This window comes from Pongo pygmaeus, chromosome 13, assembly GCF_028885625.2.
Source record: "Pongo pygmaeus isolate AG05252 chromosome 13, NHGRI_mPonPyg2-v2.0_pri, whole genome shotgun sequence".
Taxonomy (NCBI): Eukaryota; Metazoa; Chordata; class Mammalia; order Primates; family Hominidae; genus Pongo; species Pongo pygmaeus.
The window spans coordinates 121,590,999-121,660,801 of record NC_072386.2 but is presented as its reverse complement, the minus strand read 5'-3'; the positions used below and the strand labels follow the sequence as shown (position 1 = coordinate 121,660,801).

General features: G+C 56.8%; 1 protein-coding gene across 1 annotated transcript; it reads left to right on the top strand.

The window, feature by feature from the left end:
- The first annotated feature begins 28,466 nt into the window (after positions 1-28,466).
- Positions 28,467-67,090, top strand: FIBCD1 (fibrinogen C domain containing 1). Its single transcript, XM_054500392.1, has 8 exons — positions 28,467-28,711; positions 29,078-29,190; positions 38,649-39,128; positions 44,325-44,484; positions 44,841-44,977; positions 56,831-56,927; positions 61,873-62,052; positions 62,959-67,090. The coding sequence occupies exons 1-8, from the start codon at positions 28,489-28,491 to the stop codon at positions 63,216-63,218; spliced, it is 1,650 nt and encodes a 549-aa protein (XP_054356367.1). The 5' UTR covers positions 28,467-28,488; the 3' UTR covers positions 63,219-67,090.
- The last annotated feature ends 2,713 nt before the right edge of the window (positions 67,091-69,803 follow it).

Sequence of the window (69,803 nt, the reverse complement as noted above, 5' to 3'; positions counted from 1 at the left end):
AAATAAGCTGACTTGAAAGTAGAAATTACCCGTTGATCCACGGGCTGCAGAATGGATGCTGGGTTTGCAGGCATGAAAACAACATCAGCCTCCTTGTGCATCTCCATCAGAGCTCTCGGGTGATCATGTGCATGGTCAATGAGCAGTAACATTTTAAAAAGGAATCTTTTTTTCTGAGTGTTGGATCTCAACAGTGGGCTTAGAATATTCAGTAAGCTATGCTATAAACAGATTTGCTATCATTCAGGCTTTGTTTTCTTTTTTTATTTTATTATCATTATTATTATTATTTTTTGAGACGAGTCTCGCTCTGTCACCAGGCTGGAGTGCAGTGGCCTGATCTCGGCTCACTACAAGCTCCCCCTCCCGGGTTCACGCCATTCTCCTACCTCAGCCTCCCAAGTAGCTGGGACTACAGGCGCCCGCCACCATGCCCGGCTAATTTTTTTTTTTTTGTATTTTTAGTAGAGACGGAGTTTCACCGTGTTAGCCAGGATGGTCTCTATCTCCTCCTGACCTTGTGATCCACCCGCCTCGGCCTCCCAAAGTGCTGGGATTATAGGTGTGAGCCACCGCGCCCGGCCTTTGTTTTCTGTTTATAGAGCACAGACCGAGTTGACTTGGCATAAGTCTTAAGGGCCCCAGGATTTTTGCAATGGTCAATGACCATTGGCTTCAACTTAGAGTCACCAGCTACATTATCCCCTAACAAGAGTCAGCCTGTCCTTTGAAGCTTTGCCAGGCATTGACTTCTCTCTAGCTATGAAAGTCCTAGATGACATCTTCCAACAGAGGGCTGTTTCACTTACATTGAAAACCTAGCGTTCAGTGCAGCCACCTTCATCAGTGATCTTAGCTAGATCTTCTAAACAACTTGCTGCAGCTTCTCCTTGCATTTTTGTGTTATGGAGAGGGCTTCTTTCCTTAAACCTCATCACCCAACCTCTGCTAGCTTCCAACTTTTCTTCTGCAGCTTCTTCACCTGTCTCGGCCTTCACAGAATTGAAGAGTTAGGGTCTTGCTTTAGATTAGGTTTTGGCTTACGATGTTCTGGCTGATTTGATCTGCTATCCAGACCACTAAAACTTTCTCTGTATCAGCAATAAGGCTGTTTCACTTTTCTTTTCATGTGTGTGTTCCCTGGAGTAGCACTTTCAATTTCCTTCAAGAATTTCTCCTTTGCATTCACAACTTGGCTGTTTGGCACAACAGGCCTTGCTTCGGGCCTGTCTTGACTTTTGACACGCCTTCCTCATTAAGCTTAATCAAGCCTAGCTTTTGATTTAAAGGGAGAGACCTGGGACCCTTCCTTTCACTTGAACTCTTTTTTTTTTTTTTTTTTGAGATAGAGTTTTGCTCTTGTTGCCCAGGCTGGAGTGCAATGGCAAGATCTCAGCTGACCGCAACCTCCACCTCCCTGGTTCAAGAGATTCTCCTGCCTCAGCCTCCCAAGTAGCTGGGATTACAGGCATGCACCACCACGCCCAGCTAATTTTGTATTTTTAGTAGAGATGGGGTTTCTCCATGTTGGTCAGGCTGGTCTTGAACTCCCGACCTCAGGTTATCCGCCCGCCTTGGCCTCCTAAAGTGCTGGGATTACAAGCATAAGCCACTGTGCCTGGTCGTCACTTGAACTCTTAGAGGCCATTATAGGGTTATTAATTAGCCTAATTTCAATATTATTGTATCTCAGGGAATAGGGAGGCCCAAGGAGAGAGAGGAAGATCAGGAGGGCTGGTCGGTGGAGCAGTACCAACACAAACAGCATTTATCATTTAAATTTGCTGACATATACGGGTGCAGTTAGTGGCGCCGCTAAACAATTGTTTACTGTAATTGTTACTACTGATATTACAGTAGTAACATCAAAGACCACTGATCACAGGTCGCCATAGCAGACATAATAAGAATGAAAAAGTTTGATGGGCCAGGTGACACCTGTAACCGCAGCACTTTGGAAGGCTGAGGCAGGAAGATCACTCAAGGTCAGGAGTTCAAGACCAGCCTGGGAAACATAGTGGGACCCCCCCCCCCAATCTCTACAAAAGAAAGATAAAAAAATGAACAGGTCATGGTGGTGCATACCTGTCTTCCTAGCTACTCAAAGGGTTGAGGAGGGAGGATCCCACGAGCCCAGGAACTCAAGGCTATAGTGAGCTATGACTGCAGGACCGCACTCCATCATTGGTAACAAAACAAGATGGTCGCTAATAAAATAAAATAAAATAAAAAATAAATAAAAACTTTAAAATGTTTGAAATGTTGCAAGAATTACCAAAACGCGACATAGAGACATGAAGTGAGCACACGCTGTTGGAAAAATGGCACCGATAGACATGCTTGACACAGAGTTGCCACAAACCTTCAACTTGTAAAAATCACACAATAAAATGAGATGTGTGTGTACTGGACCATGTGTGAATGTCAGGTTTCATTCTCTTGGGCATATACCTGGGAGCAGAATTGCTGGGTCAAATGGTAACTCTGAAAGAGTTATGGAGTCTTGCTCTGTTGCCCAGGCTGGAGTTCAGTGACGCGATCTCAGCTCACTGCAACCTCCGCCTCCTAGGCTCAAGCAATTCTCCTGCCTCAGCCTCCCGAGTAGCTGGGATTACAGGCGCTCGCCACCACGCCCAGCTATTTTTTGTATTTTTAGTAGAGATGGGGCTTCACCATGTTGGCCAGGCTGGTCTATGAACTCCTGACGTCAGGTGATCCGCCTGCTTTGACTTCCCAAAGTGCTAGGATTACAGGTGTGAGCCACCGTGCCCAGCCTAGGCCCAGCTGTGCACTTCCTTGTAAAATCCGGTTTTAGCAAAGAACCCTGCTAAGTCAGTGTAGTCAGAACCCCTAAACTGGATATCTGATCAGGCTCCTCATCCTCCACCATCCCGCAGGCGATCTGATCCCCTGGCCCGTCAGCAAGAATCCTGCTGGGTTGGTTTAGGCAGAATCCCCCTTTCCCCTAATGTTTCCTCTTGGGGATTTTTCACTCGCTGACCCCCGCCCCCACCCTGCTCCTCGGCTATTAATCTCCACTTGTCCAGGCTGTGTTTGGAGTTGAGCCCAATCCCCCAAGCCTCAGGCTTCCTTGCCGTGGTCCTTGATGATTCTGAATAAAGTTTTCCTAATCATGTCTTCACAAGTGCCATTGAATCATTTTTTTTTCTTTAATAGAGTGAGCTAAGAATGGCGTTCGCATTTTTAAAGGGTCGTAAAAAGGAAATCAAAGACGCGTATGCAGAGTCTAAAACATTTACTGTCTGGCTCTTGACAGTTTTCCGACTCTCATGGTGGAGCCCTCCAGCCTCAGGGAGGGGGTGTGGTGAGGTTTGGGGCACGAGACACCGCACGCCGCAGGGGCACAATCTCCCACGGGCCTTGCCCTAGGCCTGGGTGCTGGCCAAGAGACGCACTGCCAGGCTGCTCATAGCCCAGCCCCTGCCTGGGTCCCCAAGTGCCAGACGTCAGCTCTCCGTGGCTCCCATCCCAGGAGGAGGTGAAAAATGTGACACCTAAAAGTGGGACATTAAAGTTTAATGGTGGCTGATGCATATTTAATGGGGCTTAACAAAGCATCCTTAAAGACATCCCAGACAGCCTCCCGGGGAGGGGGCATGCTGCCGGGAAAGCCACCCTGCCCACCGCAGCCGGTGCCCCCTCATCTGTCTGGTGGCGTCCCTAGGAAAACTTGGCATTCCAAGCTCTTGCCAGAGCCAAGTGTGGGCCTGCGGTCTCCGAGGGAGCTGCCCTTTCATTATTAATATTATGAGAATGTCTGACGGGCCACGTGAGTCACAGGGATGCGACTCAGTCTGCCGGCCCCATTCCAGGAAGCCTTGGTGGGACAGAGTGGGAGGCCTGCCCCTTCCTCCCTCGGTGCCTCTGTTCCCCAACCTATGTCAGGAACCACAGCTGGAGTGGAAGGTCAGCTGGGGACATCCTGGGTGTGGGGGTGCACAGAGATGGGATAAGATGGGTCCCTGTCATTGACTCCAAAATAACTGCCTGAGACTCGGAGATCCTGCATTCTTTGAATCAGGGCATCTTGGAAGGGCTGCCGTGGACACACCTGAGTCCAGAGGTCCAGGCCTGCTGGCTGCGAGCTCTGACACAGTGACAGGAACTGCACAGCTGTTGTTTCGCTGCTCCCCCACCCCCATTGACATGACCTTGGGGCCACAGCCTGCTCTCAGCTCACCCCTGATATTTCTGGGGTCTCCAAGGGTTTCTCGTAAGGAGCCCACCAGCCCTTATTGATGTCTTCACAGGCCGCGAAGCAGAGGAAGCTTTTCCTCTCATGCTTCATCTTGGCCTGGCGAAGGATGGCGGTGACCTAGAATTCTCAAGTGGCAGGTCCCCAAGACCAGCCCCATGCCTTGTCCTGGTCTCAGCACTGACCCATTCATCCTCAGTTACCTGTGATGTACAGACTATGCACAGTGCATCCCTGTAGGCTGTCCCTACAGCACAACCTTTTTCTACAGCACAACCTGTCCCTATAGCACAACCTGACCCTACAGCACAACCTGTCCCTACAGCACAACCTGACCCTACAGCACAAACTGACCCTACAGCACAACCTGTTTCTACAGCACAACCTGACCCTACAGCACAATCTGACTCTACAGCACACCCTGTCCCTGCAGCACACCCTGTACCTGTAGCCTCTACTTGCAGCACAGCCTGTCCCTGTAGCCTGTACCTGCTGCACAACCTGTCCCTGCAGCCTAGCCTTTGCCTGTAGCCCAGCCATACTGTATTTCACTTCTGGGTGTCTTACTTCCTCCTCAACTTCCCCCATGGGGTGTTTCAAGGACTCCCCTGCAGCTCAACACATCCAATATGGAGCTTCAGATCTACCCCAAATGCCTGGTCCTCACCCAAGCTTCCCTGCTGAGGTGAATAGCATTCCATTGTCAAAAGGCCCGGACCAGACACTCGCCGAGGGGCTCTCCTTGAAGCCTGCCTCTCCTAAACATGTTTCTAGGCCCTTAGGCCCTGCTGACTTTGTCATCCTCCTCCCAACCCTGGTCCAAGCCACATCACCTCTCCTGGCCTCTGTGCAGCCCCGGCCAACCCCTCGATCCTCCTCCCTTCAGGATCAGAGTGAACGTCCAAGTACCATCTGATCACGTGGGGCTCCCATTTAAAACCTGTCAGTGGGTTCCTGGTTCTCTCTGAAAGGAGACCAAATCCCTCCCACTCACCCCTATCCCAACCCAGATATAAGCCCCACTGACACTCCCAGTGCCCAGGGATGCCGGCACCCTTCTGCCTCAGGACTTCCTCTACCACCAGCATCAGCAGGGACACATGAGATTGGCCACCCTCACTTGGTGCCATTTGTCCAGTTGCCCTTGATTGAGGACCTGCATTGGGTCAGGGCCTGGTCCCTGGACCCCAAAGCAGCACTATGGAGCCCCAGGTGTCCCAGGGTCCATCCTCGGAAGAGCCCCTTCCTTCAAGAGACACACCCCCTTACCCTAGTTGCATCCACCCACCCCCCCTTGATGTCTGGGGACCCTGGCTCAGCTGTCCTGGGCCCAGTCAGAATCCCCGGTGAGGCTGACCGGGAGCCTGGGCCCAGTTGGAATGGGCCAATGTCAATCCATTGTGTGAGAATGGAGGCCTCACCCATGTGCAGAAGTTTGGGATGTTAATCCACAGAGCATCCATCTGGGCCAAGGATTTGAAGATGTGCTCTGCAGTCTCAGGTTCTGTGGGGGCTGAAGACAGGGGGTGCTGGAGGAGGAACGGGAGGCCAGCAGGGTGCCCTGGGCCCTTCAATAACCACCTCCCAACCCTCGGGACGGGGGTGGTTCTGTATGAAATCACATTTGAACAGAGTATTCCAACCACAGTTGAATCCAGACACCTCATTTCACAGATGGGGAAAGTGTAGCTGGGCTGGGTGTGGGGGCTAAGGGTGTTCTTCTTGGTCACAGCCGAGCCCCAGGCTTGTGGGGACCTAGCAGCGGGGATGGAAGTTAGCATGAGAAGGCGGAGGGGGTTGGTAACATCCGGAGTAGCTAGTCATGTCTCTGGGTTCTTGCTCGAGAAGAAGCAGGTGTCCTGGCAGCTTTGCAATATCTCTCCAACCCCCTTCAGTTTCCACCCCTACCAGGCACCCCGCACCCATCATCCAAGGCAGCACAAGGGAATCAGCCGTCCTCACATTTGGGAAACATTTTCTACTTCGTTTGCCATTTGTTATCTCTCTCTTTTTTGACAAAAACATTCTCCCAAACATCTTGGGGGGGTTGTGATTTCACGATTTGAGATTCTCTGGTGCTGAACCTTGGTGATTTAATGATTCTAGGGGTAGGAGATTCCCATTCAGTGTCTGGGGGGACAGGCAAGAGGACAGGTCTGATGGTCCCATCCTGGCCTCAGCCACCTGCTCCTCAGCTCCGCATGAGTCCTTCCCAGCAATCATGTGAGCTGAAAGAAAGTTCCAGAGCAAGGTCCCAGTTGCTAGCTTCTGCAGGGAGGAGTTGAAAGACCCTCACCTCCACTGTCCTCATCAGGGGCACGAAGGAAGCTGCTCAGCAGGTGTGAACCCAGGTTCTGGACGGGGCCGCCTCGATGGAGGGCGGTCACTGTGCATGGACCTGCCGTAGCAGATGACCACAGCTCTCCCAGTCTTCCTTCTCCAGGTTTGAGAGCCCCCCCTCCTCCCATGAAAACCTGGGTGGGTTGTCCAGATACTGGCCTCAGGTAGGAGGGCAAAGCCGACCCTACATGGTCCTGGTTCTCTTGGGGCCTCTGGTGAGAACTGACTTCATTTTCCTGGTGGGCACCTAGGGGGTCGGATGAGCTCCCTCACAGGCCATCTTGGTCTGGGCAGTTTAGACCTGAGTTGTTCCAGGCTAGATGAAACTCTACATGAAAACTTCCAGAGTTGGACAGAGTCAAATTCTACTTCACTTTCCATTCACCCTCATCATCCCTAGAACGAATCTCCCTCTGGGACCTCAAAGGATGGGGTGTCCAGGCTTTAGGGCAGGATTCCTGGCCCTAGGATTCCTGGACCATATCCAACAGTGCCCAGTCCCACCCCCTTTCCCTTGGGTCCTCCCAGGTGGCCCCTGCCTGCCTGAGACCCATGGGCACCTTTGGGGCTGGAGCTGACCAGTTTATTCCGTCCAGCTCCTCATGAGCCTCGCACTTCTGACATCAATAATTTATGGGGATATCGGGATGCAGGGGGGCTGGCAGAGTGGTAGGTAGGGGGTGCCAGAGGCAAATCTGGGCCTAAAATAGGCAGGTGCTTTGTGAGCAGGCCCCAAAGGGTGGGCCCGAGCTGGATGGCTTTGGAACCTGGTCATCAAGAAACTGACACTGGGCCCTGTGGGCAGGTGGGGAGTTTTCACTCCTTGCATGGCTCAAGGCCCCATTCAGATTCAGCCCAGGCCCCGAGGAATCCCTGAGGGTCTAGGGGAGAATGGGGTCAGGGTGCAAGAGGGGGAAGGAGGGCCTTTGGGTAAACGTAGTGGGAGGTGTGCTAGTGAAGATGATGGTGGTCACGCTGGTGGTGCTGGGATGGCAGTCACAGTGCTGATGTGAGAAGGAGTGGTGGTGATAGTGATGGTGGTAGTGATGGTATAATGGTGATGGTGGTGGTGATGATGGTTGAGGTGGTGACAGTGATGGAGGTGGTGGAGGTGATGGCGGTGATGATGGTGGTGGTGGTGGTGACAGTAGTGGTGGGATAGTGGTGATGATGGTAGTGGGGTGACAGCAGTGGTGGTAATGATGGTGATGGTGGTGGTGGTGGCAGTGGTGATGGTCGTGGTGGTGGTGATGGTGGTGATGGTGGTGATGATGGTGGTGGTGGTGGTGGTGGTGACGGTGATGGTGGTGGTGATGGTGATGGTGGTTGTGGTGGTGATGGTGGTGGTGGTGATGGTGGTGGTGGTGATGGTAGTGATGGTGATGGTGGTGGTGGAGGTGGTGATGGTGGAGGTAGTGATGGCGGTGGTGGTCATGGTGGTTTTAGTGACAATGATGGTGATGGTGATGGTGGTGATGGTGATGGTGGTGATGGTAGTGGTAATGGTGGTGGAAGTGGTGATGGTGATGGTGGTGGTGATGGTGGTGGTGGTGATGGTGATGGTGGTGTTGGAGGTGGTGGTGCTGGTGATGGTGGTGGTGGTGGTGGTGATGGTGGTGGAGGTGGTGATGATGATGGTGGTGATGGTGGTGGGGGAGGTGGTAATGGTGGTGGTGGTGGAGGTGGTGATGGTGGAGTTGGTGGTGATGGTGGTGGAGGTGGTGGTGGTGGTGGAGGTGTTGATGGTGATGGTGATAATGGTGGATGTTGTGATGTTGGTGGTAGAGATCCTGATGGTGATGGTGGTGGAGGTGGTGGTGGTGGTGGTCGTGGTGGTGGTGGTGGTGGTGTTGGAGGTGGTGGAGCTGGTGATGGTGGTGGTGGTGGTGGTGATGCTGATGATGGTGATGGTGGTGGTGGTGATGGTGGTGGTGGTGTTGGTGATGTTGGTGATGGTGATGGTGGTGGTGGTGGTGATGATGGTGGTGATGGTGGTGGTGGTGTTGGTGATGGTGATGGTGGTGGTGGTGGTGGTGATGCTGGTGATGGTGATGGTGGTGGTGGTGGTGATAGTGGTGGTGGTGGTGATGGTGATGGTGATAGTGGTGGTGGTGGTGATGGTGATGGTGGTGTTGGAGGTGGTGGTGCTGGTGATGGTGGTGTTGGAGGTGGTGGTGCTGGTGATGGTGGTGGTGGTGTTGGAGGTGGTGATAGTGATGATGGTAGATGTGGTGATGGTGGTGGTGATGGTGATGGTGGTGGTGGTGCTGGAGGTGGTGATGGTGATGGTGGTGGATGTGGTGACAGTGATGGTGATGGTGATGGTGGTGGATGTGGTGACAGTGATGGGGAATGTGATGGTGGTGGAGGTAGTGATGGTGATGGTGGTGGTGGTGCTGGTGGTGGTGCTGGTGGTGGTGGTAGTGGTGGTGATGATAGTGGTGATGATAATAACAGCAGCCAACATTTATTGAGCCACTGCAGGTGCCATACCTGTATTGTGGAGTTGATGCGCCTAATCTCATTGCACCTTTGTGGCCACCCAAGGAGATTTGCCTTATTGCGTTACTATTATCCTCCCCATTTACAGATGAAGAAACCGAGATTCAGAGAGTTCAAGTCACTTGCCCAAGGTCAGTGAATAAATGGCAAGACTGGGACAAGAATCCACGTCTGCCTGCCTACACTGCACTGTTCTAACCTCTCATATCTGGCCCTTTCTGCAGGGACACAAAGTGGCAGGCCGGCCAAAGAAACTCAGTTCCTCCCGCCTCTGTCCTTCCCAATCCCCTGGGCTGCCTTGCAACTGCCTGCCCTGTCAGCATCTGAGTCTGTGACTCCTCACTAAGCCCTTTGCAAAATAACTTCAAGCTGTTGTCTTCTTTGACCTCTGCAAGGGCTCTGAGGGGTAGGCTTTATTAGAAGACAGGGAAACTAAGGCTGGAGAGGGGACGTGACTTGATGGAGGTCACCGAGAGCGGTTGAGGGGGTGACTAGCTAAGAACCCAGGACACCTGACACTCAGCCGAGGTGCTGCCCACTCACCTCCGTGGGGCCATCAGAGCAGCAGACTGGACCCAGTGGGCACCACAAGACGGTAATAAGGACATCTCCAGGCTGTGCAAGCTTAGGTGAATATCTCAACCTCTCTGAACCGTGATCAGGGCTCACTACAGGGCCTGCACATGAGAAAATTTGGGTCCATGGAGTGCAGGAAAGACTCATGCTGGACGTGGTGTGACAGCCCAGAGCCTTCGCATCCATGGAGGAGGCTACCCCTGCCCAGGATGGAATGCCCCTCACCCTGGAGGAGAGGCTTCAGTTGGAGATCCAGTTGGATCCAGTTAGGGTCTAGTTGGAGACCACACCAAACCCCCCTCCTACCAATCTAGGTGACAGCCTGTGGGGGGGATGCAGCCTTCCTGAGTTCATGCTGGGGAGGGGCTGAGCCATGGCTGTTCCACCGGGACCTGGCCCCAGAGGGCTTTGCCTGACTGCTCAGAAGAAGAGGTGACCCCACTCCCACCTGCTGTCACCATGGTGGCAAGGCCTCCTGGTGGGGGTGGAAAATCTGGGCCGGGCTTCAGCCCCCTCCACAGCACCCAAACGGCTGATAATGCGAGAAATTTCAAAAAACAAAACCAGATGCTTATTTGAACATTTCTGGCACTCAAAAGGCTAGGAGTTCCATCCCCAGAGCAGCTGCTTCCTCGCATCTGCTGCCTCCCGTCTGCTGCCTTAGGCTTCCCCACCCTCCGGGCCCAGCCCCAGGTGACAGGGGCTCTGCTTCCCTGGGTCTCAGCCACAGTCTATGCCGCAGCCCCTCACCCCACCCTCCACCTAGGCTCGGGAGGGCCAGAAGCCATATTCCTGGCCACGCGATCCCACTGCCCAGCTCACCTGCCCCTTCCTCTCCTGAGAGCCCAGGGACTTCGCCAGCCCCCGGGGACTTCCTACAGAGAACATGTGGCTCTGGAGAAAGGTGACTCAGACTCATGGCAGGGGCTCGGCGGAGCAGCAGGGAGGGGGGGCTGAGGCTCTGGGGGGCCTCAGCTGGCCTGGCACTTTGACTTGGAGGAAAGTTGCACCACCTGCCAACTAACGCAGGAACACAGTCCGGTTTCCAGGCCTCCAAGGGCCCCAGAGTGTCCCCCCAACCTCCAGGCCTTTCCTTGACATCCGCCCCAGGGTCTCGTTGGGGGAAGGAATCCGGGAAGGGGGCTCTGCTGGGCATCCCGAGGGCCCCTGGGGGCCTCAGTTTCCCGTCTGAACATCCAGAGGGTTGAGCTGGATGGTTTGTAACAGCTCTTCCAGTTCTAATACTGCAGAATTCTAGAATGGCCCACCCCCGACAACTCCATCTCCATCACTAAGGGAAAATAAAAGGAAAAAAAAATAACACCCACCCCATCTAATCCTTTCCCGGCTTATACCACGCAGCTCAGCTCTCTCTCGGCTCCTCTGGGGGATGATGGAAATGTGAATTTAAATAGAGTTATGTTGAAAGAACATTACCCAGCACGGTCCCAGCAGGGAGAAGTCCTGCTGAGACGCAGAAGCAGGGCCCGCAGTCGGCATGTTTACGAGAGAGGCCAGCACCTTCGGACAATTACAATCAGGACAGCTTGATTAGCCTTCCTCCTCGCCTCACCCCTGCCCATGAATCTCCTTAATAGCTAGCTGCCTTCTTTTGGGGCACTGGGGTCAGCCGCTGGGAACTAGCTGTGTGTGGATAATCTCCCGGTGGCACCACGATGCCATCCACAGCTAACAGGCACTCCACACCAGCTTTCTGGGCAGCTTGCTCCCCCTCCTCAGTGGGGGCGGCCACCAGCCTGGGACAGGATTAGCATGGTTGTCTGCTCTGAGCTGAGGGCTCAGACACAGGGCTCCGGGCAGAATGGAGCTGGTGCGTTGAGCTGGAGATATTTAGGGGGGCCCTGGCTTCCTCTACACAGCCCTGAGACAACTCTTATGCCCCTACAGTCCTCACATCTCCCTATTGCCTGGGCACCCTTGAGGGGAGTGACAGTCAGCTGCACTCACTGCGGGGCACAGAGTGGTGCTGGGGCAGGGGAGTTTGTAACATAGAACCCAGCAGCGTCAGCTATGAGAGGTAGGAAGGCTGGCAGGATGGGCTTGTCTTAGCAGTGCACTCCGTGGGGGCTTCTGACACCCCAAAGCTCAGGCCAACGGGTCATGGCAAGCCCCTAGGGGAGAGCCAGGAGCTGGGGACCTCATGGTGTTATGCTCCAGGTAGACAGGACAGTTGGCGCTGGACCCTGAGGTAGCTACATAAGGGGACAAGGATTGTAGTGTCAGGGCAAGGGGTCCTCTGATGCCATGTGGGTGGAAATCAGCATGGATAAGGCAGTTCTCACAGATGAAGGCCAGGACCTCCCACGGCCCTTCCTGACTGCAGTGTCTGATGGAATGGAGTGGAGCCTGCTTTGGGGTATGGTTTCAGGAGCTGCTTTTGCCCCCAAAAGTGGTGCCACTGATGGTGGTGGTAGTGCTGAGGATGGCGGTGGTGATGATGATGGTGGTGATAATGGTGGTAATGGTGATGATGGTGATGGTGCTGATGGTAGTGATGATGGTGATGAGGATGGTGGGGATAATGATGGTGACGATGATCATGGTGATGGTGACAATGATGATGGTGATGGTGATGATGGTAGTGATGATGGTGATGAGGATGGTGGGGATAATGATGGTAATGGTGGTGCTGGTGATGATGGTGATGGTGATGATGGTGATGATGATGATGGTGATGGTGGTGATGAGGATGGTAGGGATAATGATGGTAATAGTGGTGGTGCTGATGATGGTGATGGTGATGGTGATGATGGTGATGATGGTGATGGTGATGATGGTGATGATGATGATGGTGATGGTGATGGTGGTGATGAGGATGATAGGGATAATGATGGTAATAGTGGTGGTGCTGATGATGGTGATGGTGATGATGGTGATGATGATGATGGTGATGGTGCTGATGGTGATGATGATGATGGTGATGGTGATGGTGGTGATGAGGATGGTAGGGATAATGATGGTAATAGTGGTGGTGGTGCTGCTGCTGCTGCTGATGATGATGGTGGTGATGATGATGAGGAGGATGGTGTCAATATTGATGGTGATGACGGTGGTAATGATGGTGATGGTGGTGATGATGACGATAGTGGTGATGATGATAATGGTGATACTGGTGGTATTAGCCCTGCCCAGGGAGAGTAACTTCTGACAAGATTTTCTGCACACCCACTGAGAGCTCTCCTCCACATTGGGACTCCCAGAGGTACCAGCAATGAGCCCAGTCTTTGAGGGACACATTGTCAACTTCTTGAGGACAGGCTGGGTTTCTTTCTCATTCATCCCTGTGCTCAACCACAGGCCTCTCAGAGAAGGGACAAGAGGAGATGCAGTCTTGGGCAGGAAACAAGATGACAGAGGTGAACCGGTGAGTGACAGAAGAGGCCTGGAATTTGATGGCTGTGTAAATGGCTGGAGCACTGCAAGAATCTAGAGCTGAAGGAAAATACTGAGGCACAGGGGCTGATAGGCTTCAAATGAAGGCAGAGGCTCAAGATGGGGCAGGATTCTTGGTGGGTGATAGCCTGGCTAAGGGTGTGGTGGTGGGAAGGAGGTGGCTGGCACAGGAGAAACATTCAGCAGAGAAAGGAGGGATTGGTTTGGATGGGGTGGGGTTGACTGCCAAGCAAAAGGGTTTGGGCTTTTTCTTGTTGAAAATGGGGACCCCCTGGCTGCCTGAGAGCAAAGGCTGAAATGAGGGAGGCAGGATTCAGAAAGATATGCTGATGGTGCTATCTGGGGTAGACTGGGTGCTAGGTGCTGGATAATCATAATAAAACAAGTGTCCACCACCTACTGAGTGCCGGCAAGTGCCCAGCACTGGGCTCAGCACTTATCAGACCCATCCCCATGAGTCCTCTTTGTGCCCCTGGCAGGCAATTGTGGTGGTTTTAAAAACTACCCACTCTGGCTGGGCGTGGTGGCTCACACCTGTAATCCCAGCACTTTGGGAGGCCAAGGCAGGCAGATCACTTGAGGTCAGGAGTTTGAGACCAGCCTGGCCAATGTGGTGAAACCCTGTCTCTACTAAAAATACAAACATTAGCCGGGCGTGGTGGTGCACTCCTGTAATCCCAGCTACTCAGGAGGCTGAGGCAGGAGAATCGCTTCAATCCAGGGGGTGGAGGCTGCAGTGAGCTGAGATAGCGCCACTGCACTCCAACCTGGATGACAGAGTGAGACTCAGTTTCAAACAAACAAACAAACAAACAAACAAAAAACTACCCACTCCTATCTTAGGACAAGCCTCGTTCCCCTGCTTTTGAGTGTGGATGGTATGTAGGCACTCACTTCTAATCAATAGAATGTGGTGGAAATGATGGAGTGTGACTTTTGAGAGTAGGTTATAAAGATTGTGGCTTCCACCTTGCTCTCTCTCTTGGATCACCTGCTCTGGTTGGCAATCTGTGAAGTTGAGTGTCCTTAAAACCAAGTTGCTGGCAAGGCGCAGTGGCTTATACCTGTAATCCCAGCACTTTGGGAGGCTGAGGTGGGCGGATCACGAGGTCAGAAGATCAAGACCATCCTGGCTAATGTGGTGAAACCCCGTCTCTACTAAAAACACAGAAAATTAGCTGGGCGTGGTGACAGGCGCCTGTAGTCCCTGCTACTCGGGAGGCTGAGGCAGGAGAATGGTGTGAACCCAGGAGGCGGAGCTTGCAGTGAGCCGAGATTGCGCCACTGCACTCCAGCCTGGGCAACAGAGCAAGACTCCATCTCAAAGAAAAAAAAAAAAAAAAACCAAGTTGCCATGTTGTGAGGACACTCAAGCCACCCTATGGTGAAGTCCAGGGGGCAGGAAATCGAGGCCACCAGCCAAACAGCCATGTGACGGTGCCATCTTGGAAGTAGATCCTCCAGCCCCAGTCAAGTCATCAGATGATGCAGCCCCAGCCGACATAATGACTGCAACTTATTGAGGGGCCCTAAACAGGACCCACCCAACTAAGCTGCTCCTGAATTCCTGAGCCTTGCATGTTTTGAGCTGCTCCATTTTGGGGTAATTTGTTATGCAGCAAAAAAATGGATATCCAACATAGTATTTTTGTTCTGCTTCTTGTTCAGACTAGAAAATCCAAGCTGGAAGGCTTCCAGGCAGGGAGCTTGGCTTAAGCAAAGGTGTCCTGGCTGGAGCAGTTGTTTCAGCAAGAGAAGCTTTCATCAGGATCAAACAGGCCTTAGGTACAGACTGAGCGGTTGGGGTCTGCGTCCCTTCCCCGCTTCTGACACCTGCAGTGAGGAGCCACCCTCTCAGCTTCAGGGCTGCCCTCTGGACTCTAGAGTGAGAAGGCTGCTTCACAGGTGGTCGCTTTGCAATGGAAAGTGGAGCCAAGTAGGCCAGGAATCTCTCATTCGTTCATCGATTCATTCCTTCCATCACAACCAAGCCCCTACAGTGTGCCGGGACACCTGCAACCCCCACATGAGGACTCTCCTTGCTGGGACACAGAACAGGACCCTGGGTGCTGGGCAATCACAACCAAGCCCCTACAGTGTGCCGGGACACCTGCAACCCCCACATGAGGACTCTCCTTGCTGGGACACAGAACAGGACCCCGGGTGCTGGGATGGAGGTCACCCCCACGTCCTCAGGGGTAGAGACAGGCAGATGTGGGCAGGGCGGAGGGAGGCCAAGGCTGTACGCTTCCTATTGACTTAAGACAGTGTGGGAAAAAAAGATGGCAGATTGGAAAGCAAGGCCAGAGCTAGGCAACGGGGATGGAGAGTCTTAAAGACAGTCCTGCTCTTTGACCCTGTATTCTCTTCCTGGGAATCCACCCTAAGGAAGTAATTAGCCAGGCAAACTGCAATTGAGGGCAAGGCTGTTCACTACGCACTGTTTACAACAACTAGAAAATAGAAATAAGTGTTCAGAAATAAGGGAGGTTTACAAACACCATGTGCCTCCCCCACCCCCTCTGGAGTTAGATGACCTGGGTATAGATCTTTAAGTCTTCAGCCGTGTGGCCACTCTGTGCTCAGTTTCCTCACCTGTGTATGGGGATAAAGAGTCACTGTCAGGATTGGATGAGTTGGCACATGTTGCATACCCAGCTCAGCTGCTGGTACAAAGAACATCCTCTCTACATATTAGCTAATATCACTGTCAAATAGGCTTATGTTTAAAATTGAGTTTGGGAGTTTTATTTATTTATTTATGATTTTTTAATTTTTATTTTTTGAGACAGGGTCTCACTCTTGTCATCCAGCTTGGAGTGCAGTGGCGTGATCACGGCTTACTGCAGCCTTGACCTTCTGGGCTCAAATGATCCTCCCACCTCAGCCTCCTGAGTAGCTGGGGCCACAGGCACGCACAACTACACCTGGCTAATTTTTAAAAAAAAATTTTTGTAGAAACGGGGTCTTGTTATGTTGCCCAGGTTGGTCTTAAGCTCCTGGGCTCAAGCGATGCTCCTACCTCGGCTTCCCAAAGTGCTGAGATTACAGGTGTGAGCCACCTTGCCCAGCTTGAATTTTTAAATTTGTTTTGTTTTGTTTTGTTTTGGGGTGCAGTGGTGCAATCATACCTCACTACCGCCTTGAATTCCTGGACTCAAGGGATCCTCCTACCTCAGCCTCCCAAGTAGCTGAGACTACAGCCATGCGCCAAGCATGCCTGGCTTATTTTTTAATTTTTTTGTAGAGACAGGATCTCATTATGTTGCCCAGGCTGGTCTTGAACTCTTGGGCTCAAGCAATCCTCCTGCCTCGGCCTCCCAAAGTGTTGGGATTACAGGTGTAAGCCACCACGCCTGGCTTGAGTTTTTGGATTTTGAAGAACGTGAGGGAAATTCTCACAATCATGTGGGAATCTATCATATAACCTCAGTCTGGGCAAGACAGGGTCAGTGGGGCACAGACACTCACCCCTACCTCAGTCATTGTCACATAGCAGCAGTAGGTGCTGCAAGAACAGAGGTTAAAGGAGGATTTGCTGAACGGTTGTGAGAGAAAATGGGAGGGACACATCAAGCCCACACACAGAGCACCCAGTTGCCTTATGGTGGCTTTTGCCAAAGCAGAGATGTAAATAGCAGTGGCTTCTTTGGAGGTGACCCAGGAAGCGCTGGAAGGGGAGTGGAGGGGGAGACAGGGAGAGGAAGGCATCTGTAACTGTGTGCGCTGTGTGTTAGATGCAGCAGTGGGCACTGGGGCTGGAGACCCCAAGGGAACTCTGGGAAACATGTAGAACATGCCCTCCCAAAGGGTGAGGGAGCTGGGGTATTTATCCTCTGACTCTTCCAACCTCCATCTGCCATTGGCTGAGGGCTGCCCTTGTAGGGGGAAGGTGCAATTGCTGGTCTTGGCACCTTCTGGAAGGTTGAGCACTGAATGGCCACGTGGATGGAGATCCAATGCTGTGTGCTGCACTGGTACATGGTGAATGTTGAATAAACCCTGCTGTTGTTTTCCCATCCCAACCCTAAGTGCCTGCCACACAAACATCATGAAGATCCTTCTCCCTGTCCATGTTGCACATCAGTATAGACAAATAGATTCCCAAGAAGTTGCTGGTCCTGCTGGCCCAATATTTATGAGTCTCTGGCAATTACTAAGAAAACAGAAGCTGGGCAAAGTGGCTCACACCTGTAATCCCAGCACTTTGGGAGGCCGAGGTGCAAGGATATCTTGAGCCCAGGAGTTGCCCAGACCAGCCTGGCAACATAGAAAACCCTGTCTCTACAAAAAATGAAATAAATTAGCTAGTGTGCACCTGTAGTCCTTGCTACTTAGGAGGCTGAGGCAGGAGGATCAGAGGCTCACTTGAGCCCAGGAGGTAGAGGCTGCAGTGAGCCATGATCATGCCACTGCACTACAGCCTGGGCAACAGAGTGAGACCCTGTCTCAAAAACAAAAAAAAAAAAAAAAGAAAGAAAGAAAAGAAAACAGACTAGAAGGAAGCACCCCAAAATAGTAACCAGGCTTATCTCTGGGCACAGTGATAATAGGTGATTTTTATAATTGGAATACAAATGTGAAATTTAAAAGAAATACAGATGGCATGTGGCAGGGGCTACCGTGAGGAAAGCACTTAGGGAGTGTCTCTGCTTTAGGTCCACAGTGAACTGTGTGGTAGTAAAATGAATGAATGTTTGCTGAACACCTGCTGTGTGCTGGCCAAGCCCTGGGGTGCATGATCTTATTTCCTCCTGTCACTGCCCTGGGAGGGAAGACAGGACCTTGCCTTTGCTTGTGTATCAGTCAGCTTTGTCTGTGCTATGCTGTGTAACAACCACTCCCAATATTCAGTGGCTTACAGAAACAGCATTTATTTTCCTGGCTTATAGCTCTGCCAGGTTCAGGCCTGTGCCAAACGTCTATCAGCCTTCTGGGACCAGTGGCTTCCCAGGAAATGTTCTCATGGCCATGAGGGAACTACAGAGTGTGCCTCTTACGGCCAAGGTAAGTCACACAGCCAAGTCCAAGGTCGATGGGGTAGGAGACACAGTGGAGGCACCAGGCAAAGGGTGTGGATGTGTAATTCTCTAACAGTGAGGGAGGACTTAGGAGCAAGGGTTCCATCACCCCGAGAGCCATCACTCACCTGCAGCCCCTTCTAGAGTCAATGACTCCCTAGAACCCATCGCCCACCTGCAGCCTCTTCTAGAGTCAATGACTCCCCAGAGCCCATCACCCACCTGTAGCCCATCGCCCACCTGCAGCCTCTTCTAGACTCAATGACTCCCCAGAGCCCATCGCCCACCTGCAGCCCCTTCTAGAGTCAATGACTCCCTAGAACCCATCACCCACCTGCAGTCCATCACCCGCCTGCAGCCCCTTCTAGAGTCAATGGCTCTCCAGAGCCATCACCCACCTCAAGCAATTGCAGGTGTTGATGACTCAGAGTTGATGACTCCAGCCTGGATCTCTCTGGACTCTGGACTTGTATATTTGACACCTACTCCATGCCCTTCCTGGAGGTCTAATAGACAGCTCAAACTTAACACAGCCAGAACAAAACTCCTGATCACAGCAAGTTTCTCCTCCAGGTCTCCCTAACTCAGTGAGTGGCACCACCACCCACTTGCGTCATGGGCCCGGGCTCTCAGCTCTGTCCCGCCACCTTACTCCCCCTCTACTCCATCAGTCAGGCCTCCTGGCGCCATCTCCAAAACTTGTCCCACGTCTGTCCATGTCTCACTGAATCCACTGCCAATGCCCCAGTCTGAACTGTCTTCATCTCCTGCCAGGACAGCTGGCCTGACTTCCTCACTCGTCCCCACCACCCCAGAGCCCCTCAGAGCCCATCCTTGACACAGCAGCTAGAATGAGCTTGCAAAAATGTCCATCAGCTCATGGCATGCCCCTTTCTCCCCACCTGCAATCTTCCAATGGCTTTTTCTATTTTTTTTTTTAGATGGAGTCTCGCTCCATTGCCCAGGCTGGAGTGCAATGGTGCCATCTCGGCTCACTGCAACCTCCACCTCCCTGGTTCAAGCAATTCTCCTGTCTCAGCCTCCCAAGTAGCTGGGATTACAGGTGCCCGCTACTACGCCTGATAATGTTTGTATTTTTAGCAGAGACGGGGTTTCACCATACTGGTCAAGCTGATCTCAAATTCCTGACCTCAGGTGATCCACCCGTGTCGGCTTCCCACAGTGCTGGGATTACAGGCGTGAGCCACCGCGCCCGGCCCTTCCAGTGGTTTTCTATTGCAACCACGTGATATCCAAACTCATCACCGGTGTGCACCTTCCATCACTCATTCTCTCTCCAGTCTCATTTCTCCTCCCACCTGTCACTGCTCCAAACACAAAGCCTCTTTTCACATCTTAACACGCACCAGCCTTGTTCCTGCCCAGGGCTTTTGCAACTGCCACTCCCTCAGCACCTCCAGCACCTCCCATGTGGTCCTTCAAATGCCACCTCCTCACAGCCTCCTCCCCAGCCATTCTGTATGACAGCACCCTGTTTGTTTTCTTATCACCATTGAATGTGTCTTATTTGTTCGTTAGAATTAAACTACACATGGTAGTGCTCAATAAATGTTTGTTGAAAGAATTTCCTGGGGGATGGGATGTGGGAGGTGGGGGAAGAGGCAAGAGAACGAGAGTCTCCCTGGGCACATGGGTGGTCGGGGGAGCTTTCGGGTAGGTCTGCAAGGAAACCTGGGTTCCGCTGGGGGCACCGCTCAGGAACACCAGGCCCTGTGAATCCCCCCGAGGCTCAGGCGGGGGTCTTCCCATCAAGGAGCAATACAGGTAGGGCTCTAACCGAGGTTCTCTCTACGCAGCTTCACCTCCTTCTCCAGGCAGGGGCATCGAAGTGGGACCCAGATTATGAGATGTGAGGCACCCAGAACCCCAACCCCAAAGCCTTGGGCTCTAGGAAGCCAACATAAAGCCAGGGCCATGCCCTCAGGGAATGGGCAGACGGGGAGAAATTCTACCTGGGGGAAAGGAAGATGACAGGGGAAGATTTCTCCTCCAAATTAATAACCAGTGGCCAGTTCCCATGAAGATTTGGGGGTTTGAATGTATTCTGCCAGTAGGAGCGTCAAGCAGTACAACCATGTCGGAAAGCAATTTGGCCATTTTTTAACAAGGGCATGGCTGTTTGGTCGCTGATGTTAGAGGGTGCTGGGTACTTGCAGCTGTGCGGGTGGGAGGGGTGACTGGGAAACAGAACTGTGATTGGCAGCCCTTGCATACCACTGGCAGGTTTCTGAGGTTTGACTCAGACGCCAACATCCTCGGAGGCACAGATGACAGCTGAGCTGCCCTTCCCTCCCCACCACGGCTTTAAGACGCACCCTCTAGCAGGAGTGGTGCCAAGCGGGGATACCTACCAGGGCGGAGCTGCACCCAGGGACAGGCGGCCCCCCATCCCAAGAGCCCAGACTGAATTAGGACAAGGCAGGGTGGGTGGGGCTGCAGGGGAGGTGCTGGGTGGATGTTTGTGGAATGACTGACTGACTGACTGACTGACTGAATGAACTGAGCAAATGAGTGACAAGGGCACCCGGCAAACACACCACAGCCACCATCTCTCACTGTGACACTCAAAGGGATGCTGGAAGATAAACTGGGCACCTGGAACCCCAAGTGCTGCTAGCGGGGGTGTCAAATAGGACAGCCACATCGTAAAGCAATTTTGTAGTTTCTGATAAAGTTAAACACAGTCCCACCCTATGACTCAGCAATTCCATTCCTAGGTATCTGCCCAAAGAATGTGTACGTACGTGCAGCAGGGACACGGGTACAAATGTCCACAGCAACACTGTTCTCAACAGCTCCAACTGGAAGCAGGCCAAATGCCCACCAACAGGAAAATGGTTAAGCAGATTGTGGCAGAACCGTATGATGAAATACACGGGCAATAAAAAGGAGTGAGCTGCCAACGTACACACAACATGGGTGCACCCACTGCTCACCTGGGGAGCGAAGGAGCGAAGGAAGCCAGACCCAAAAGAGTATGCCCCGCAGGGCTCCATTTACATAAAGTAAGAAAAGGCAAAAATAAGCAGATAGAAATCAGAACAGTGATTGCAAGGGAAGCTACTGGAAAGGGGCACGGGAACTTTCTAGGGTGACAGAAATGTTCTTTTTTTTTTTTTTGAGACACAGTCTCACTCTGTCACCCAGGCTGGAGTGCAATGGCATGATCTCGGCTCACTGCAACCTCTGCTGCCCAGGTTCAAGCGATTCTCCTGCCTCAGCCTCCCGAGTAGCTGGGATTACAGGTACCTGCCACCGCGTCCAGCTAATTTTTGTATTTTTAGTAGAAGTAGAGACGGGGTTTCACCACATTGGTCAAGCTGGTCTTGAACTCCTGACCTCGTGATCCACCTGCCTCGGCCTCCCAAAGTGCTGGGATTACAGGCGTGAGCCACTGCACCTGGCCGTCTTTTTTTTTTTTTTTTTTTTTTTAAGCAGGGTCTTGCTCTGTCATCCAGGCTGGAGGGCAGGGCAGTGGCACGATCATGGCTCACTGCAGCCTCGAGCTCCTGGGCTCAAGGGACCAGTCTTCCCAGTAGCTGGAACCATAGGAACACGCCACCACTCCCAGCTAATTTTTTCTGTTTTTTGTAAAGACGGATTCTCACCATGTTGCCCAGGCTGGTCTCAAACTCCTGAGCTCAAGCAATCCTCTCGCCTGGGCTTCCCAAAGTGCTGGGATTCCAGGTGTGAGTCATCACGCCTGGCCACATTTTGTGTCTTGATTGGCATGGTGGTCAAAACTCCCCAATGTTACCCTTAAGATGTGTCCATTTTAATATATGTAAATTTGACTTTAAACTTTAAGAAAGAAAAAAAAAATAGGCATTCGAGAAGAAGAGACTTTTGTTTCCAACAATATGGCAGACCAGACACCCAAACAAAAACTTGGATACAATAACTTGGATCCTTTTCAAGGTACAGCCAAATAGGAAACAAAGAGCAGCGTGAAATCAGAGCAGCTGGGGCTGAAGCCACGGAGGCCGAGGGCATCACCAGTTATGGGCACCACGTCCTTGTGTGTCATGGCCCAGGACACAGGCCTTAGGCCCCAAGGAGGCAGGGAGCCAGACCCAACATAAAGCCAGGGCCACACCCTCAGTGAACTGACAGAGTAGGAAAATTCTCTCTGCAGGAGAAAAAGGAAGATGACAAGGAAACTGGGAAGATGACAAGGAAAAAATTTCCCCCATAAATTAATAACCACAGGCCTGTTCTCATGAATATTTTGGATCTGAATTTATTCTACATGCAAGATGGGAACTAAACTTCAAGCAGTCTTGGGTTTGGAGTGTTTTCTGGTGCCTTGTGGAAATATAAGCTCACCCCCCAGGGAGAGACGGACTCCCAGCCTAGACACACTGATTCCCACGGATAAAGCTCTGACAAAGATGGAACACACAATGCAAAATTGCAAAACACGTGACACAACAAGCCACCATACATGAGAGCTGGAAGAATTAACAGCTAACAGGATTTGCACCCCGGGGACTTCAGATGGTGGAATTCTGGTAGACAGAATCTAAAAGAAGGATGAGAAGAAGACACAGCATTTTTGAAAGTTTGGCCTCTTGTCTGTTGGTCGGGATGCGGCCACCGGTTGTATTCAGACTTCCATGCAAGAATTTCATTTACTACACCCAGTTCCTCTCATTCAACAAGAAACATTTGCACCCCAAGTGTTAGCTGTCCAGGGATCCCCAAATTCTGCATCTGTGAGATTAGAACGTGTCTCTAAAATGCAGATTGAAGTGATACAAGCTCAGGTACTCCCTCCGCAACCCCTGGTTGGATTTCCTGCTCGGTCTGAATTCTGGGTCTCGATAGGACCCCTCTTCTCCCCTCCCCACCTGTGCTGGACAGCTCCTTCTTCCCTTCCTGGACTTTGGTGTGGGGCAGGGCCCACTCTTTTCATTTCCCCAAACCACCACCAACACAAGACTACTGAGCAGGGCGGACTTTATACCAAGGACTGAAGGATAACGGATGGGATTCTGCAGCATGACACTGAAAATCACTTTCCATGCAAGAGCAAACATCCCCTGGTGTGTATTGCGTCAGTGCTGTGGTTCCCAGCACTGTGGTCCCTCCCTGGAACCCCAACTGCCTGGGGACTCTGCCCCCCACCTCATGCTCTCTCCCCTCCACCCCTCCACCCCTCCACCCTTCCACCCTTCCACCCCTCTACTCTTCCACCCTTCCACCCCTCCACCCCTCCACCCCTCCACCCCTCCACCCCTCCACCTGGGCATTTCTTGCTGGGTTTCCTGCAGCTTCTCCTTGCAGGTCAGCCCCTGAGCCTCTGCTTTTCACACCTAAATAGTCCATCAGGATGTTCTGCTGAAAAAAGAAAAAAAAAAAAGCCAGTTTTCTCCCTAAGAGGAACTCTGCATCCAGCTTTTAAAATCACGTTTCCCCTTCCTGCTCTGCATTTATTGAGCACTGACTGTGTTAGAAGACCTGCGGTAAGCGCTAGGGACACAAAGACAGAACTGGCAGGTGCTGTCCTCACCCGGAGTGACCACATTGTCCTGCTCCTGGGTTCTAGCCTCAGCCTTGACAGCCCAGCCTTGGACACATCGCAAGATGCCACACACAGCATCCCAGTGGGCTCGGGGCACAGACCCACCACCCATGCACCCATGAATTGACACAAAGGCTGCACACACACACACACACACTCACTCACACACACACATTCTCTCCGTGCTAATTCTTGCCTTTGATCACGGCCTCTAGTCTGTCATCACCACTCAATGTTGACAAAGCAAAATAAAAAGAAAGAAAGTAAGAAAGAAATTTGCCCTGTCACTTGGACTCCCCCCACCCCCGACCAGGCTTGGCAGCCCCCACCCCCACCCCCGCCTTTGTATTATGGGTTTATGTCAAGGTATGTTGGATTCTAAATTAAATGTCAGCCCACTGTACATTTCTGGCTCCAGCCGCAGAAAATGAGGAGCTGGCGTTGGAGGCCATCCAGTCGTTCAGCTCCCCGTGCCTAACCGTGAGGGGTGACAAGCCCATTGAGTCACTGCACAGTAGCTTTCCACGCCACAGGAAGCCAAGATACATTTATTTTTAATGATAAATGTGACTGTCAGAGTTAAGTTGAAACAGCTTTATGGCGAGAGCTGAGTGCCCTTGGCAGTGCGGGGCAGAGGCTGAGTGGATGGGGACCAGAGGTCCCGACCTTCTGGCCAGCCAGTCCCCCAGGCCCCGAGAGACCGGCACATTGGCTATTCTGCCCACGTCCGCTAAGCCCTGCTGCATGCTGGCTCAGCGCGCTCACCAGGTGGCTCAGGCCCAGCTCTGGCAGACCAAGAGGCACCGAGGTATTGAAGAAAGAGATAGTCTCTGGAAGTGCACACACTAGGGTTCAAATTCTGCCCCACCGGCCAGGCGCAGTGGCTCACGCCTGTAATCCCAGCACTTTGGGAGGCTGAGGTGGGCAATTCATGAGGTCAAGAGATTGAGACCATCCTGGCCAACATGGTGAAACCCTGTCTCTACTAAAAATACAAAAATTAGCTGGGCGTAGTGGCGTGTGCCTGTAGTCCTAGCTACTCGGGAGGTTGAGGCAGGAGAATCGCTTGAACCCGAGAGGTTGCAGTGAGCCAGTGAGCCGAGATTGCGTCACTGCACTCCAGCCTGGTGACAGATCGAGACTCCGTCTTAAAAAAAAAAAAATTCTGCCCCACCAATGGCTGTGTGGTCTTGATCGAGTTACTTAACCTCTCTAAGCTTCTGTTGCCTCATCTAGAAAATGAGGCTATTAATAACACTTACAGGTCTTGGGTGAGGATTACTTGAAATAAGATGGTATTGTTAATGGTATTGCTGTATCCGGCACATGGAAATGTTTGGTAAATGGTAATTCCATATTGATTTTTTTTTTGAGACAGTCTCGCTCTGTCGCCAAGGCTGGAGTGCAGTGGCACGATCTCGGCTCACTGCAACCTCTGCCTCCCAGGTTCTAAGCGATTCTCCTGCCTCAGCCTCCAGAGTAGCTGGGATTACAGGAGTGCACCACCGTACCTGCTAATTTTGTATTTTTAGTAGAGATGGGGTATTACCATGTTGGCCAAGCTGGTCTCAAACTCCTGATCTCAGATGATCTACCCGTCTTGGTCTCCCAAAGTGCTGGAATTACAGGTGTGAGCCACTGTGCCTGGCCCCATATTGATCGTATCATCTTATTAATTACACAATTACCCAGGTCATGTAATTTACCTTTCTGAATCAGTTTCCTCATCCACAAAGTGGGGACAATAGTACTTACTTATTAGGGGGCTGGGAGGATATGAGGTGCCCAGCGCAGAGCTGAGTGTGAGGGTGCTGCCAACAGGTGGCTGTTGGTCACAGCTGGCACCCTGAATATTGTCCCCCTATGTCCCTTGCTGCTCTTCCTTGTCTCCCCATGGACTCTTCTTTCCACCCCTCCCATGTTGCCGTACTGCCTGCCCTGCACCCACTCCCTGCTGAGGGAGGGGTCCTGCATTAGGGCCCCAGCAGCCATGCCCCCACATTGGACCTGACCAAGGTCTGATGGGTTGGTACCTGACCAAGGACAGCTGTCTTTGGCCATCTGCCACTTATGATTAATATGCCTGGTTCAGTCCTAGACTGGAGTTGCCCATCGGTGGGGCCATCATATCCAGGTGGCCTTGGAAAGGCAAAGTAGGAACAGGCAGAATTGGTAAGCCAGAGAGAGGAAGGTGAGGAGATGCGCAGAGAGTGAACAAGCTACCAGGCAACCTCGAGTCTAATTCCATGCAGCCTCCCGGTCCTGTGTTCTGGCACCCTGAGGTGCTGGCTCGTCCCTGACAAGGAATGCTCAGTCTTGGGCTGGCTGGAAAGCCCTGATCTGTCCTGTCCCATCTGCTGAGCACAGCCAAGCTTGCCCCCAGTGCTCTGTGGCCATCAGCCTTGTCAAAGGGAAATCCGAGGGTGGAGGGCCTGTCTGCTCTGTGGGGTCGGCTGCCCTTTCTCTCGCACAGATCTTGGCTGTGGGTCAGCACTGGCTTCTGGAATCCACTTCCATTTTATTCCTCTCCACCACTTCGGAGGCTCCAGTGAATGGGGGCGGCCCTCCCTTCTTCCAGAACGATGTCCTAAGTGTGTCCGCTGAGTGCTGTGTGAAAGCGCTGAGCAGAAGCCTCCAGGCTCATGCCAGTCCTGCATCACGGCTGACCCTTCTCCTGGGGTGTTGAGCAGAGGCGTCAGCACAGAGGGGGTGACAGAGTGAGGCCCGCTCCGAAAGACACACACGTAAGGCACTCCCGCAGGCTGAACCTGTGGCTGAGCAGGTGAGATGATTCAACCTCCAACCTCCTCCAACACTCCCAGGAGGAGCCGCTAGGTGGCCCCCGCTCACCTGTCCAACCGCGCTTCTGCGGGCCTGGGAGGCGATCCTCCAGAGCGTCCTCCGGTCCTGCCCAGGGGAGCACCTGCCCAGGTACGCCCGGGTCACTCCCCGAGCTCTGCCTTCCCTTCTGCGGCCTCGCCACTGGAAATGCCTTTCCCTCAGCACCCAGACGTCTGGATGCTGCCTTCATGGGCCTTGGGGGCGGGCTCACACCCCTCCATCCCAGGATGCCTCCCTGACTGCTCTGAGCACACCTCCAAGACCTCCTCCGTTGGTCCTTAGCACCCCTCCCTTGGGTTCTCAGTTCAGCCCCCCACCCCCGCTCCACCCCCCAGGGTGATCTTTTATCTGTGCCCAAATGCGTCTGGAGTTTACATCCTCTCCCCAAACCGTGGAGTCAGAGCCTTGCGTTTCCGCCACCTGCCTGCTTTGTGCCTGTAACTGCACAAGGGCCTGCAAACCTCGCCACTCCCCACCAATAGGCAAGTCCTTGTTTATGAGGAAACTGAGGCTTGGGGATGACGTGGAATCTGCCCAAGGTCACAGCAGGAACATCTGAGCCTTGCCCTGCTCAGGTGCTGTGATGCACTGTGACAGAGCCCTTCTGAAGCGTGTGCGGTTAACCCTTCGGCTTACATGGGGAAACTGAGGCTCGGAGAGGTATGTTGCTTGCCCTCAGCCACACAGCCAGGGCCCTGTGCCCTCCACCACATCCTTCTTCCCAAGTCTGAGGGCCCTCTAGATCACCTGCTGACCCTCTTAATTCATAGGAAAGGCCGGCGGGCGAGAAAGAGCCAGAGGCCAGAATTGGAACCTGGATCTCCTGACTCCCAGCCATTGCTGTGGGATCCTCTCCAACTCCCGGGCTGCCTCAGTCCGGGAAGCCGGGATCGGGCCGCAGGTGAGGCCAGCGGTCGTCCTGGAAGGAAAAGGCGGCTGGGGACAAACAGCTGGTGGTTTGTGAACCTAGCGCCTGGCGGGTGGCAGTCTCCTCGGATGGCACCGGGCCACAGGGTCCCCCGCTCCGGGGCCCAGGAAGTGCCCCAGCCCAGGCTGGACGCGGCCCCCACCCCCAGCAGTCTGCCCCGCCAGTGCCGGACGCGTAGAGGGATCGGGAGAGGGACGAAGATGGGGCGACAGACTGGCAGCCAGTGGGGGAGAGACGGAGACGGTGCCAGGGAACAGCGCGGCGGCCAAGGCGCCCCGGGAGCCGGAAAACAGCTTTGGGGAGAAGCGGGGGAGGGAAACGGGGGTGTCTGTCTGGAGCTGGGGGAGCAGAAAAAGATGGGGACGCAGAAAGGGGCGGAGGAGGGGCGGCCGGCGGCCTCGGCGGGGCGGCGGGAGGGGAGCGTGGCGTCGGGCAGTGTGGGAGCCTCCCGGTCGGAAGCCGTAATAGCAGCTCGTTCGCCGCGCAGATTAAGGACTTTCTCAATTACCTCCGAAAGCCGCTCCCGGCGGATTAAATGCTTTTAAAAGTGCTGCTGGTGGGAAGGGGCAACTAAGAAGCCCCCTCCTGGCACAAATTCCCTCCCGGCGGAGGAGAAGGCGGGGGCTGGGACCGCGCGGGGCGCGCCCGGGAGCGCGGGCGACCGGCCGGGAGCGCGGCCGAGCGCGGAGCAGCTGGTACTCGCGACCACAGCGCCGGCGGCTGTGGCAGTGGTGGGGACCCCCACTTCGCCCACGGGCCGCCCGGGCAGGGGGGCGTCGGGTGGGCTCTCCGACCGCGGGCGCGAGGGCACGGGTCTGCGGATGCGGACTGGGACGCCCCCAAGACCAGGCTCACGCGTCGGGGTCCGAAGCAGGGAGGTCCCCGGGGGCTGGAGACCCCACAGCTGGGCGCACTTGCCCCAGGACCTGGACCCAGACCTCGGGGGCCCGCAGGGGGCGCACCCCCCCGAAACTGCCCCCGGCGCAGCCTGGGTCTTGGGGCAAGCCCTGCGTCCTGAGCCGGGAGGGAGCCGGAAGGAGCGCCACGCCACTCCCCGGAGACGCCGAACCGGCCGGCGGGGGCGCCCTCGGGGCCCGCCCCGCGCATGGTGAGTTGTGCGACTCCGGCCCGGGAGGAAGTTTGTGCAGAGGCGCCGCCGAGGGGCTCTCAGGCCCCTCCGGGAGCCAGCAGGAGCCGGGCCGCCCGCGGCTGTTTGCTGCCCTCCGGCCGGCCGCGGTATCTGGGGGCCAGTTCGGCCTCCTTTCTCTTGGCCTTTTCGGAGGCGGAGTTCAGTATCCAAGTCCGCGGGTGTGAGCGCGCGCGCGTGTGTGAGTGTGTCGGGGGAGGCCGAGGGGAGCAATAAAAAGCAAAGAGAGTCCGAGACCAGAAAAGATGCGGAGATTGAGAAGGAGGGAGGAGGGACGAGGGAGGAGGGAGAGGAGCGCGCCGGGGAGGCGCGGGAGCCAGGAGCGGGGACGGCGCGCAGCGCGAGCGGCGGGCGTTGGGCTGGCGGCTTTCGCGCTCTCGCTCCTGCTCCCGCCCGCACACAGCGGCGCGCTCATCCTCACACGCCCGTCCGCTCCCGGGCCGCCCCGGCGCGGGGCACAGAAGCGGGGACCCGGCGGACAGAGCGCGCCCCGCGCCCGCGCCCGCGCCCGCGCCCACGCCCACCCCGCCGCCTTTGCGCTCCGCAGCGGCGCGCCTCGCCCGGCGCCCCCGCCAGTCCTGCCGGAAGATGGTCAACGACCGGTGGAAGACCATGGGCGGCGCTGCCCAACTTGAGGACCGGCCGCGCGACAAGCCGCAGGTACGCTCGGGCGCTGGGACACGGGGCCTGGGCGGCTGGCCAGGCGGTGGCCGCTCGGGCCGGCGGGGCGGGCACCCATTGCGGGGGCTGGAGTTTGGGGCGCACCCCTTCGAGGCTCCGGAGGCCCGGGCCGGGATGGGGACCCTCCGCTCCTCCTCCCCTAGTGGAGGCTTGAACTCGAGGTTCGGTGGGGGCGGCACCCCTGCAGGAGCCACGCGCGCTGCGGGCCAGGTCTCCCGCGTCCCCGCACCCCCAGCGGCCCCCTGGTGCACGCGGGTGCAGAGGGACGCGGGGACTTACAGTTAGCTGTGTGTCCACAGACAAATCAGCCCCCTTGCTGAGTCTCCGTTTCCTCACCTCTACAATGGGCGTCTTAACTACCCACAAAATCTCCACTCTGGGCGCTACCCTGTGCCAGGCACCTGGTCCTGAACCTGACCGCCTGAATCTCCTCTGCATCCTTCCCTTTAGCCAGGGCCCTGCATACAGTAGGGGATCAATAAAGATTCATCTCCTGCAGGAACGCTGGGTATTGTGATTTTCTGACTTTAAGACAAGGAAAGCAGGGCTCAGAGATGGTTGGCTCCTGCCTGAGGCCACGCAGCTCTGACGGGATTTGAACCCTTGTCTGTGTGCTCCAGGGCTGATTCATGCCTGCCTTCCTGCTGCCTCTTCAGGGGCAGTGGAGGTGGGGCTTGGAGGGTGCCCAGGGCTGTGCGGTGGAAGTGGGTGAGGGCAGAACACCTGGGCTGGCCAGCAAGGGGGCTGGAGTCCCGAAGCCGAGGCGGAGGGGAGCCCCAGGGCTGCCCCGGGCTGGGCTGCCAAGGGACTGGGGCAGGCAGGCGAAAATGAGGAGGCCGCTCGCTCGTCAAGGAGAGGAAAGAATAGGGCTGCCCATTTTAAATTTTAAATTTCTCCCAGACAGATGTCATTGGGGAAGGAACAGTTTGTGCTTGCAGCTGCAGGAGGGGGTGGCACGGGCAGCCCTTGGTGGTCCCTTCCTCTCAGGAGCTGCAAGCTGCTCATTCTTCCTGGTGTGACACTGCCGTGGCACAAGGGCCCAGCCCTCTACGGTTTGCAAAGCCCCTTCCCATTCATCGGCACTACCTCACTTCTCCAAGCAGGCTGGGGGCCAGTGCGTTCCCACGTCACAGACCAGGGATCAGAGAGGTTGGGAACATGTCCAAGTCACACAGCATGTTGGCAAGAGAGTGGGGATTCAAACTCTGATCTAACCACACACCTATCCCACTGCTTCTCAGGGGTGATCGCGCCCCTCTTTTAGGTCAGGTCTGCACCTAAGCCACCGCCAAATAACAAGTCCCCTCCTGCTGAGATCTGACTTCTCCCCCTTAGCAAGAACTGTCTTAACTTCTAGACCTGTCCTCCAAGGCCATCCCTAGCCTGGCATACTGTGCCTTCCCATTGGTCCCTTACAGGCAGTGACTGTTTGTTATTTGCCAACCCTGGGCCCCACACCATGCCGCCCCATTTCCAGATCTTTTCTGTGTCATCTTGTTTGCTTCCCCAGCCTTACACAAACACACACACACACACACACACACACCCCTTCACTCAGGGACACCCTACATATACTCAAAATCAAGCTCAAATGCTGCCACCTCCTCCAGGAAGCCTTCCCTGATGCCCTGTGGCTGTGTCTCTAAGTTCTAGTAGTGTTTAGCCTGTGCCACTCAGCTGCCTTGTCCTGGGCCCCTCCTGCATCAGGAGATCCCTTTGGACACACCCTCCTCTGGAGCCCATCTCTGCTTCTCTCCCTGGGCCCAAGCCCCATTCCTTCCAGGCAGCTCAGGTCAGGCATTGAGAGTGTTTGCTGAATGGAACTGCGTGATGCTTTGTCAGGAGACGGCCAGCAGGCACTGGTCTGTCTCAAGGGGAGGTGCCTTCTGGGGAATGTGTTTGAAATTTGGCTTCAAGGCCTCCAGGCTGGGCCCTGCCTTCCTCTGCTGCTCCCTGGGGGCACAGCTTTCAGCCCCCACACAGCCCAGCTGTCTGCCCCTTGGCATTGGAGGAAGCTCGAGGGCTGTTGCTCCAAGAGCCTGGGCCAATAGCAAGCACCCGCCTCTCCTCCCCGCCCGTTTGGTGACCCAGCATGTAGACAGGCTGTTCCCTGTGCCAGCTCTGGGCTTGTTTGAAGCTTCAGACAAGAGGCAAGGCCTTTCCTGTGGCCACTGTCAGAAGAAAAAGAGAGCGCTGCTTGCCCTGGTTCCCTTGGGCCTGCCGTCCCCTGGGCCAGCCTTGTCTCCTCCCGTGTGGCCAGGTTCATCTCACCCACTGACATGCTCTGTGGCCCTGGGTAAGTTACTCTTCCTCTCTGGGCCTGGGCTTCACCATCTGTAAAGTGGGAACAGCAATCTTCGCTTCCTCCTCATTTCGCAAGGGCTGTTATGGGGGCCACGTGAAATACTGGTGTGTTTTGCAAACTGTAAAGCACTGTGTACTCATGAGGAGAATGCCTCTTGCAGCAGCCTGTCCCTTCTACAGGCTGGCTGTGTCCCGGTCTCCTCTCTGTCCACCAGGAAACGCCATCTGAACATCTGGCTCCTACCAGAGGGGCCTGGCCGAGGTTCTTTAACGGGGATTTTCCTCTGGGAGCATAATGCCGACGCCGCACTCCAAGCACCAGTAGGTCACAGGCCACAACTAAGACTCGTTTCTTAGTCACAGCCACCCTAGGAGCTTGGTGGCAGGGATGATGAACCCATATGACAGATGAGGAAACTGAGACTAAGAGCTGGAACTGGGACTCGAACCTGGGTCTTCTTGGACAGCAGACAAGGGCCTCTGTGGGAGAATGGAAGGAAGGGAGGATGGAAGGAAGAGAGGCTGGCCGCCCTTTCTTGGTTCAGCCCACTCAGCCCCAGTTGGGACCCCAGTGTCCAGGCTGTGTGGTTCTCAGGGTACCGAAATCACCTGCTGTGAGTGGGTATAGCCCAGGTCCAGAGGTCCTAAAGGAACTTTGTCAGAGCGCAGCCATTTCTGGGGACCACCTTGGGCCCCATCTGTCCCAGCCCTATCCAGCCTCAGCTACTCTTTGTCGGGCGACCTTGGACAAGTTGCCAACTTGGACTTTGTTAACGCGTCCTCCCTCTCCCTACAGAAGGAGGAGCCTCTCACACCCTTGGGGCAGGGTGAAACGGTATTTGCCAGGAGTTTGGAGTTTGTCAGATGAAAGGATCTAGAAATAGACATGATTCTTCTGGTCTTGGAGCTTGGGGCAGGAAGTCACTCTGCAACCGTTTCCTCTGGTCAGAGGGGCTTGTTTCTGAGCTGTCTCCAAGCCACCCTACAGGGAGGTCAACTTCCAACCCATCCCAGGCAAGATCTCTTGACGCTTTCAAAATTTCTAAGAACATTTCAGAAAGGAAGAAAGAAAATCTCTTCGGGAAGTTCTTCCTGATGTCTAACCTAAATCCCTGCTGCATTAAATTTACTCAGTGACTATTTAGGGAGGCCCTACCTCATGCTAGGAGGTATAGTCTGGTGGATACAGTCTGTGCCTCAGAGAGCTTAGAGTCTCATGGGGGGAACAAACTCACAGGTCAGGGGCGATTACAAACCATCATGGGTGCTAGAAAGAAGATCCATGCCTCTTTCTTCTTGTTCCCTGGGGTTTGGGTTGAGGTCACTGTGCTAGGCTCGGGGTTTCCCGAGCCCGTCCTTCTGAGCTCACTGTTTAGCTGGGGAGTGGTGTGGCTGAGGAGATAGAATGGACAGGAGCAGGTGACTGTCCAGATGTTGGGTGAGGGAGGGAGGCCTGGGGAGGTGACTGTCCAGATGTTGGGTGAGGGAGGGAGGCCTGGGGAGGTGCCAGCTTTGCGGGTGCAGCAGGTGGGGTTGGTGCCATCCCTGAGTGAAAAATAGGAGGGCTCAGGTTTGGGGTGGAGAGATGCTGCTTTGGGCCTCAGTGGGCTTGAGGCCCCGGTGGGCCCTCTGGGAGGCCAGAGCTGTATGTTGGGGGGAGGGTGGGCAAGACCCTTATAGGAAACATCTGGAGAAGCCCCCTCCGTGGTTCAGAGCAAATGCTCCCAGGGAGTGAGACAGCTGGGGGGCTTGGAGCCTCCGGGAGGGGCAGAGGCCGGGAGCTCTGTGGGGCGCTCTTGTCCCCTTGGATACCTTCAGCCCCTCCTGCGCCCCTCCCTGTGTCCTGAGACTCCAGATGGCCCTCAGCAGGGTTCTGCTGAACGGTCCCCAGCGGGATGGCGGTTCCCGCTCAGGTCTCACAGAACAAGCCTGCAGACCCCCTTCCTAAGTCTTTGGGACCCCAGAATGGTGAGCAGAGCCACCAGCTCTTCACCCCCAGGTGAGTCTCTGGGACCCTCCCTCTGCCAGGGCCAGGGCTGAGTTCAGCCCTTCCTGGGAACCATGTGCCCAGCCATGTGCCAGCTGGGAGCATAGTGGGCTCCTGGGAACACAGGAGGTATTCCCCCGAGGCTCTGGCCTGAGGCAGGGCCCAGTCCCCTCAACCCACAGAGCCCGTAAGCCCCCCACCCAGGCTCTGTGCAAGCCTTTGCTGGATCCAGAGCCCACAGGACGCCGCCACCTCCAACTTTCCATTTCCCAGTGCAAAGCCCCAGGATGTGTTTTTGTCATGCAGAACAGCTGCCTGTGTTGGGCTGGGTGCTCTTAGGAGATGGGGGTGGGTGGCAGGAGGGGCGCTCACCTGGGTCTAACCTGGCCTGGTCTCCCCTGGAGGGAAACTTTCTTCTTCCTCCTTTCATCTGTGGAGTGTGGTCCCAGTCTCCCCAGGGGACTCCTGCCAGGCAGCTCTCTCAGGAGGTGAGGAGGAAGGGAGGTGTGCCAGCTTAGCAGAGCGCCTTGGCATCAAATCCCTTCCTCCTGAGCACCCCCCGCCCGCCGCTTCCCCAGAACCCCCAAGGCTGGGGCCTCAGAGAAGGTAGCCTGGACAGAGGTCACCCTGTAACTGAGGCACCCTCGGGGGCTGCCTGCCACCCTCCTGGCATGAGTCTGATCCTCCTTTTGGCCAAGGCTTCTTAGGCAGCCGTGAACCCTGGGTGGGCACTGGGGGTCACTCGAGGAGCCAAGCTGGGTCCCTCCAGCTGGAAGCTCGTGCGAGTGGTCAGTGGCAGAAGTGGGCTTTGAACCTGGGGCTCCCGGCTCAGGCCCCGGTCTCTCTCCTGCCACTTGCCCGGGATGCCCTGTCTTGGGAGCTGGGGGCTCTGTGTGCATCCTCCCCATTCCGCAGCCCCCAGGGAGTGCACCCGGCTCGGCCACACCAGGACGGATGAATCAGCTCCAGCCTCAGGCATACCAGTTGGGCTGCTGAGCGCCCAGAGCCCCCCTTATTATCTCGGGCAGATTTCTTCGCAAGGCACGTAAACGGCAGCCCATAAAAGGGAACAGTACTTCATCTTTAAGGTGATCTCTGAAGACTAATTCTCCTCTGCCGAGTGCCCTGTTTCATCTCCAAGCTCCGCTGTCCCCTGCCTCTAGGGGACCCCCTGCGGCTTCCTCGAGCCCCTCCCCATTTCGGTGCCCTCTGCCTTCCCACCAGGGAGGGGCTTGGGTGGGAGGAGGGTGCAAGATAGGGCAGGGGTGTGGGAGACGCAGAGGGGAGACGGCTGACCTCTCTGCCACGCCAGCCCCAGCCTCTCCCGCCAGGGGACCTTAATGCTACACAGTCTGATGATGCGGTCCTGAGCTGCTCGGGGCAAGGTGTCTCCTGACGGGCTCCAGAAGAGTGCATGACAGGGACTTAGCTGCTGACACAGAGCTTTGTCTATCAAATCCAGCCATACTTTAGGCAGGGAAGGAAATCATAGAACGGCCCAGTTAGTGGCCCTGGCACAGAGGCAATTCCGGAGTGCCCCAGCCCTGGGTCCAGGTGGCGGCTCCAGTGCGCCTCCCCCATGTGACTTTGGATGAGGGTCTTGTTCTCTGAGCCTCAGTTTTCTAATCTGCATAGTGAATTCAACGATAGCATCAACTGCATGGGGTTACTTGGATAATTCAGTGATGGGAACATGGTCCACGACCAAGGAATGGCAGTGATGGTGCAGTGCCCACCTGACCTGCAGGTGGCTGGGGGCTGGGGATGGCCTGAAGCTTGCCCATTCTGTGCCAGGCTATCAGAGGTGGGCACAGGGTCAGAGGCAGCCCTGCCTTGGGGCCCAGGGCCCAGCCGGGGTCGTGAGCCTCTGCCCATGCCAGCTCCTTCCTTCTGTCCATCTGCCCGTCCATCCAGCAGCGGCTGTAGGGGCTGCTCTGTGCCAGGTGGTGAGCAGGTCCCTACCTGTGGAGGGGCTCACAGTCCGGGGCAGGTTTCCTGAACTTGAGATTCACTAGTCCCTGAATCCTCAGAAGCTGTGCCCACAGCTCTCACAAGACACCCCAAAAAAATCAGACAAAGTCAAGAATCACAGTCTGTGGACCGGACATGGTGGCTCGTGCCTGTAATCTCAGCACTTTGGGAGGCCAAGGTGTGAGGACTGCTTGAGTCCAGGTGTTTGAGGTCAGCCTGGGCAAAGTAAGGAGTCCCTATCGCTACAAAATTAAAAAAAAAAAAAATTAGCTGGGCATGGTGGTGTGTGCCTGTAGTCCCAGCTACTCAAGAGGCTGAGACGGGAGGGTTGCTTGAGCCAAGGAGTCTGAGGCTGCATTGAGCTAGGATTGTGCCACTGCGCTCCAGCCTGGGCGACAGAGTGAGTCCTTGTCTCTTAAAAAAAAGTATCCCAGTAATCCAAGTCCATAGTACAGGAACTCCCCAAGAACAGGAGCTGGGGCTGACTGGTGCCCTGATACATCCTCAGGAACTGGCCCAGAGCCTGGTCATGGGGAGATCTAGTGAATGTGGAATAGATGATTGAATGAATGAGTGAGTAAATGAAGTCGAAGGCCGCAACAATCTGTCTTGTAAGCACCCTAACGGGGGGAGCACAGAGGAGGAGCCCCTCCAAGCTGCGGGGAGTGGAGTAGAAACAGTCAAGGAAGGCTTCCTGGAGGAAGTGACAGCTAGTTGAGCCCTGAAAGAAGAGACTACATTAGGCCAGTGGAAAAGGAGGAGGGGAAGCAGATACTCCTGGCTGGCCAAGGGAGCAGTTTGTGCAGAGCTGGTGGAGGGGAACTGTGCATTTGGGTCTGGCTGGAGTAAATTGTCTTGATGCGTGGAGCCCAGAATGGACGTGGCCCCCAAGAGAACCGGGCAGGCATGGAGCACTGAGTCCTGGCAGCCGCATGACAACAGGGACAGGCCAAGGAACTCTCTTCCACATCCTGACAACAAAGCAGATCTCTTTCCCGGGGGTCTGCATGTCCAGGCGCATGTCCCCTCCACCCGGTCCTCTTCGGGTGCCAAGTAGGTCATCCAGCAGGTCCTCGTGGAATTTGAATTTACAAAAACGATTCTTTTCTCTGCCTCATCTTCTAGGTAGTAAGACACAATGATGTAAGAGGCATCTATCTCTGTTCAACGTATCACTAAGAAAGCAAGCAAGCTGTCAATTACAATTGTAAGATGTCCCCCCCATGTTGGAGATGCTAAAACGTGAAAAAAAGAGAACATGCGTCCCAGCATTGACGACACACAGAAATAACACTTTGGGTGGAAAAAAAATGTCCTCCAGATGCTGTGTGCACACTGATCATGGGATAATAAAAGCCACTAATATTTATTGCACGAGCACAACGTGCCAGGCACGGCTCCAAGCGCTTTAATATACGAAGTCATTTCAAGACAAGTCTCAAATTCGGAAAGTTGAAAATGTGGGGAAAATGTGTCTGAGAGTTGAGGAAATTCAATCATAGGAGGGGCCTGGCCCGGGGACGAAGGCAGGAGGCTCGCGGCCTAATCCCAGTTCTGCTTTTATTTGCTGTGTGACTCTGGGAGAGCCCCTTGCCCTCTCTGGGTCTCAGTTTTCCCTTGTGTGTAATGCTCTGGGGCCATGAGCGAGTCTGCCCAGTGAATCTGGGCCTCCGAGAGCGTATGCGGCCACACTCTGGCACCTCTGTTCACCACAAGCTGTTCCTCGGCCTTGGCTTCTGGCCAACACAGTTTTTTATTGCGCCTGCCCTTTGTTTCCGGTTTTTTTTTTTTTGTTATTTTTTGAGACGGAGTCTAGCTCTGTCTCCAGGCTGGAGTTCAGTGTCATGGTCTCGGCTCACTGTAACCTCCGCCTCCCAAGTTCAAGGGATTCTCGTGCCTCAGCCTCCCAAGTAGCTGGGATTTACAGGCATGTGCCACCATGCCCAGTTAATTTTTGTATTTTTAGTAGAGATAGGGTTTCACCTTGTTGGCCAGGATGGTCTCGATCTCCTGACCTTGTGATCTGCCCACCTTGGCCTCCCAAGTGCTGGGCTTACAGGCATGAGCTACCTCGCCCGGCCCTGTTCCTGGTTTTGAGATATGGCTTGTTCTGGAGTGACAGCCACCTGTTGCCTCGGCCCCGCTCCTCCTTGGAGGGCAGCAGGCCTCTTCTCCAGAGTGGCCTTAGGGCTACCTGGCCCAGCGGGTTGGCGTTTTCTCTGCCAGGGGCCTGCTCTGTGAAGAGGTAGAGGAAGGGGAGAGGACGGGGCGGGGTGTGGGGAGGAGGTGCCTAGGAGCCCCCATGTGCCCTGGGGACTGGAGAACAGCGGGACAGAACACGGGATGTGGCTGCTACAGTTGGAAGGGACCTTCCGTGATGGGTGCCCACTACCCCAGGGCACTCGTTTCCAGAGACAGCACGAGACTGTCTCTAGCATCGCTGCTGTTGCATCACAGCTCTCTCTGACCCGTGTATAGAGAGGTGGGTGTCTCTATATTGCTCTGTTTTACAGGCAAGGAAACTGAGGCTCAGAGAGGTGAGGCCCCTGGCCCAGGGTCACACTGTGGGAAATGCAGCTTGGAGGCCTGAGGCCTGAGCCCTGGCCCGTCTGGCTGCAGAGGTGGGATCTCCACCTCCAGCCCTTACTGGGTGGTGTGGGCTCCACGGGGGCCACACGGCCGCACACACAGGTGACCATGGGTCCCTGGGCTGTCACCGTGCAGGGCATGGGGGGAGGTGGGCAGCAGGGGCAGCGAGAGGAAAGGCTTGGCATTCTGCTTGTGTCTTTGTGTCTTTCTGCCTCGGTTTTTATTTCCCATCCAATCCGTCTCCATCTCCCTGCATCTCCCCGCATCTCCCCGCGTCTCCCCGCATCTCCCCGCGTCTCCCTGTGTCTCCGTATGTCTCCACCTCCCCTCTGGGGCTCTGTCTCTCTCCACTTTCTCCCTGAGGCGCTCACTGTGTCCTTCTCACTGCATCTGTGGGTGTCCCTGTCTCTCCGTCTCCCCTTGGACTGTGTCTCAGTGCCTGTCTCATCTCAGTCTTTCTGTGCCACGCCTTCACCCAGCCCCCAAGAAGGGGGTCCTCTGACCCCAGTTATGTCTCTAATGCTGGCCCCTTCTCTCTCCCGTCCGTCTGTCTGTCTGTGTCTGTGCGTCCCGGGCGGGCCTGCAGCGGCCGAGCTGTGGCTACATGCTGTGCACCGTGCTGCTGGCCCTGGCTGTGCTGCTGGCCGTAGCCGTCACTGGTGCCGTGCTCTTCCTGAACCACACCCACGTGCCGGGCACGGCGCCCCCGCCTGTCGTCAGCACTGGGGCTGCCGGCGCCAACGGTGCCCTGGTCACTGTGGAGAGGGCGGACAGCTCGCGCCTCAGCATCCTCATCGACCCGCGCTGCCCCGACCTCACCGACAGCTTCGCACGCCTGGAGAGCGCCCAGGCCTCGGTGCTGCAGGCGCTGACCGAGCACCAGGCCCAGCCACAGCTGGTGGGCGACCAGGAGCAGGAGCTGCTGGACACGCTGGCCGACCAGCTGCCCCGGCTGCTGGCCCGAGCTTCGGAGCTGCAGACGGAGTGCATGGGGCTGCGGAAGGGGCATGGCACACTGGGCCAGGGCCTCAGCGCCCTGCAGAGTGAGCAGGGCCGCCTCATCCAGGTAGGGCTGGGGTCTGCGTCTTGCTGGAGGCGAGGGGTTGGTGCTGCCATATGCCAGGCGCCTGATGTCCACGGCCTCACTTAATCCCCAAGTGCCCCAGACAAGGGGCTATTGCTGTTCCCATCTACAGACCAGCGCATGAAGCTCAGGGAGGTGCAGTCACTCATCCAGGGCCGCACAGCTACTGGGAGCCAGGATTCAAACCCTGTTTCTTTCCCGGTGACCCGGGTAATTGTACAGCACCCCACCGCATTTGGCAGTCAGTCAAATCCAGGGCTTGAGGCTTCCCCAGTGCTCCAAGGTACAGCTGAGGCAGGGCATTGCCCCCCATCAGGAGCAAATCGAGGCTCAGAGAGGGGATGTGACTTGCTAAAGGGCATGTGGCTGATCAGTGCTACCCCATCAGAGAGAGCTGCACCCCATCTCTTCACGCCCCTCCCAGTTCACTACCGTGCAATACCCACAGCTTCCCAGGGACAGAGAGACCAGTCCAGGCAGCCCAGCCAGACCCCTAGCCTGTCCCAAACCACCTCCACCCTCCCCACCCCTGCCCCCAGCCAAGCCAGGCTCCAGCCAGCTCCAGCCAGCTCCAGGTGGGTCTGGGTGAAGGCTTTCCAGCTTCGGCTCTGAGACCATGCTGGAAGCACCACCCACAAGAAGTTCCTCCTTCATAGGATGAGGGATTTGGGATCATCTCATTTGCCTCCACCATTTTCCAGGACAGAAAATGGTGGCCCAGAAATGGGTGGTGATTTTTCCTGGGTGCCGTGGCCAGGTCAGACCTGGAATCCAGCCCCCGCTGGAGCCCTGCCCAGCCCCTGGCCCTGTGCCACGTTCTCCCAGTGACTCAGATCCCTGAAGGCTAGGAGCCAAGCCCCTGCCCCCACGGGCGCCCCAGCCCCATCCGCCCTCCCGCCCCCAGCAGCCACTGAGAGATCCAGGCATTTGGTCACTCAGCCGCTCATGAGCAATGGGCCCTTTCCCTCCCTTTGAAGGCAGCAGCTGGAGAAATTACAGTCCTCATCACCCTGTCTGGGTGACTGATGGGAAGGTGGCTTCCCCCTCCCGGGGTAGAGGGATGTTTAGACCGCCTTCCGGCTGCCCCTCTGTGTGCCACTTCCCCAGGCCTCATCAGCAGGGCTGGGGGCTGGGGGTACCTCCTGACTTTCTGGCTGACCTGGGACCCCCACCTCACTCCAAATCGCTCAGCCCCTGGTCAGCTCAGGCCCAGTTCATGAAGGCCCACCCTTAGAGCTGGGGTGGGGGATTTAGAAGGAGGGACCCAGAGTCCTGCCTTCCCAATAGCCTGCACAGAGGTTCAGAGTGTTCCCGCAAGACTAACAGCCTTTCTGAGCCCAGGAGTGCCGGCTCACCTGACATATTTACTTCCCCAAAAATGTTTGATTTGACTCATTCCCCACAGACTGGATGATTCAAGAGACAGTGTGTCTTTATGTTTCATTCAGAGGCAGCGAGCCATGCTCCTAACTTCTCCCTTCCAAGCTTCCCAGACCCTCAGCTGATCAGCACAGACGTGGGTTTCTCAAAGCTGTGCCTGTAGGCACCCTGAGTTGGAATCGCCAGAGCTGCTTGTTAAAAGGCAGCCTCCCGGCATGGCCAGGTGCAGTGGCTCATGCCGTAATCCCAGCACTTTGGGAAGCCGAGGTGGGCAGATCACTTGAGGTCAGGAGTTCAAAACCAGCCTGGCCAACATGGTGAAACCCCGTCTCGACTAAAAATACAAAAATTAGCCGGGCGGGCACCTGTAATCCCAGCTACTCAGGAGGCTGAGGCAGGAAAATTGCTCGAACCCGGAAGGCAGAGGTTGCAGTGAGCTGAGATCACGCCACTGCACTCCAGCCTGAGCAACAGAGCGAGACTCTGTCTCAAAAAAAGGAAAAGGCAAGTTCCTGGGCCTCATCCCCAACCCCCTGCAGCCCCCAGTCGGGGGTGATTCTCATGTGTAGTCCCTGAAGCCTGCTGGTCATGGCTGAGCTGAGCCATTCTGGCCTGAGGGTTTGAGTCCGCAGAGCTGGGATCCAGTCCAGGCCCCATCTGTGCCAGCTGTGGGATACCGGGCAGGTTGCATCCCCTCTCTGGGCTGGGTCTTCTCACCCATGAAATGTGCATAACACAGTCTATGCTGAGGGGATATTGGAGCGCCTGGCTACAGGGCTTGGCTGGCTCTGTCACATGGGGGATACTCACCATCTGCACCATCAACATCTCCTTATTATTATAGTAGAAATTGTTTGTGAGCTGAAATTTAAATCTATAGGGAGCCACCATGCCACTATTGAAAACTCCCTTTTCTTTTTTCTTTTTTCTTTTTTTTTTTCTCTTTTTTTTGAGACGGTCTTACTCCGTCACCCATGCTAGAGAGCAGTGGCGCGATCAGGGCTTACTGCAACCTCCACCTCCTGGGCTCAGACAATCCTCCCACCTCAGCCTTCTAAGTAGCAGGCACTACAAGTGTGCACCACCATGTCTAGCTAATTTTTTTGATTAAAATTTTTTATAGAGAGGTCTTGCTATGGTGCTCAGGCTGGTCTCAAACTCCTGGCCTCAAGCAGGCCACCCACCTCGGCCTCCCCACGCGCTAAGATTACTGTGTTGGGCCGAAAATCCCTTTTCTGGTAGGAGTGATAGGCCTACACCATGTGCTGGGCTCTGTGTTAATAGGCACTTTGCAGCCTGATAATGCCAGGAGGTTGGTACATTTGTTATCCCATTTTATTTTATTTTAATTCATTTATTTATTTTTTTGAGACATGGTTGTCTCACTCTGTCACCCAGCTGGAGTGCAGTGGTTCGATCTCAGCTCACTGCAACCTCCGCCTCCCGGGTTCAAGCAATTGTCCTGCCTCAGCCTCCTGAGTGGCTGGGACTACAGGCACATACCACCACGCCCAGCTAATTTTTTTGTATTTTTAGTAGAGACAGAGTTTCACCGTGTTGGCCAGGCTGGTCTCAAACTCCTGGCCTTAGGTGATCCACCTGACTTGGCCTCCCAAAGTGCTAGGAATACAGGTGTGAGTCACCGCGCCTGGCCTTGTTATCCCATTTTATGGAGAGGCAGACTGAGGCTCTGAGTGGCAGGTGCCTGTGCAAGCTCGCTCACACAGCTAAGCAGTGCCGGGGACAGCAGCTCTGACGCCGCTACCTCTAAGCGCTGCCCAGCCCTCCCCTGATGCTCCTGTGCAGCTCAGTGAGCAGGGACTCACTTCCCCATTAATTCGGGCATGTTTATATGTACATTTTCAACTTTAATCATCTGCTGGCTTAAACAGAGGTCTTCCCTGCCCGTTAGCAAGAGGGAGGAGGCCATGCCTAAGTTTTTTTTAGTGCGTTGTGGCTGTGTTGACTCAGATAAATGGGCAGCACCAGTGTGACTTAACCAAGTGATCTTTGCCGCACACACATCGCAGGGCGCCCCCCACCTACCGTCTTCCCTCCCGGCCCGGTTGGGGTGTGCTGCCTGTGTCCCTCTGTGGGGCGTGCCCAATGGAGCTCGTCTTCAGGACGCTGCCGTGAAACCCAAACGCTCTGCCTGCCCATCTCTGCTCCTCTCTCCCCTGGCCTCAGCCCTCACTGAGTCACCTGCTCAGCAGAGGGGAAACTGACAGGGAAACTAAAAGCTTTGGAGGGCCCCTGCCTCTGGACGAGCTGAGAATCATATTTTGTAAACTGCCGGCACTGTGTATTTCCGTTTTCCTTCCATGAATGGGCTATTATCTGGCAAGTGACATGTTAGGTGTATAAAGACCCGGCCGGCTCCACGCTCGCTGGCTGGCCGGCTGTAGCTTACCCACCACCCCTCACCCTCCACGTGGTCCTGCAGCCTCCTGAAGCCCAGGGTGAGGGCAAGAGACCTCAGACCCTTCAGGCACCCAACAGAGGCAGAGGTGCTGGGGGACAGCATTGCGCTTGCCAAGCTCCAACCCCAGGGCTGTGATGGAGGGAGGGGTGGGGGTGAAGGATGGAGAACAACGGCTGAGCTCCCCAGCCCAGGCTCTCCTGAATCCCCCCACTCAGAGAAACAGGGCTCATTATCCTGGGTTACAAGGAAGTGGAGACATGGAGAGATTCGGATACTGTTCCAGGGTCACACAGCTAGTGAATGGGGGAGGGATTGGAGTCAAAACACAGACAGTCAACACCAGAGCCTGGGTCCAAACCACTGCCCTGTCCTCACCCTGATCCTGGTCTCCTACACAAGAACACAGCCCCGGGCCCCTTTCCTGCCAGCCCGCCCTAGGGAAGTGTCCTGAGTCCTGGTCCCTGCCCCCAGTGCCATCCTTCACTCTCAGGGATCTCTCTTTCGGGGCCTCAGTTTCTCCATTTGTCACAAGCGATGACAACCTTAAGTCCCCTCTCTTTGCAGCGCGGTGGGGGACCCAGTGAGGTCATGGACATCGGAGAGCCCCAGAAACTCAGAGTGATGTTTGCATGGGGAGTGGGGGTGGGATGGGGGAGCCTTGTTGGTCCAGAAGCCTGGGGGGCTGTGCAAAGGCTCCTGTAGCCTCCCCAGCCTCAGGGCACCCCTCTGCCAAGTGCAGATCAATCACTCCTTCCTCAGCAGCCTTGCTCGGGATCAGAGGAGGAAGCGGTGGGGATGTCTGGTAGCCTGGAAGGTGCTGTGGGAACTTGGTGTGCTGAGTACCCGGTCGGTCCTTGCCGCTGTGCTGGGCACCTCCCACGTGTTGTCACCGGTCCCCATATCAGTTTGGCCAGGGCAGGGGAGACAAGGCGTGGTGAGGACATTCGCCCCTGGTCATATAACTGGCAAGTGGATGTGCTGGGCTGAAGCTGGATTTGCCCAGCGCCAGGCGCTCTCTCCCCGCCTGGCACGGCCTCCTCCAGTTTACTCTTCCCTGGGCCGAAGAGATGGCCGAAGAACGCAGCCTGGGGCAGCAGGGGTGGCAGGTGCCTGCTGGAGCTTCCTTCCCCTCCGGCCTGCTTTCCGGCCCTCCCAGCCCTTGAGGCCCCAAAGCACAGGCTCCATCATAGCCTGGCTGGCCCCTCAGACCACCTTGGACAGGGACCCAAGGGGCAGGGCAGGGCGGGGCCTGCCATTGAGCCAGGAGCCCACCTCTGCCTCAGGAGAGGGCCCACTCTGGCCAGTGACCTGCTATGTGCGCCACCCCACCCCCAACAGAGCCCCTGCCCCCTCAGCTCCCCTACTGTGTTCCGCAGCTTCTCTCTGAGAGCCAGGGCCACATGGCTCACCTGGTGAACTCCGTTGGCGACATCCTGGATGCCCTGCAGAGGGACCGGGGGCTGGGCCGGCCCCGCAACAAGGCCGACCTTCAGAGGGCGCCTGCCCGGGGAGTCCGGCCCCGGGGCTGTGCCACTGGTGAGTGGGGCAGGGGCTGCTTTCCTCCGGTGACTCGGGTCCCAGCTCTAGGAAGCGGGGAAGTGGGGTGAGGGTTCCCCAGCCGTGAGACTTCCAGGGCCCGACCCTGCTTCCATGTGGCCTGCGCTGAAGCCCTCTCGGTCCGTTCTCCAGATGAGGAAAGTAAGTCCCAGAGAGGGTGATTCTCTCACCCAGCCAGAGAAGGGAGTGGCAGAGCCAAGGTCGGACTCCAAGGCCGGTGCTCTCTGAACCCCATGGGACCCCACATGCGTTATCGATGGGCAGACAGTTTGGCCAGGGGGCTGGGCAGGAATGCGCTGGGGCCGCAGCCACCCTGACGGCCTTGCCTGCCTCAGGCTCCCGGCCCCGAGACTGTCTGGACGTCCTCCTAAGCGGACAGCAGGATGACGGCGTCTACTCTGTCTTTCCCACCCACTACCCGGCCGGCTTCCAGGTGTACTGTGACATGCGCACGGACGGCGGCGGCTGGACGGTGAGTGTCCCAGGCTGGGCGGGTGGCAGGGCAGGCACCAGGGACCATGAGGCTGTGTACCTGAACCCGGGCATTCCGAGCAGCCTCCCACCCAGCCCTCCACCGTGGATCTGTGGACTGGCCCTGCCCCAGTGCCCTTCTGCCTGGCCTGACCCCACCCCTACAGAAGAGGGGAACAGGGGACTCCGTGAGCTGACCCTGGGGTACCCACTCTGGAGCGGACATTAGGCAGGAGCCACCTGAGATCCCCAGCTGTGGCTCTTCCAGCAAGGGGGGATTCTAGGCAAGTCGGGGTTTGGGCCTAGGACAACATGTGGCAGCAGGCACCTGTTACTAACGTGGGTTCCAGGGCTGATGTGTGCGGGCGCCTGGCTTTTTAAACTACCCAATACACGGCGCATGTGCAGAAGAGAAAGGAGGAGTGTGGCTGCTAGGAGCAGAGACCCCCCCACGGCTACGGGCTGACAGGAGCTGTCTGATTCCTGCACCTCCTGGTCCCTACCTGGGTGGGAAACAGGAGCGCGATGTCCCAACTGCCAGTCACAGGGCAGGGGCGGGACCACATGAGGTGCTGGGAGAATGGGGCAGAGGCCCTGGTTTGAAGACCAGGAGGACTGGCTCTTTAAGGCTTCTCAGCCTCACATTTCATTTCAGTTGGACAGACATTTTTGAGCACCTACTGTATACTGCGTTCCGGGGAAGCACAGAGATGGGGAAGCCCCTGTCCCAGTCTTCCCAAGGAATTTACACGCCGGGGGGCACTGGGGGCGGAAGAAGTCACTGTAGCAGAGGGGAGGGTAAAGCTTCCTGGAGAAGGGGGCATTTCTCATCAGCCGTTAAAGCGGGGAGGGTTTCTGAGTGCGGGCAGGAAGGAGAGGGTATTCCAGGAGGAGGGGGAAACCTAATGCGGCTACCAGGGAACATTCGGGGAGAAGGGCCCGAGGGATTTGTGGTACGTGATGAGATGAGGCTGGAGTGGTCCAGCCCCAGGCTGCAGGTTGGGACACACACTCGGAAGCTACTGGGGGTGTTGAAGAGAGGAAGACGGGATGGGGACTGTGCTTCAGGAGAGGTGACTTGGCGATGTGCATCCTTGGGCAGTGGGGAGAGGGACGGGGAGGAGGTGTTTCGAGCGTTCAGTCCACAGGTCTATGATGGGACCCCGACAGCAGATGTCAGAGAGGCGGGGAGCCTGGAGGTTCCATGCTCTGGCCCCGTCATCCACAGGCTGCCCCAGGCGTGGCTCTGAGTCCTGCTGTGTGACCTGGGGCAACTTACCTCGGTTCTCTGAGCCCCCGTTTCCTCGGCTGTGAAATGGGGATGCCCGCCTACATCCTTAGAGCTCTTAACTGCAAGCACAAGAAAGTGGGGGGCTCAGCTGAGAAGGAGTGTGCTGGAGAGAGACTGGGAGGCCGGAGATGCCAGTCAGGGCCGCTCAGCCAGGAACAGAGACCCCAGACCAGGCCAGGGGGTGGCCCGGTGAGAACCCCACCGCCCCAGGGCTGCTGCCACTGAGTGCAGGCCGCATCTCGCCCGGGATCTTGGTGTTGACTATTTTTGGTGTATTGATGTCTAGGCCCGCAAACATCTGGGGGAGGGGCTTAACATCAGACGAAACAAGTGACCGAGGAACAGGAGACAGGGAAGCCTCTCGGCGGGGAGCTTTTGGGGGAGGCAGGGGTGCAGGCAGCCTGGGTCAGTTTTGAAAGGGGTCAGCGGTCCCCAGCAGAGGCAGGACGCGGGGAGGCCCACACAGGCGAGCGGTGGAGAGACGAGTCTGCCAGCAAGGCAGAGCCTGCTGTGGTAGGAGCCAGTGTGAGAGCAGAGAGAATCCCCACAAGACCCCAAAGACAGACACATCTCTAAACCTGTCTTCAAGCTCCAGAGGAGAGCTTTTAAAAATGTACTGGAGCTGCGTCTGGGGGATAAAAGCTCTTTTGTTTTCCTAACTCCAAGAACGTCTGAGTTATGGCATTTGCTTCTGGGAACCCCTTGGCGGGCGGAACAGTGAGAAGGCACCAGCCGAACCCAGAAATCAGAGTTCAGGGTCAGGACAGGCTTAATGAAAGATCAGGACGCTGGAGCGGGCCATGTGTCTTCCACTCCGGTGGACGTGAAGCCGATCTCCCGGGAAGTCAATCAGGGTTTGGGCTGGGAGGCGGGTCATTCCGACGGCCTCAGCTTCAGGGGCGATTGGAGAGGAGCTGATGAGGAACTTCCCCCAAGCCCTGGCGCTCAGACACCCGGTTCCGGGGGCCCTAGGAGAGAGGCCATTCTCATCTGAGAAGTGCTTGCCTGGCCAGTGAGCGTTAATATCCATTTGGGCCTCCATCAGAAGCAATCTTTTCCCAGGAACCGCTCGACATCTGTCAGGATCACCCCCCTGCCACACGGAATCTCTCAGAAACTCAATTTTTGTTTGGGAAGGAGCTGGCTGCTGCCTCTCCAGCCCCAGATACCATCCATCCTCATTAGAGTCCCTGTCCGAACTGCCAGGCCTTGAGTGCCAATGCCACCTGATCCTTCCTGGAGGACAGGGCACCTGGAACTGTGCCCTGAGACCCTGGGGCTGGACACTCACCAGAGCCTGCTTCCTGGAGAGACCTGCGTGGGCGAGGGTGGAACTCAGCAGCCCTGTCCCCAGGGCCACTTTACAGTTCATACACCCCTGTCCCCCACCCCTGGCGTCACGCCAGCGCCTTCAATCCCTGGAAGCAGGCAGGGCAGCCTCAGAGAAGGCCAGGGATGTGCCCAAGGTCACCCAGCAGCCTCCAGGCCACCCACAGTGGCACAGGCTTATTCTCGTGTTCAAACATTGAGTGCCCAAAGCAAGCCAGGGCCAGGGCGGTCAGCAGCGACTAGACAGGTCAGCGAGCTCCCAGCCTGGTGGACAGAAGGACAAGGAAGCCGACTTGTGCCCTGGGGAGCCCCAGGGCTCAGAGGAGAGACCCCTGTTCCAGTGTGGGGGGTGGGAGGAGTGAGGGGCTTGTGGGGGGTGGGAGGAGACGGTGTGGCTTGTTTGGGGGCCACGGTGGCTTGGTGCTACTGGCCTATCTAGTTTAAGGAGGTTTGGGTCCAGGACAAGGCAGGGGAGGCGGCAGGTGATCCTCAGGCCCCGTCATCACCCCCATCACAGGTCCTGCCCTTCCGTGGCAGGAGTCCCAGGGGCAGGGACCACACCCTCCTGTGGCAATGTTAGCTCAGGGTGGGCACCGCACCTGCACACCCGCGGCGCTCTCTAAATGCTTGCCGGATGATGGCTGTTCGCACCCTTTGGCTGTGTAGCTTTACCTCTGTAAGTCTCCCTTTGTTTCATCTGTAAAATGGGTACTATATAGAGCTGCTCTGCAGATGTGGACAAAGTCAGAACCCTTCACAGGCTGCTCACCTGTGAGGAGTAAGCAGGGAGCAGGGCTGGGAGGGAGTCAGTGCTGAGCCCTGGGGATTCCCTGTGAACACAGGCTCTGGCTCTGCCTTGTAGCATCTTATAATCAAGGGGAGGCGGAGTGGTAAAAAGAAGGGCCGGATGTCCTTGTTCAGAAGGTGCCGAGTGGGATAAAGCCAGCCATTGCCAGCCCACACCCCCTACCCCCAGCGCCCCTGGCTGTGTGAGATGCGAGGGTCACATCCCTTCTTGGAGGGCCCCTTGCTCATCTGTCCAGTGGGGCGGCCCTCTTGCCTGCCTTGCAGGGCCTGGGGAACGGGGTGGCTGTGCCCAGAACCTGCTGCAGGTGTGCGGAAGGAGGGCCCCTGCTCGGCCTCATCACCTGGGCTCCCTGCCCCCACCCAGCCTCCCTGCCCTGCTGCACAGTCTTGTCCCCACCGCAATCTGCCGGGGGCAATGCTGCCCCCCAGGCCTGACTGCCAAGCCCTCAACATTGCATAGTCACTGGCCGGGGTCACACATGCTGGGTCCAGATCAACATGTCCTTCAGCAGGGACTTGGAGTGGCCATGATAGGACCTTATACCCACCTGCTCAGATCCCAGGCACAGCCAACGTCCCCCAACACCACGGTGCCAAGTGGCCCAAACCCTGTTCTGTGCGGCCCCGTACTCCGCCAGGTGCTTCCTGTGTGCGAGGTGAGCCAGCTCACGTCTGCCTGTAATTGGATCCCCTGGAAAGGAGCCCCTACTTCCCCTCACCTGAGCTCTCCAGGCCGGGAGGAAAATCCTGCCCTCACATGGAGAACATCAGAGGAGCCCGACAGCAGGCTCAGGCTCGGGGAGGGATGAAGAGCTCCCGGGGCCTCCCCAGGTGCCAGCCTGGACCCCTGTGCCGGGGAGGCTGAGCAGCAGGACCTCGGGGTCCAATAGATGAGATGTTAGCTCCTTCCTACTTGGGCCGTAGCTGCGGCCAGCCCTCTTTGTCCCAGAGGCAGTGGTGGCAGGGGATCTGCTGTGACATTGGTGGGCCACAGTGTCCCCACGCTGCTGCCTGGCCCACACCCTGCCTGGGGAATGGTCCTCGGAGCACACACACACATTCATAATGGCGAGGTGACTGGTGACCGGGGACAACACCCTCACATTTCCTTCGTTCATCGCGCAGAGAAAGCATGCTTCCGTGGGGAGCAGTTTGGATTTTTCAGACTTTTAACGGAAACGGGACAATGCACGTGCAGGGCCCAGCCCCGTGCCCGACGTGGCTCAGCACCCGAGAAACAGCAGCTTGGCAGTGCTGTGCCAAGAGCCGGCAGGCGCCGACTGCCAAGCCTGGGAATGACGGCAGGGCGCCAAGCCCGGGGGTACCATTTTCAGTCAAAAACAAGGAGTGGGTCCGATTTCCTTCTGGGCTCAGCAGCTGGCTCTGAAGGGAGGGTGGTGATGTTGGTTAGACCTACTGTGCGCCGTCTGTTTACGCATTGACTTGATTGCGTCTTCCCCACTGGCCCTGCAGGGGCTTACGCAGAGAGAAACAGGCTCAGAAAGGTTCTGCGACCTGTCCGAGGTCACGTGGCCTGTGAGAGGCTGAGTCAGGATTCGAACTCAGCTCTGCCTTGTTCCTGACTGAGCCCAGAGGCCTCCCTGGGGGCACTGCCCAGAGGTGTCCAGAAAGGAGTTAAGGAAAAGCCAGACTCCTGGGAATGCCGCAGAGCCGCCCCAGGGCTGCCTTTGAAGGGCTGCCGTAGCTCACACATCCAAGTTCTTTGTTCTTTAAAAACATGAATCCTCCTCTGCCAGGACCCCTCTGCCCCCCTCCCAGAATCACCTGATCAGAAAGCCCGGGAGGCTGGGGGAGGCTGGGGGAGGCCACAGCTCCACAACCAACACAGTCCTGTCTGTAACTGGTTTCTGCAGCAGTTTCATCACAGTCTAGGAAAAACCGTAGTTGCTGCTTCCAGGGGGCTGTTCTAAGGCATTGGAGACCCTCTCTCCCAATCTCATAGGGTTTGGACCCACCCATCCCCCATTCCTTGGGTTTCAGCTCATCTGACCAGCTGGCAAGGCTCTGCTTAATGTGCCGTTCAGCCAGGCGTGTCCTCCTCCAGGGAGCCCTCCCAGATAACCACCTCCAGCTGCCCCAGCAGAGGGACTCACTCCTCCTCAGGGTTCCCAGCAAGCTCTGTTAAATGCTGTGCACCAGCACATTTAATTCTCATCAAAACTTTGTGAGTTGAGGCTTTTATAATCCTAGCTTTGCAGATGAGGAAACTGAAGCCTGGGGTTTGGAGGAATGTGCCAGGGTGGGAGCTGCTCTGCCCTATGGCTGCTGGCTTGTGCGTCTGTCTCTCATGGGGCTGTGAGCTTTGAGGGCCAAGGTCATCCCTGTGAGCCCGAGCATACACGGGGTGCTGTGCAGGAGCCCTTGTTTTGCAGGGGAGAAGCCACGTATCCTGTTGGCTGGAGTCTGGGTAGAACTCAGGTCTTCTGGGTGCCAGCCCAGGGAGCTCCCTGGGACTGAGCGTGCACTCTCATCCCCACTCCTCTGACCATCTCAGCCCTGCGCACCCAGGTTGCCCACTCCTCCAAGCCTCAGTCTTCTCATCTGCCTAATGGGAGCACCAGTCGTCCTTCTAGGGCTGTGGTGGGGAAGGCCGTGGTCATCTTCTAAGGCACTGGCCGGATGGTAGGGTGACCACAGAGCCCAGCTCAGTGCTCAGGACGCTAGCTGCATGTTCTGGGCACAGTGGCAAAGCAGCAGCTAGTTGGTCAGGGTCTGTTTGCAGAAGCAGCCCTGGGCGGGATGCAACCTGCGGAGCGTGAGGCTGCAGCGGCCCAGAGGCATCTCCGCCTCCCTCGGTCCCCAGGCCCCATCTGACAACACAGGGCCGTCGGTGGCTGCTGCTGTCTTCCTTCCTCCGCATCCAGAGCCATCACTCCTTCCTTTGAACCCGCCCAGCACCATCTGTAGGACCATGTGGGCCCAGCTCTCCCTTGGCAGAGCCCCTCTAAGCGGCACTTCCAAGATGCGCCGGGCGGCGGGCTTCTGAGAATCCGCACCAAGAAAACACTCTCTGTCTGTCTTCCCACTCGTGGCATCTGCCCAAGAGGCCGTGGCCGCGGTGAGTGTTTCTACTCACTCGATCGTTTTCTAGCCGGGACCCAAGAGAGACGCCGCCCGGAGCTGGACCAATTCATATTTTGGCCTGAAAATGAATCAGTAATTTTTGTTTCCCTACCTTTTGCTCCCCGCCTCCATTTTGTGTTGTTTTGTTTTGTTTTAAGACGGAGTCTCACTCTGTTGCCCAGGCTGGAGTGCAGTGGTGCGATCTCGGCTCACTGCAACCTCCGCCTCCCGGGTTCAAGCGATTCTCCTGCCTCAGCCTGCCAAGTAGCTGGGATTACAGGCGCATGCCACCACGCCCAGCTAATTTTTGTATTTTTAGTAGAGATGGGGTTTCACCATGTTGGTCAGGCTGGTCTCAAACTCCTGACCTCAAGTGATCCACCCGCCTCAGCCTCCCAAAGTGCTGGGATTACAGGCGTGAGCCACCGTGCCCGGACTCCCCACCCCTTTTTGCCCAGTGGGGATTCACGTTTGGTGGGTGGGGCAGAAAGAAGGGAAGTGGACGCCTGGATCCTTTCCTTACTTCCTCCCTCTGTCCTCCCATCCCGCTGGTCCTCGCTGTGTAATTAAAGCCCTCTGTGCTTGGCCACATCCAGGCATCTGGCGTCACCAAGGTCCAGTGTCGCTGAAGCTGTTTGCCAGAAATACAAAGCCACAGCTGCAGTTTATCCTGGGCTCAGAGTCAGACTAAACATTCCCCCACGCAGGGGAAGCTGGGAGAACCCACCTGACGATCTGGGCTGTGCTCAGCACTTGCACTAGTCAGGCCACGTTGGGCTGTCATTGGCTCGAGGTCGGGGCAGGGTTTCCAAGCCTGAGATCCTAGCACAGGGCCCGGCACAGGCAGTCACTCGGGGTGTGAACCAAGAAATCAGGACAGCCGGCGGCAAAGGCTGTCAGCGGTTCCCAAACTGCGGGCGTACTCCGTGGGCCACTGGCAAAATCAGCTCAATGGGTTTGATCAACATTATTTTTTCAGTCAAATAGAGTGGAGTAGAACATGATAGAAAATATCAGTGCACTCAGGCCGGGCGCGGTGGCTCACGCCTATAATCCCAGCACTTTGGGAGGCCAAGGCGGGTGGATCACGAGGTCAGGAGTTCAAGACCATCCTGGCCAACATGGTGAAACCCCGTCTCTACTAAAAATACAAAAAAAATTAGCCGGGCGTGGTGGTGGGCGCCTGTAATCCCAGCTACTCAGGAGGCTGAGGCAGATAATTGCTTGAACCTGGGAGGCAGAGGTTGCAGTGAGCTGAGATCGTGCTACTGCACTGCCTGGGCAACAGAGCGAGACTCTGTGTCAAAAAAAAAAAAAAAAGAAAAAAGAAAATATCTATGCACGTCCTTCTGCATTAAGCTAAGGCTGGAGTCTGGATGCGTGGACCTGTGTGGTGACATCAGCTGCATCTCTCTGGGACATGGTCGGTCTGCAGGTCATTTCTCCAAGGCCAGACCACAGATGTGTCTTGGTGCCTCAAGAGCGGGTCCGCAATCCGTCACTGCACACGTTAAAAGTGCCCACGTTGGCCGACAGTTGCTGCAGTTTTTTTTTTATTTTTTTGAGACAGAGTCTCGTTCCTGTCACCCAGGTTGGAGTGCAGTGGCGCGATTTCGGCTCACTGCAACCACGTCTCCCGGGTTCAAGTGATTCTCCTGCCTCAGCCTCCCAAGTAGCTGGGACTACAGGCACCTGCCACCACGCCCAGCTAATTTTTGTATTTTTAGTAGAGACGAGGGTTTCACCATGTTGGCCAGGCTGGTCTCGAACTCCTGACCTCAGGTGATCTGCCTGCCTTGGCCTCCCAAAGTGCTGGGATTACAGGCATGAGCTACCGCTCCTGGCCAATTGCTGCAGTTTCTAAGTGGGCGTTGATTCGGGCTACATGAACAGGAGTGCTGGACATGTGTGATTTCAGTGTCCTTCCTCGGGCAGAGGCAAAGGCAGGGGGCCAGGTGTGCTCACCCCAATTGATCGGCACCAAGGAGGAGCCCTGGAGGGATGGTGGGGTCACTGTAACTGGCACCCAGACTGGGAGGGCAGTGGGAAAGAGGGGACCGAGGACTGTGGGTGCAGGGACCAGCTCTTGGCACCAGAAGCCTGGGTAGAGGGGCATACTCAAGGCTACAGCCATCCTGGTCAGTGGACCTGCCACCAAGCGTGAGTGTGGACATGGTGTCAGGACATTAGCCTTCGGGCGCTGGTGGCAAGGGTAGGTCCAGACTATCATGGGACTGAGGGCACAAGATGTAGTCGGCCCCCGCTTTTTGCCGCTCACGGCCGCCTGGCCGCTGGCCAGTGTCCGAGCCTCAGCCCTGTAAGGGTGGGGTGCCTGGGCTCGGGGAAAGGGTTTGGGGAGGGACATGGGCACGCAGAGAGCACGCAGCCCCCGCGCTGAGTCTCGACTGCCCGTCATCCCATCAGCCGGGGTGCAGGGGCAGGAACGGCCCCTCCCGCCACATCCTGAGGAGTCAGGGCAGGGCTGGGGTCTGGCGAGTTATGTAAATGGCAGCATTGGTTCCAGGCGTCCCAGTGGTGGGAGTGAGTGCTGGAGGCAGAGCCTGGGGGATCCTCTCGGAGGCTGTGGTCTGGGCTACCGGGGCTTCTTGCTCTCATTCTGGATGGTCCCGCTGAGCCTTTTGGAAGAGGCACAGCCGGGCACCTGTACATCAGCTCACCCGCCCCTGGTTGGGCACGCCCGCTGGCTGCTGGGGTGTCCCCACTAACCCCACTGTGGCCTACTTCCCCCCAATTCCTGCCCCCCCAGCAGGCAGACACAGGGCCCAGGACCCTGCCACTCCTCCAGGGCTACCCTGCTGGGCAGACCTGCTGTGTCCCCACCCACCGAGTCTGTCCTGCCTCTCGCCCGGTTGGAGTCCCCTGAGCACGGGTGTCTCCTCTGTTCCTTTGCCCTAAGGTGCCCAAGGGCAGAACCGTGACCTCGTACCCGCTGACTTGGCTTTTGCAGCTGGTGCCTGGCAGGAGATGCTCGGTGGAACATCTGTTGAATGAGAGGCTGGGACAGACCCCTCGGGAGGGCTGGGGGAGAGTGGAGACCAGAGTCCGGGAGAGGAGCAGGGGAGGCAGGAGCCCTTGCCCAGGCCTGGGCCATCCAGCTGGCACTTGCTGAACACCTACTATGTGCCAGGCCTGAGCTTATTCTCGGTGGATGGTCATAGCCTGGGAGGAAGGCGTGGCTATGATCTCTGCTTTACAGACGTGGGTGCTGGGGCCCGGAGAGGTGTGGGGACTCGCCAGGGCTCTCTGAGGCAAAGCTGGGGCCCTGGAACCCAGATCCACAACCCCTGGGCTCCCCTGCCTTCAGGAACTCCTTTATGGAACTCCCTCAGCACTGAGCATGCCCAGGTCCCCAGTCCCCAGGGCAGAGGCCCAGCCGACGGCCAATGCCAGCCAGGCATCCCAGGGGGCTTTGGGCCTGCCGGTCCCTCTAGCTCCCCTCCTCCTGCGGAAACAGGCTCCTACTGCCCGCTGCCTTCTCAGGGGAGCGCCTGAGCTTCTGCCAGGATTAGGCCTTTGAAAAGGTGCGTGCTCAGGGTCCCAATATGCAGCCATCAATACGGCTCTCCACCGCTCCTCAGATCTCCCTGAGCCTGATCGAATTTCCTTCCGCCCCGAGCCAGTCACTCCTGAGGACTTTCAGATTTCAGAGCTGGGCCAGGTTTGAGGCAGCAAAGCACGAAAAAGGAGGTGTCATCTCCCTCCAGCTCCCTGACGTCAGAGCTGCCCAAACGCCGTGACGGACACGTCCCCGAGGGCTCAAAGCAGGGCTCAGAGCATCAGCAAACGCTCACATGGCAGACGCCTCGGGTCAGACCAGGCACCCGGGCAGTTCCGAGCGACTGAAATCAGGCTGCTTAGTAATGAAACTGGCAGCTCGCCGGTGCCGCAGCCAGATCTCTAACACATCAGACTCTGACACAGATGGAGGCCGGCCGGGCCACTGAGCTGCCTCGGAGAATAAAGCAGGAAAAGGCTTGTTAAACAGAAAGAGGGCTGGGAGGGCTGGGGAGGCCAGCCGGGACGGATTGTCAGCGGATCCTGTAAATACTCCAGGCAGTCTGGCCCGGACCAGCGTGGTACTTATTTCAAAGCAATTTAACCGATGGGATTCCTGACTCCCAAATCAAGAATGTTATTAAAATGAAGAACAGAGGCAGCCCTAGCGCTCGTTGGTACCCAAGTCACACCCCGCCAGCTGTGGGCTCCGCGTCCTCCCCTGAGCCACCACCTGGACTCCGGTTTCCCGGCACCCCGACCCCTGTGCAGGCTTGTTTTGGGGAAGGGGAGCTTATTGAGGGACAGGGCTCTGGAGGCCAAGCCTGGGGTGTGTGGGGGGTGCTCTCAGTTCTTAAAAACTGGAGGATAGACTTTTGTTCAGTTTTGTTTTGACCTGGAAAAAGATATTAAGACCCTGCCCCCGCTTTATTTGACCATTGGGGAAACTGAGGCCCAGAGCAAAGTGCTGGAGATGCCCCCAAAGCCGGCCTTCCTCCACCCCACCGAGATTCCTTTTTTTTGAGACAGAGTTTTGCTCTGTCACCCAGGCTGGAGTGCAGTGGCATGATCTCGGCTCACTGCAACCTCCGCCTCCCGGGATCAAGCAATTCTCCTGCCTCAGCCTCCCCAGTAGCTGGGATGACAGGCGCCCGCCACCAAGCCTGGCTAGTTTTTGTATTTTCAGTAGAGATGGGGTTTCACCATGTTGACCAGGCTGGTCTGGAACTCCTGACCTCAGGTGATCCACCCACCTTGGCCTCCCAAAGTTCTGGGATTACAGGCGTGAGTCACCGTGCCCAGCCCACCTGCCCTTTTTTTTTGAGGTAGAGCCCAGGCTGGAGTACAGTGGCACGATCACAGCTCACTGCAGCCTCAACCTCCCGGGCTCAAGGGATCCTCCTGCCTCAGCCTCTCAAGTAGCTAGGATTACAGGCATCCACCATCACACCTGGCTAATTTTTTAAATTTTTTGTAGAGATAGGGTCTCACTATGTTGTCTCGAACTCCTGGGCTCAGCCTTCCTTGCTGGGATTCCAGGCATGAGCCACCATGCCCGGCCTGGAATTCCTCCCTGAGGAGCCATTTTGGGGGCCTGTGGGCATTTGGTCAATCCCACCTTGAGCCACCACGAGGCTCTGGAGCCCCTGCTGTTTTCCAGGCCCCTGGCCGGGGGCTGTTGCGGGAAGTGGGCAGCCAGGCCCCTGCCCTCCCGAGAGGGCAGGTCAGGAGCAAGGTGAGGGGAGTCTCTGGGCGGGGTGGGTCCGGGTGGGCTGTGAGTCCTGGGATGGTCGGTGCCAATGCCCCTTCCCCATCTTCCCTTTGCAGGTGTTTCAGCGCCGGGAGGACGGCTCCGTGAACTTCTTCCGGGGCTGGGACGCGTACCGAGACGGCTTCGGCAGGCTCACCGGGGAGCACTGGCTAGGTGAGCAGCCCGCCCACCACCCGGCCCAGGTGGGCCTCCTCCCCATGCCTTCCGGACACAGTTGGGTCCCAGCTGCTCCCTGAATGGGTTTGGGCTGGGTTGCCCTGGCCTCGGCACACCTGAGCCAGCTCACAGGTGTCATGCATGAAGGTGACAGGCATTCAGAAGGAATGAGGCCAGACATTGCCAACGGAAGTGTCGGCGTGGGTGGGCTCCCACTGCTCATAAAGGCTGAGGGTCCCACAGGCCCTTGGAGGCTGGTTCCTGCCGGGGTCGCCCTGGGACCTGCTGGCTGTCCTGAATCAAGCAAGCTTGGGCAGGTGGTCAGCAACATCCCAGGCAGCAGGAGGACAGAGGAGGACCCGGCACCACCGTGCCCAAGGGTGCCAGGGACACCAGGCATGGAACTCCCAAGAGTGGCCACTGGTGCTCCCAGCCAGGGCTCCTGTTTGGGCCTGGAGGCAACTGCACGCCTTCCTGCCACTGGGACACAGTCCCTGCCAGGCACAAAGTAGGAGCTCAGAAGGTTCTGTCAATATCATTACTTACGTTTAAATTCACTCAGTATTTTAAAATTTTTGAAAGTCCTTAACATTTCTTTTTTTTTTTTTAACATTTCACTATCTAAACAAAATATTCTAAACAAAACTTCATTTACCTAAACAAAATATTTATCTTAACAAAACATCCTAAAAGAATCACAACTTTGAGGTCCTGTCTACCTATATATATTTGGGAAGTGGCTATGGCTTGAAGTGAGGTGGATTTTTCTGGTTGTTCTTGAGATGTTATTTACAAGCAACAAAATTCCCTGTGTGGAAGTGTATGACCCCGTGGTTTTTAGTATATTCAGAATATTGCAACCATCGCCACTGGGTCCAGAACCTTTTCTTCACTCCAGAAGGAAACCCTGTACCCCCGGGAGCAGTCACTCCCTTGCAGATTTTGAATATACATGAAACGCACAGGTGCTGGGGGACGTGTGCCCCGAGTGTCATCTGGGCAGCCTCGAATGCCCCACAGTGTCCTCCTGCACTTAAGCCCCCTGGGTGCGTGTGGACATCCAGGGAGTTCCATGAGCTGTGGGGGCGGGGGCGGGGGGCTGCGGCGGAGGGGGCGCCTTGGGTGGGAGGGAGGGAGAGGGTGAGAAGGGTGAGGACATCCTGGGAGTTCCCCAGTGCGGGGCAGAGCTGGTGGTGGAAGGAGAGGGTGAGACAGGTGTGGACATCTGAGGAACTCCCCTGCGAGCCAGCGGGGTCAGAGCTGGTAGGGGGAGCTTGGGCGGGAAGGAGAGGGTGGGTCGGCGTGGCTGGCGGGAAGCATCACCTGAGAGGCTGAGAGCACAGGTCTGGGCACCAGCCGGGGTCAGGAGGGCTCCAGGCCTGTAAGGATGTTCAGTGACACCCCTGGAAGACGGGGGGTCGGGGGCCCCAAAGGCAGGGTTGGGGTGGCGAGGCAGAGCCGCCCCTCTGTGTGCATGGAGGCCCCTGGGCAAGATCTGCCACCCATGCCCCCTCCTTACCCCGGCCCACGAGGGCAGGGCCCTCTCCGACCTGCCGTGCCCTGGTACCCAGGGGTTGCCAACAACAGGGAAGGTCACACTCTGTGTGGACTTCATGGCCACACCCCATGCTGACCCCCGACCCACTGAGCACCCAGCTACATGCTTGCCATACATTGTCCCCAAAGCCTCACACCCACCTAGTTGGGGGCCCTGCTGTCGTCCCCTCCTTTTAGAGATGAGGAAGTTGAGGCTCAGGAAAGGGAGGTCCCTTGTCCCAAGCCTGCGTGTGTTGGGGTCGGGGGAGCCCCAGCAGGGTCTACACACTGGCGCCCAGCCAAGCTCACCTCATCCCCGAACCTGGTGGGTGCAAGGAGGGGAGATGGGGAGACCCTGCCTCAGGCTCCCCAAGCTGGGGGTAAAGATAAGGACAAGGCGGCAGGGCCGAGGCATGCCCTCACCACCACCCACCCCCTGGAGCAGCGGTGATGCCGGTGCTCATGGTATCTTAATTGAAATCTATCAACAGCTGCAGATGATGCGGGAGGAAGCGTTTAAGCAGGTCCTGATTCCAGCATCCTGCAGACGAGCCCTGACAGGAATGTCAACAGCGCCGGTCCCTCCTCTACCGCACCACCCTCCCCATCCCCTCTCAATGAGTGCTTTGTCTTTTCCTATTGAGTCAGGGAAGCTCTTTATATATTAAGATTATCGATCATTTGTCCAACACATGATAGGTATTAACTTCTGGCCATTTTTCAGCTTTTTCTTTTTCTTTTTTGGGCTCATGTTATTATTCATTTCCTAGAAATTTAAGATGTTTATGCACTCAGTTCTGCCACCCTTTTCTTCGTATTTTTTCTGGGTTTTAGCCCCTGCTTTCCTTTCCTTCCCTTCCTAGTTTTATTTTTTTTTTAAGTCTCCTCTATTTTTTCTTCTATTTTTCTTTCTTTTTTTCTTTTTTTTTTTTTTGAGGCGGAGTCTCGCTCTGTAGTTCAGGCTGGAGTACAGTGGCATGATCTCAGCTCACTGCAACCTCCACCTCCCGGGTTCAAGTGATTCTCCTGCCTCAGCCTCCCAAGTAGCTGGGACTACAGGCGCCCGCCACCACGCCCAGCTAATTTTTGTATTGTTAGTAGAGACAAGGTTTTCACCATATTGGCTAGGCTGGTCTCGAACTCCTGACCTCGTGATCTGCCCATCTTGGCCTCCCAAAGTGCTGGAATTGCAGGCGTGAGCCACCGTGCCTGGCCTTTTCTTCTGTTTTTCTAGTGTCGTTTTAGGTTGACAGCTTTAGTCCAGCCGGAAGTCCACTGGAGTGGACATGTGAAGTTTAGGGTCTTAGTGGTTTCCTGTCTGTTTCAAGCCATCAACCCTCTTTCTTGCTCTCTGCGATTTGAGCTGGGAGCTGGTGAAGGAGTTGGATCAGGGGCCCAGGGAATCTGGGAAGAACAGCTAACGTGGCTGGGGGCGGTCCTGGAAGGCCAGGGAGAGCTGGGAGAGCTGGAGAAAGCCAAAGAGCAAGGGCAGGGAGGCAACGGAGGGAGGAGGTGGCGTGGACTGGAGGAAAGACAGAGCGGAGCCCAGGCCCCCGGTCCCCACCCACCCCTCCCTCGGGCGTCCTGCCTAGCAGCCCCCGGGACACCGCTCATGAATTGTCACTCAACCCAGAGGAGTGGCTAATGGTGGTCTTTGGGCCCCAGTGGCCAATTAGTGGTGGGAAAAGGAATCTTCCAGTATCCCTGGGGTGCCGGTCTCCCTCTCTCCCTATTCCTGCATTGTCTGATTTGTTCTGGGTAAGGTCTGAATAGCAGCGGGGATTCGGGGCCCTTCTGCCTGGGTTCAAATCCCAGCAATGCCACTCAGCAGCCGCGTGACCTGGGCCAGCTCCTTAACCTCCCTGGGCCTCATTTTCCTCCCCTGTAAAATAGGGACTAACAGGCACTCCTTCCCCGGGGCCTTGGGAAGCAGCAGTCAGCACCTGGATAATGTGTGCAGTGGGCCAGCCCTGCCAGAAGAGCTGCCCAGGGATTCTGTAATTAAATCGGACTCACTCTAATTCCACTGGATTCACTCATCTGCACCAAGGGCTGAGAACGGTGCTGGGCCCCTGCGAGTGCCATCCAGGTGGTGGCTGTTGTCATGATTACCTCCCGCCTGCCATTTGTGTATGACGTTCCCCTGGCCCCTCACATCAGCCCTGTGCTAGCCGAGCTGGGGCCCAGAGAGGGAGAGCGGCTGCCCTGAGACTCAGCAGCAGGAGAGTCAGGGAGGTGGGGACCCTGGGTGAGACCCTAGGCTCTCAAAGCCCATGCCCTGGCAGGTCCTTGGGGAAGAACGTGGGTCGTGCGGTCAGCTTTGCTGCAACTCCTCCCACAGCGGCTGCTCCTGGTCCCTGGATCTGGTGACTGGGACCAAACGCTTCTTGTCCAGGCGGGATGGGGGAGGATCTGCACAGCCTCCGGCCGGCACACACTGACCCCGGGAGGTGCGGAACCACGGACAGGCAGGCAGGAGGGAGAAGCAGATGGAATACCACTCGCTGCTACTAACTTGTAAATCATTTCATTAAATGCCCTCTTAATCAAGAGTAACCACACCAGCAGTGAAGCGTCTTGGGTGTCTGAGCACATGTGTGTGTATAGTAGGGGAGGCCTGGCATGAGACCCTGGGATGGGCAGGGCAGAGTTGAGGTGGGGCGGGGACAGCAGGAGGGAGAGAGTGGGATTGGGGGCGCAGAGCCGGCCTAGAGGGGTGAGGGTGCCGCCTGCTGCCTCCCATTCACTAAGCGAGCGCTGGGGGAGCACCATTGTGCTGGGCCCCACCCCAGGCACTGGGGTCCGCAGTGGCTAGGTTGGACACGCCACTCTCACGGGAATTCCACACTGGTGGGGAAACTGACAAGACAGGCAGCCGGGACCCTGAAAGATAAACACCCACAGGGGCACATGTGTTGGCAGAGGAGGTCCTCAACGCCGACGGGAGGTCAGGCAGCCTTCCAGAAATGAACAGAAGGTAACCAAGTGAGGAGGAGTAGGGACAAGCATCCCTGGCAGAGGGAACAGCATGTGCAAAGGCCCAGAGGCCAGGTTTAGGAAAATGCGAACACCGGATCCTGTCTGGCTCTGGCTGGAGTCTGGGTAAGGGTGCTGTCACCCCCACCTCCTCCCGCCTCCTGCAGTCTTCCCGCCAGCTCAGAGCCCCAACGTTTGAAAAGCATCACAGCTCCACTTAAAGGGAACAGAGAAAACCAAACATGAAAACTGTCGGTCCTCAGTGGCTCGCCCAACAAAGAAGGAAGTAGCCCAGGGCTGATTGCACGCACTTGGTGGTTGTCCCTTTCTGTTCCCAACTGCATGAGCTCAGCTGTCATTTATCATTTCTCTCTGGGGAGTCGCTTCCTATGCCCCTCAGCTTCTCCCACCATTTCCCCCCCAACTTTAGGGCTCAAGAGGATCCACGCCCTGACCACACAGGCTGCCTACGAGCTGCACGTGGACCTGGAGGACTTCGAGAATGGCACGGCCTATGCCCGCTACGGGAGTTTCGGTGTGGGCTTGTTCTCCGTGGACCCTGAGGAAGACGGGTACCCGCTCACCGTGGCTGACTATTCCGGCACTGCAGGTGAGGCTCCAGCTGCGGCAGGGATGGGGAAAGGGGGGCGGCCTGGGAGGACGGAGGACGGAGGAGGTCCTGCCCTCCAAAATGATCAAGGCTAATGGATTTTTCCCCCTTTGAAAGTAATCAGGTTTTTGAAAAATAACAAACATTGATAAACTACCAACCCCACATCACAATCAGAGGCCTGAAACCAATCTAAATTTTTTTTAAGTAATAAATTTTTCAAATTGGAAGAGTGAACAAGACAGAAAAGGGAAAATTTTCTTCCTTACCAAGGATTCCTCAATCCTTGTCTTCATCAATTGATTAAGTTGCATGTCATAAAAAATGAGCTTCTGTGAATCTACTGTTCGTTTTTCATAATAGTGTTAATTATGCCCTTCGGCCCTCTGGGATCAGGTCAAGGCTACTTGCCTCCACCTCCAAGTCCTGCTTGGTCCTCACCCCTGCAAGGCGAAACCAGCAGAGCCTGGAGTGTTTTCCCGTTTTGCAGATGAAGAAACTGAGCCCAGAGCCAGGAATCAGGAGACCCAGGGTTCGGGTTCGCTGGGTCTCTAAAGTATAGTGGCTGGACCCCCCTGAGCTGGGTTCCCCATCTCAGGCCGAGGAGGAGGAGGCAGGAGAGGGAATGTGGAAAAGTCGGGGGAGGGATAGAGACCACCTAGACCCAGGGGCAGCCCCAGGCACGCCTGAGGAAGGACTGCGTGCATGTGAGTGCATGGACACACCCGGGTGTGGAGGGGCGGGTGTGCTTGCACGGGTGCACACCAATGTATGTGTGAGCACGTGCGTACGTGTATGCACTCATGTCCAGGTTCACGTGCAGTGTCTCGGTGTCTGCTCACACATGCAATACCAGTGGGCGTCCCCGTGCCCCCCGTGCCCACACCTCTGTGCACCCCTGCGCAGGCGACTCCCTCCTGAAGCACAGCGGCATGAGGTTCACCACCAAGGACCGTGACAGCGACCACTCAGAGAACAATTGCGCGGCCTTCTACCGCGGCGCCTGGTGGTACCGCAACTGCCACACGTCAAACCTCAATGGGCAGTACCTGCGCGGTGCACACGCCTCCTATGCCGACGGCGTGGAGTGGTCCTCCTGGACCGGCTGGCAGTACTCACTCAAGTTCTCTGAGATGAAGATCCGGCCGGTCCGGGAGGACCGCTAGACCGGTGCACCTTGCCCTTGACCCTGCTGGTCCTCATCGCCCCATCCCCGACCCCACCTCACTCCTTCGTGAATGTTCTCCACCCACCTGTGCCTGGCGGACCCACTCTCCAATAGGGAGGGGCCGGGCCATCCCTGACACGAAGCTCCCCTGGGCTGGTGAAGTCACACATCACCTTCTGACCGTCCCCACCCCCTCCATTTGGCAGCTAACTGATCTCTTGCCTCTGCTGATGGGGGCTGGCAAACTTGACGACGCCAACTCCTGCCTGCCCCCACTGTAGCTCCTGTGCTGTTTGCCGTCCCCTAGCCAGGATGGTGGAGTCTGCCCCAGGCAGCCCTCTGCTCTGCCCAGCCAAACACCCAGCGTTATGGGGACAGAGAGCAGGGGGCAGACAGCTCCCGGGGAGCCCTCTTAGCAGATTGTGGGGAATGTCAGGTCTCTCTGAGGTCAGGTCTGAGGCCAGTATCCTCCAGCCCTCCCAATGCCAACCCCCACCCCCATTTCCCTGGTGCCCAGAGAACCCACCTCTCCCCCAAGGGCCTCAGCCTGGCTGTGGGCTGGGTGGCCCCATCCTACAATGCCCGGAGGCCAGGACGGGGAGCTGCTGCCTTTGGGGACCCAGGCTCCAAGGCCGAGACCAGTTCCCTGGAGGCCACCACCCTGTGCCCCGGCAGGCCTGGGGTCTGCATTCCCCTTACCTGCTGTGCCCACCTGCTCTGTCTCAAATGAGGCCCAACCCATTCCCCCCCCAGCTCCCAGCCGTCCTCCCACCTGGGGCAGCCGGGGCTGCCATCCCATTTCTCCTGCCTCTGGAAGGTGGGTGGGGCCCTGCACCGTGGGTCTGGGCTGTGCTAATGGGAAGCTCTTGGTTTTCTGGGCTGGGGCCTAGGCAGGGCTGGGATGAGGCTTGTACCACCCCACCACCAATTTCCCAGGTACTCCAGGGTCCTGAGGCCTCCCAGGAGGGCCTTGGGGGTGGTGGCCCCCTCCCTGAGGTGGCTGTCTCCACAAGGAGGCCAACCCCTGCCATTGACTGTGGCCACCTGGACCCAGGCCAGGCCCGGCCCAGCAAGTAGTCAAGGAACAGGGACCACCTCACCGGGCAAATGGGGTCGGGGGGATTGGGGCACCAGACCAGGCACCACCTGGACACTTTCTTGTTGAATCCTCCCAACACCCAGCACGCTGTCATCCCCACTCCTTGTGTGCGCACACGCAGAGGTGAGACCCGCAGGCTCCCAGGACCAGCAGCCACAAGGGCAGGGCTGGAGCCGGGTCCTCAGCTGTCTGCTCAGCAGCCCTGGACCCGCGTGTGTTGCGTCAGGCCCAGACGCAGGGCGGTTTTTCCAAGGCCTCCTGATGGGGGGCCTCCGAGAGGGCTGGAGTCAGCCTTGGGGAGCTGCCTAGCAGCCTCTCCTCAGGCAGGAGGGGAGGTGGCTTCCTCCAAAGGACACCCGACGGCAGGTGCCTGGCGGGGGTGGGGTTCCGTTCTCCCTTCCCCTCCCACCGAAGTTTGTGCTTAAAAAACAATAAATCTGACTTGGCACCACTAGGGGGATGGTGGGACAGGCCGTGTGACCTGGCTGTCTGTCCCAGTGCCACCAGGTCATCCACATGCGCAGATGTCTGCAGCCCTTCCTTCTGCCGTGGGCCCAACCTGCCCTGCGTGCTGGACAGGACCTGGTCCCTGCCCTCTCGGTCCTCAGCTGGACGCAGATACAGCCAAGAATCAGGCAGTGGCAGCCTAGTGTGGCCGGGGTGGTGGATGGAGCAGGCCAGGTGCGGGGCCACGAGGAGCAAGATGTGGGTAAAATGACCACACGAGATTCAAAGGGAAATCCCTCCTCGGCTCCTCTTCCCACCATCTAGAAGCTAAGGGAGCCCACCCAGACCACCTGGGTTCCCAGGGCACTCTGTCACATTGCAGGGGCTGGGTGGGACCCGAGTTCTCATCCCAGGAGCCCCCCACTGACAGGCCCCAGGCAGGAGCTACCAGCCTCCCCATGCCAGTGACTGCGCCGGCGACTGCTTAGAAAGTGCCAGCGCTTTCTGATGTGTCATCAAACAAACTCCTGGTGAGTGTGAAGTTAATGGACTCACAGATGTGTGGGTGCAGCAGGAGGCACCGGGGCCCTCATGCCAGGGCTTGGCTGCGGAACAGTTGCACCATGGCTGGAGCCTGGCAAGGGGCCGGGGACAGGTGGAGGTGGCCTTTGGGAGCCTGTGGTCTAGGTCCAGGCAGCATCTGTCCTCAGTGGCTGGCTGCACTGGAGATGCCTGTCCTTTCTAGAGCCCTGTTACTGCCCTAGAGCACCAGGCCCTGTCCCAGACCAGGAGAGGGCACACGGCCCTACCAAGCACCGGCTGAATGGGCACAGAGCTTGACATGGTGGGGAGGGCCCAGGCCAGTGCACTGGCCCCACCCTCCCCAGGGGCACCTTCAAAGGCTGGCACTGGGGAAAAACGGTCCCTGCGCACCTGCTCCGGCCCACAGCCTCTCACCCTAGCCCTGCAGAGCCTACAGTCTGATACCAGTGCAAATGGCTGTCATCTGAGACAGGAGGATGGGGATGCTGGGAGAGCCCTGGGCGAGGGACAGCTCGAGATCTGTGGGCTGAGTGACCAGGCCAAGGGCTAGCGTGTGCACAGGGTTGCCTGGGACCCACAGGCCCCAAACCCTGTCCCCCGGGGCCCAGTTTGAGGGTGGATGCCTGCGGCCCTCCATCCCACAATGCCGCCTGACTGAGCCTCCTCCTGCTGCTTCACTTGAGGGGAGTAAGCTGAGTGGGAGGGGTCTCTGCATCGCCACACTGGGACCTGGAGGCGGTGCACCTGCGCTGTTGCCTCTCCACGTGCACAGGTAGGTTTTGTGGCTCAGCCAGTGGCCTTCCTCGTTTCCCCTAAACTTCACACACATCTCAGAGAGTTACACCAAAGGCCACCCAGCTAACTGCCTGAGCACCAGGGTCCAGAGGATGGAAGGAACCTTGGTTTCCATGCTGGTGACCTCAGCACATTCAGCTGGAGAACAGCAAAGCAACAGAGCTGTGAGCCGTTCTCAAACGGCTTTCCCCTGCACCTGCGTGTAAATCGGTTTTATAATGTTTGTCTTTGGGACAAAAGCTGTATCGCCAGTGCCCACCTCCTCCTGGTCCCCCTAACCCTTCCTGCCACCTGTCCTCATCCACATAGGCCTCTGGCTGGCTTGGCTGGGGCCAGAGCCCTGGAAGCTGGGAGCCAGGGTCTCTGGAGGCCCTGTCACCCATGGGCGTGTCTGAGCAGGCAGAGATTTGGAGGATTGTTGAACCATCTCAAACCATGAGGACGCTGGCTCCAGGGAGGGGAAGAAAGAGGAGAGGTACCGTTTGTCTGTGTGAGATGGGGGGACCGGGGACATGAAGAATGCCCGTGGCCAGAGACGACCCAGGAGCAATGCACCAGCAGGAGGACCCAGCAGGGGACACACAGAACCCAGAACAAGGAGACAGGAAGTGGCTTTGGCCTCAGTGGACCAGGCTTCCCCAGGGCCTCCATTTCTTCATCTGCTTTCAGAGACAAGGGTGTCCCCAAACTGTGTGGCCCAAGCAGCCGGCAGGACTTGGCAAACCCAGAGGGCTGAGGTCGGGCCTCAGTGGGATTTGTAGGGAGTGTCGGGAGCTCTGGCCCAAGGCTGGCCACGTTGGACCCCCCTTGCGCTGACAGGTGTGTCTGACTTGGGCCACACAGCGCTGGCCAGGGCTGCAGAGGGAGCTCAGAGGGCCAGCACAGCGACTGGTGGAGGAAGCCTGGTATGGGAGTGTCGCTAGGCGAGGCTGTGGGCACTTGGTGTCTGTGCGTTCTGTCTTTAATAAAGTCTCGTGGTGACCCAGCTCCGGTCTCTGCCTCCAGCCTGACTCCACACCTCATGTCAGAGCTTGAGTGGATCAGATACCCACGTGTTCCAGGACTGCCTCTTGCTCTGTCTCCCCTGAACTCCTCTCATCATTATTTTTAGAGGTGGTCTTGTTCTGTCACCCAGGCTGGAGAGCAGTGGCACAATCACTGCCCACTGCGGCGAACTCCTGGGCTCAAGCGATCCTCCCACCTCAGCCTCCTGAGTAGCTGAGACTACAGGTGCGCACTATCACACCCAGCAATTTTTTTTTCTACTTTTTGTAGAGACGGGGTCTTAGCTATGTTGCCCAGGCTGGTTTTGAACTCCTGGGTTCAAGCCACTCTCCCGCCTCGGCCTCCCAAATTGCTGGGATTGCAGGCATGAGCCACTGCACCCAGCCACCATTTTCATTAGAGCAGCCAAAAGGCAGATAGCTCTGGACCCACCGGGGCTGCTCAAGACCCTCTGACTGGGCCAGTCCTGGGCTTTGCAAAGATGGCCTGGGCCTGGTCAGGCGGACGCAGGGCCTGCCTCCTGCACAAGCTGCGCCCAGCGGGGTTGGTCCTCCCGGGGTCTGGGCTCTGGAGGATGAACCCAGGGCCTGCTCCATCGGTGCATCCCTCCCGGGTCCCCGGGGTGATAAACTATCCCGTGGATCCCTCCTGTGGCTGGGGCTAGAGTTCCAAGGAACTGAGACAGTTGATTGAATCAACAGTCCCCAATGGCTATTTATTCATAAAACCAATTTGAGGCTTATGGATAAAACAATCCCGAGTTTATTTAATAAAATCCAATATTTATCGAGTGCCTGTGTTGGAGGTGCCGCACAGGGCCAGCAGAAAGAGCGGCAGTGGCCTTGCCCTGTGCTCGGCCTGTCTGGCACCTGTCAGGGGCGGGCAGCCAGGGAGTCTCACACCCGCCTGTGCGGCCGGAGGTTTCCAAGTCCGGGTTCACAGAACACGAATCCCACTCTTCCCTCCACCGTGGACTTTCACTCAGCCAGCACAGTGCCCGCTGCTCTGACAGCTTGAGGGGGCAGAGGTAGGGGTGCCAGAAGAGGGAGGGCGGGGGGGGCAGAGGAGGGACGGGCAGAGGTGGGGGGGCAGAGGAGGGAGGGGCAGAGGTGGGGGGGCAGAGGTGGGAGGCCAGAGTGGGTGGTAGAGGTGGGGGCAGAGGAGGGAGGGGCAGAGGAGGGAAGAGCAGAGGAGGAAGGGGCAGAGGCGAGGGGGCAGAGGAGGGAAGGGCAGAGGTGGGGGGACAGAGGTGGGGAGCAGAGGAGGGAGGGGCAGAGGTGGGGGGCAGAGGCGAGGGGGCAGAGGAGGGAAGGGCAGAGATGGGGGAACAGAGGTGGGGAGCAGAGGAGGGAGGGGCAGAGGTGGGTGGACAGAGGTGGGGAGCAGAGGAGGGAGGGGCAGAGGTGGGGGGACAGAGGTGGGAAGGGCAGATGTGGGAGGGGGCAGAGGTGAGAGGGGCAGAGGTGGAGACGCCTGGGGATGGGACTCCTGAGCCAGGCTGAGGAAGTCACAGATGATGGCCACCTGCCTCCTCACGTGCCACACCCACGCCAGGTGCAGGTGTGCCCAACTCAGCCCCTTTCCCGCAACCACCAGACCAGCCTGAGGCAGCTCCTGGAAAGGTTCAAGGACTCAGTCACAGAGGTCCTCAGACAAGGGTTCATGCATTTATGCGAGAAATGGTGCCCAACAGCATGGGAAGCGGCTTCCCAGGGCAGGAGGGGTTCGGCCAGCAGAACCGGAGCGGCAGTTGCCAACGGCCCAGGGGACCCGGGCTTAGATGGGGGCCACCACCCTGCACCCTCCCCAGCAGCAGCAGTGAACACCGCCTGAGTGGGCACCATGCCACCCTGACAACCCCACCCCACCACACGGGCACTGCTGTCATGCCCAGCCAGGCGGAGAATCGGAAGCTCAGTGAGGTGGAGGCTGGCTGTGGCTGAGCCGGGCATGGAACCCAGTTCGGGAGTGCCATGTGGTTAAAGGGGACTGGGAGGGAGGGGTCTGCGAGGCCAGGGCCTGGGCTTAGCACAAGCAGGCATTGCCACTCCAGTCCCAGCCTCCTCACTTTGAGAATCCCAAGCAGGGGCTGCTGGTCAGCTTGGCCATGCAGGGACATGGCCTGGACCCGTGTCGGGACAGCTTCCGAGGGAACCCCACAGGCTTCGAGGGTGGCCCACTGACTCCACCCCCCAGAGCGGCTTCCTGTACCACCAGCCCCACCACCCTCGCGCCTCACCTCCCTACATTTACCCGACAGCAGGAAAAGCCTCCAGCGCTGGAAGCCTCCCTGATGGGTACTGCCACTCTTGGACTGATCTAGCCCCGGCCACCCTGTGCATCCAGGCAGCCCAGACCCTGCCCATCTTGGCTGGTGGTGGCAGAAACAGTGGCACAGTTGTCACCCCCAATTGCTCAAGAGGTGGGGGAACCCAGATGCTTCCAGGGGCCCAGGAAGGGCATCTGAAAGCAATTTTTCCGTCCAGGAGTTCCAGGGGTGGAGGGGACCCGGCAAGCCCCTGGAGTCGGCAGGTTTGGTGCCAAATCCAATGCCTGACTGGGCTCCAGGCACCCCCAGTCTGAAGGGGGCAGGCGGGGACCTGAGGCTGGGGAACATGTGGGCCATGTGGGGACCCCTATCCTCACCCCAGTATTGCTCCCACCCCAGACCAGCCCCTCACATGTAGGATGTTC

Bases quoted from the DNA above. Each gene is read 5' to 3' on its own strand.
- FIBCD1 (XM_054500392.1), top strand. From the start codon at position 28,489: ATGGTGAGTTGTGCGACTCCGGCCCGGGAGGAAGTTTGTGCAGAGGCG. The intron at 28,712-29,077 runs GTGAGTGTGTCG...TGCGCTCCGCAG, and splicing joins GTGTGAGCGCGCGCGCGTGT to CGGCGCGCCTCGCCCGGCGC. The intron at 44,485-44,840 runs GTGAGTGGGGCA...TGCCTGCCTCAG, and splicing joins GCCCCGGGGCTGTGCCACTG to GCTCCCGGCCCCGAGACTGT.